The 72,089-nt window shown below is 48.1% G+C and overlaps 3 protein-coding genes across 3 annotated transcripts in view; 1 reads left to right on the top strand and 2 right to left on the bottom strand.

The window, feature by feature from the left end:
• Window positions 1–572, bottom strand: part of LOC133350551 (transcriptional activator protein Pur-alpha-like) — a 14,996-nt gene extending 14,424 nt beyond the window's left edge. Inside the window, exon 1 of the mRNA XM_061564989.1 lies at window positions 1–572. This exon is cut by the window's left edge and continues 417 nt beyond it. Coding sequence (XP_061420973.1) covers window positions 1–536 — 536 coding nt within the window. The 5' untranslated portion in view covers window positions 537–572.
• Window positions 573–44,920: 44,348 nt separating this feature from the next.
• Window positions 44,921–58,078, top strand: TIMM23 (translocase of inner mitochondrial membrane 23). The gene is made up of 7 exons (XM_061564988.1): window positions 44,921–45,153; window positions 48,636–48,694; window positions 49,520–49,613; window positions 51,035–51,119; window positions 52,457–52,515; window positions 54,157–54,267; window positions 57,659–58,078. The coding sequence occupies exons 1-7, from the start codon at window positions 45,051–45,053 to the stop codon at window positions 57,772–57,774; spliced, it is 627 nt and encodes a 208-aa protein (XP_061420972.1). The 5' UTR covers window positions 44,921–45,050; the 3' UTR covers window positions 57,775–58,078.
• Window positions 58,079–58,081: 3 nt separating this feature from the next.
• Window positions 58,082–70,528, bottom strand: NCOA4 (nuclear receptor coactivator 4). The gene is made up of 10 exons (XM_061564987.1): window positions 70,368–70,528; window positions 66,856–66,987; window positions 65,453–65,593; window positions 63,215–63,309; window positions 62,990–63,098; window positions 61,990–62,079; window positions 61,605–61,760; window positions 59,381–60,649; window positions 58,982–59,074; window positions 58,082–58,760 (listed from the first exon to the last, which is right to left on the bottom strand). Exons 2-10 carry the CDS (start codon window positions 66,973–66,975, stop codon window positions 58,755–58,757), a joined length of 2,079 nt encoding a protein of 692 aa, XP_061420971.1. The 5' UTR covers window positions 66,976–66,987; window positions 70,368–70,528; the 3' UTR covers window positions 58,082–58,754.
• Window positions 70,529–72,089: the final 1,561 nt, after the last annotated feature.

The following is a 72,089-nucleotide window of genomic DNA, read 5'->3' as shown; positions in this document are numbered from 1 at the left end:
CGCAGGAATCGGCCGCGTTGGTTCTCCTTGAGGTCCATGTAGTACTTTCTGTTCTCCCTCACCAGGAACTCGCTCTTGAGGGCACGGCGTGGCTCGTCCGGCTGCTGCAGCTGCTGCTGCTGCTGGTGGGATTGGTGGTCACCGCCGCTGCCGATGCCGCCACCGCCACCACCACCGCCGCCACCGCCGCCTCCTCCTCCACTCATGGCGGAGCTGGGCCCGAGCTGCGCGTAGTGCTCGATGAAGTCGCCCAGGTAGTCTCGGAACTCGACGGCCACGGACATGGAGAGCGTGAGGCGGCTCTTGCTGCCGCCCGCGCCAACCTCGGCGATCTTGAGGAAGCGGCCCTTGGCGTTCTGCTTCACGTCCAGGTAGAAGCGTTTGTTCTGGATGTCGACGCGTTTCGACGCCAGCTCCTGCGTCTCCTGCTGCTGCTGTTGCTGCTGCTGCTGCAGGGGGTGCATGATGCCGCCACCGCCGCCGCTGCTGCTGCCGCCCGCCGCTCCTTGCTCGCTGCCGCTGTCCCTATCCGCCATGATATTAGCCTTCTTCCAAGGCGGACGAGAGGGGGCGGGGCCACGGGGGAGGGGGGGGGCAAGGGGCGGGGCCACGGGGGGCGTGGTCAGGGGCGGGGCGGGCAGAGTTGGGGTGGGGAGTGGTGGGACAGCGGTGGGGGGAGAGATGGGATGGTGGTGGAGGGGGCGGATGGGTGAGTGGTTTTTTTTTTGGGGGGGGGGGGGTGTGGGAGAGTTGGTGGGTGAGCGGTGTGGGTTAGCAAATTTCGAGTGGGTTTTTGGGGGGGTAGGGGGCGCAGGGTAGGGTGGGGGTGTATTTATGGGGTGGGGGTGTATATGGGAAATGAGTGTGGGTGGGAGAGTGAGTTAGGAAATTGGGATTTAGGGGGGCTGTGGAGGTTTATATGGCAGGGGTTAGAGAGAGGGGGTGTGAGTTTTGGAGGGTGGACAGGGATATACAGGAGATGTGGGGGGGGGGGGTCTGAATGAGTGAGTTGTGGGGGGCCCTGGAGTGGAGAATAGATGTATGCCAGAGACGGGGGGGGGGGGGGAGAGTCGAGGTATACGAGACGGGGTAATACGTTGTGGTGGTGGTGATCGGTTTGCAAATACGATGAGCGGACGAGGAGTGTAGGAAACTGATGGTGAGTTGGGTGAGTGATGCGGTGGTGCAGGGGGTAGGATGGGAGAGGTCCCCGGGTAAGAGACGAGGCCGTGTGGGTGAATGAGACGGATGCCAAGAATGGAGATTCAGGAGGAGCACGAACGAGTGGCCGAGGCAAAGGCAGGGTAAGGGGCGGGGCTGGTCTAAGAGACGGGGGGAGGGGTGCGGGGGAGGGGGGTCCGCGTCACGATCTCGTGAGATCACACGCGAGGGGGGAGCAAATGGGGACGCGTAAGGAGTGGAGACTGGATACAGTAAAATCGCGATGTATTTGAGTTCGTTTTTTTCAATGGGTTTATTTTGTAGTAATCGTTCGTGGAAAATTACAAGAACAGTTAGGGAGAACAGACTATATACCGAGTCCTTGGTCTCGTGCTCCAAAATAATCATACAAAATAAGTGATAATGTTTTACTTTTGTTTTAATGTAGCAACTAAGTCACTGTACCAACATTTTGGTTTCTGTTGAGTTAAAGTTTCCACCTACATTATACATATTAGGGAAAAAAGTTTTGCTGGCTTCCTGGTCGACTGGCGGGGTGGTGATGTCACCGCGCACATTTGCGTGATGACCTCACCCGCATCCCAACGCTGAGCCTAGTTCGTGCATACTGCAAGCAGACAAACAAAAAACACTACGCTACTTTGTATCTATAAAAAAAGAACTCAACACATTCTTCAATAACACAGCCTTGAAAAATATATGATGTGACGTTTTTGGGGCAATTGGCCCTTCTGCATAACAATATATGTATACCTTTTTTGAGTTAAGGTCTAAGCAGCGGAAATTACATTTCCTACCTTTTATACATGACAGTATATTTCATCATCACCTTTAGCCATGGTCAATCCACTGCTGCATGAATGCGACCCCTATCCTGGGCCATCTCTCATGGTCATGTAGTGTTAGTTAAGTTAATCCACTTAGCATCTGCACGCGAGCTGATGCTACAGTGTAGTTATGCACTCCATACGTACTATATTGCATTTTGCACGCGTGTCCTTTACGACAAACCTGATACATTAAGTAAAACTGGTGCTCTACAACCACGCACTCACCAGTTTGGGGAAGTATGGTCAAACAACCCCCATTACCGATATGGTGTAGTGAGGGACTTCATCAGCCAGATGACTCATAAACCCTGTAAATTGTTATTTAAGAAGCCACTGAAATGCAGTTTTCTTTTCAAGAGAGACCTACATTTTTCTTAAAAGTGCACGAGCAAGGTTAATTACACGAGCTCAACAAAGTAGGCATAACTTAAGATAAAATCATCTTAGATCTTTTTAGATAGATGCACTTTAAAAAAGAGACAAATAACTCCAAATAACTGGATGTGATTGTAATGATAGAGAGGGGCGCCAGTACAAATGCAATCGATGTCATGTGTAGTAGATTGCACTTGCAAAACCAGAGGTTGCCGGTTCAACTTCCTGGCTCGGCAGTTGCAACATTGAGCAAGTTATACCGGTAGGAACCTCCTGGTTACACCAGCCCACAGGGGATTATTGTGTCCGTCGTGCAGGGAGGGGCTGGGTGAGGAGGGAGGGGCTGGGGAGGGTGGGGAGGGGCTGGGTGGGGAGGGTCGGGAGGGGCTGGGTGGGAAGGGGCTGGGTGGGGAGGGAGGGGCTGGGGAGGGTGGGAAGGGACTGGGTGGGGAGGGTCAGGAGGGGCTGGGTGGGAAGGGGCTGGGTGGGGAGGGTGGGACTGGGTGGGGGGTGGGAAGGGTGGGGCTGGGCGGGGAGGGGCTGGTCAACCCGTGGTGCCCTTATAAAACTCAACGTTTAACCTACTCACGCCGGCTTGTGCTCGCCCTCACAGTCGGGCATATTTGCGGAATACACCACGCCGCCGTTGCCCATAACCATTGACCAAGCAACCCAACGTTCCTACCAGCTCCCTCCGCAGGAATGTATTTTTAACCCCCTTTCACCTCTATCCACCAAACATTTTAAAAGAGTAGACCCCGAAATCGGCAATTGGCAGGTAGCCTTCTGCGGGATAATATGACGTCACAAAGCTTTGCCCCCCCCCCCCAAAATAAAACATGCTTCAAATCGCTTTAAACTATTGTCATTGTAGTGCGTATTTAATGTGGCGCTGCACTCTGATGTTGTAGGAGAAAACAGTTATTACAAAGTCTATTTAATTAAGTAGAACGTGTTGTCTATATTTATTTAAAGTTGCGCATTGTTCATGTTTTTGTTTTCTGTTTGTTGCGGTTGCACCCTATTCAAGAGCCGAATGGCTCACAGGGCTATACCTAATAGATGAACTTGAACTCGTAACAAAGCCACCATGGTCACCACTGTTATCAGTGCCTAGTAGTCTAGTACACTCGGCATGCAGGCTGGCTGGCGAGCTGTAAGAGGGCTCGAATATTTAGGATTTGTTATTTCAGCGGGACCACACTGAATGATGTATAATGAATTGCATCGCCACGTTTCTCGTGTTAAAATACAGGTATTTAAAATAGAAACCACGTTGACACCAACTTATCGATGAAATGAAGGGCAATTTCCCCAATACGTTGGCTGTTGTGTTTTCTTTCAATGATGGTGTTGTTGACTGATGTGTTAAAACAACTTTTGTTTGATTTGTATCTTTGCACCACTGCCAAACACAGTATCACAAAGAAAATGTACTGTACATCTAAACTTTGCAGAATGTTGGCTCGAGGCAACAATTTATGCTCGCTTCAAAAATATTCAAATCGATTCATATTTGTTCGTGATGCTGTTAAGTGCAGAAATAAGGAGGTAATGTTTCGATTGGCCCCAGATGTATGGGGTTTTTATTTCACTATTCTCTGCTCGAGACCCATACGAAGTGAGGGCTGAGGGGAGGGGTTAACATGGGGGCAAGGGGGGTGAGGGGGTGGGGAGGGAGACAGGAGGGGGGCGGGTGCAAAACAAAAGTTCCGAAACTGAAACGCCACTTCTCATTGGTCCGATTCACCGCGTTCGTGACGTCGCCGCAAGCTTTCAGCCAATGGTAGCCGCCCTTACGTTGGCCTCCACTCAACCCACCCACGCAATCCCCCGAGCCCCGCCCCTGACTCATCACCCCCCTCCCCGTCACCCCCCGCCCCACCAATCCACCCCCCCTACGCCCCATCGCAGGTCACGTGACGTCTGGTCGCAGCCGCCGCTTTGCATTTCATATTCAGAATGCGCGTGACGCCGCTCGCGATTGGTCAAGGTGCCCCCCCCCCGCCCCCACCCCCCGCGCGATATAACGAGCAACGCCATAGGGCCGAGCGCCTATTCGTTGTAGGGAATGCAAATAGCTCCGTCAAGAGGCCCCGCCCCTTTTCTGTCCCCCTAAAGCCCCTCCCCTCGTCGCCCCTAAGCCCCGCCCCTCAGCCCTGGAGCCCCTCCCCCTCCGTCCCACGCGTGTCCCATGCGAGGCGTGCTTTATATAACACTACTCAGGCTGGAGGCACTGTACTCAAGATTGGCGCACTGTACTCGGCGAGACACCCCGGACGGTCACGCTGCAGCATTATGGGGGCAGCCGTGACCCTATCCACTGCTGGATGAAGCCGCTCTTCGGTTGAGCGCTGTCATTTGTGGGCTCTTCTAAAACGAGATCATAGCTCACCTGATGAGATACGAAAACAAATGGTTTAGGTTTATTTGTAAGTCATTGTTTTTTTTCACCTGTCCTATACTCTGCACTCCTGGACATCGTTTTAAAAAAATAGCTTTATAGCTCATCGGATTCCTCAGTATGAATACATTCTGAGTGGTAATCTTTCACGGCTCCTCCAATACACTAATATATACAATCCGGTGAATCCACTTAGCTCCTGTGCACACTTTCCCTCGTTCCATCTCGCCATGCGGTCGTGTTCCCGTGCGCGTTTGCCAAAGGCAACCACCACCATCACAGCCACTGCTGATATCGCCACTAAGTGGCGGTGACGTCACCACGACGCTTGTGCCAGGCTAGGTGCACCTTGAGGCCACGTGAAGTGTCGAACGCCCGCTGGCAGGTCACGGGGCAGACCCAGCAGGTGCCACGGGTCGACTAACTGAGATGACCGAGATGACTGGCTGATGCACCACCTGTGCCCCCTACTGTGCCAACTTGCTGTGCTTTAGCCACCCGGCGCTCCGTTCGTTGTTGTGAGCGTCGCTCCTCCGCCCTCCGTTGTTGTTGGAGGGCGACTGCCTCCAACTGCCCAGTAGCGTCCTTCACGAGCCTCCTCCACAGAGGCCGATCTTGACACCGCTGGTACCAGTCATCGGCAAGTCCACTCAGCTCCACGTCCTCCTGTACCACATCACTCCATCTCTTCTCTAGCCCGTGCCGCGCCCGTTTAGCCCCCTCGATCCGGTCGAACAAAAGCTGTTTAGGCATGCGGTGGCTGGGCATGCGGGCTACATGACCCAGCACACACACATACACACGCCTGTTCAACTACGAAGCTGCATTCATACCGATAGCAATTTTCTATCTTTAGCCTCGGTGAAGTTATGCACCGAGTACGCATATATGGGTCAAATGGTGGTTGTTGCAGCGGTGTGCGCACTGCGCTATGAACCCGGCCACAATTGAGTTCATTTTCCGACCGCGGCTGAAACGTCAATGGCCGAGTGACATCTGAATTACTGTGGACTCTGGTATCCCACAGCATTAAACACATTCCTGCGGAGGGAGCTGGTAGGAACGTTGGGTTGCTCGGTCAATGTCCAGCGTCAACGGCGGCGTGGTGTATTCCGCAAATATGGCCGACTGTGAGGGCGGGCACAAGCCGGCGTGAGTAGGTTAAACGTTGAGTTTTATAAGGGCACCACGGGGTGACCCCTCCCCACCCAGCCCCACCCCTCCCACCCCCCACCCAGCCCCGCCCAGCCCCTCCCCACCCTCCCCACCCAGCCCCTCCCCACCCTCCCCAACCAGCCCCTCCCCACCCTCCCCTCTCCACCCAGCCCCACCCCTCCCATTTTTGGATGCACGACGGACGGACGGACACAATAATCCCCTGTGGGCTGGTGGAACCAGGTGGTTCCTACCAGTACCAATCCGCTCTGACAGCGGTGGTGAAGTATGGTCAAACAAGCCCCAACGATTGACACACCGCGCGGGGAGGGTCTTGATGTGGGCATCCGTGAAAAAGAGCTTCATAGCTCATCGGATTCTTCCAGTCTCAATAAAGATGCTGATGTATCGGTGGATAAACAAAGGCATGCGTTTTGTTAATTTAATGTGTACTGTGCGAAAGAAGTGCAACATACAGAAAGTATATCGATATGCGTGCATCTGCATAAGGCAATCCAGCATGAAGTCAATTGACGTTAACATATCGATCAGTGCTCATTAAAACCTTAGAGCGGGACCCCGGGGTCCCGAATGAACACAATTCAAAATCGAAATTCATACATTTATTTTTGGCGACTCCGTCCCACCACGCACATAAACACGGCGCGACCCACCAGAAATCAATCCTCTCGTTCTTCACCAAGCACCCGTCGTTGCCAAAATTGCCGTCGTCCTAAACAAAACTTTGAGTCTTTGATTAGTGCACGGTCCCGCCATGAGGTTCATTTCTCCAATTGCCATTTGTGGTCTCCATAGGGGTGGGGGCGATACTGGGCCCGGGGCAAATCCCACTGAGTGTGCCTCCCGACGCCTCTAAACTAAACCCCAAGTACTACATCTGACACCGTGATGTCGAAGCCCCTCCCCCAAAGCGCGGGGCCCGGGGCAGTCGCCCCAATTCGCGGTACCCTAGGGACTGCTCTTGCCTCCATGGATAGTGTGCGTGCACATGTTGTGATAATACAATTAAAGTACAATTAAAGTACTTTACGCTGCATTAATTCCATAGCAGTTGTCCCGTCGCTCATTTAAACAAACTTGGATAGGTTGTCTTATAGAATTCTAAGTTAAACTATCTATAGTTCAAAGACTATAGCCATAGAGGCTGTTGGGGAAAGTGCTGTTAGCGAGCACTTATTGAGGCCAGAACGCCGCACGAGGGCTGGTGTGACGAGCACCACGCTCGCTCAGCTTCGTCTCCTGAGTAGTGATTGTGTACACATCGCATCAAGTACCATGGGTACACATCAGATACCCACAGCACGTATACATAATGCACACTGATACGTATGGGTACATGTGCAAAACACCTTAACATTTCCCACTTGATTTTGTCGTCTTGTTCGGTCTTCACTTTCGAAATTCACATTTTGTCAAGGCGCTCTCCCCCCCTCCATCCCAGCTTAAATAGTCGCTCCAAGCCTGGGGTGTGTCATTCATACTCTGTCTTCTCGACAGACCTGTTCTCCACCTGAGGACGGCTGCTTGCGTTGTGGCCGAAACGTCGTGAGAATTATTTAATTATGTTTTATTTGTATTATTTTGTTATTTCCATTCTACGTGACTTTACCGAAAGAACCAAGAAGATGAATCCCTGTAGTCACGAAAGCTTTAAATCGAAATATGTAACGTTGCTATTCATTAAGCCGTACGCAAGAAGACGGATTTTAACAATCCAGTGGAGACCTTCACCACCACTGCCCGTCGATCAGGTTCAAGTGGGGCGAGTGGGGAGCATTTGAGATGTTACTCCCCACTGATGTGAGGCAGACCGGGGAGGCGAACGTAGCTCACCGGGTTGACAGGGCAGTGCGCTAACCACTGAGCCACCGCTCCACCTTCATTAATTACGCTGCTAATAAAACAATCGTCACATTCGTCAACAACGGCTCCTCTATGTCGAAGGGCCATTGCCTGAAACGTCGCCTATTAATGTATAGATATTTTCCGCATTTTCGGACAGTACCATTGACAACTGTGTTTAGTTTGGCTTCATTGTATGGTAATCAATTATTGATTACAAATACAAAGAAAAACTTCCCCTCTATCTAGCCTTTAAAAACAGACTATTTGTGCAAGTGCTGTTTGCAGTTTCTGTCTTCCCAGTGGCGATGTTTACACACCGCATCAGCTGCTCATTGAGGCTGAGTCGACCTAGGGGAGGACCAGGTCTTTGTCAGCGAGCACTTTTGAAGGCCGGCACGACGCACGAGGGGGTTGGAAGGCCAGCACCACGCCTGGCCGCTCCAAAGACAAAGATCCCCCATATAGCCTTAGCAGACTGTAGGGGCAAGTGCTGTTAGCGAGCACCTATGAAGGCCGCAACAGTACACGAGGGGGTGGGTGGCCAGCACCACGCCCGACCGCCTTTGTCTCCCCAGTAGCGATGTTTACACACCGCACCAGGTACTCATTTGAGGTTGAGTCGACCTAGGGGAGGCCCAGGACCGGTTCAAATAATCGTCACTGTGGTGTTGGCCATGAGCCGGAATCGAACCCGTGTCGCCAGGTTCATAGCGCAGCGCGCTAACCGCTCCCCCACCGCTCCCCCACCGCTCCCCCACCGCTCCCCCACCGCTCCCCCACCGCTCCCCCACCGCTCCCCCACCGCTCCACACACAGACGCACAGGCACATCACCCACTCACTACGTGATACCCGGCACTGTCTGCGGCAGTTGGCATTGCGTGCTCGTGCCCTGTGTCTCTGCGCCTGGTTACGTAATGCTGTGCTAAGCCGCCTTAAACTAGGCTGCCGTGGCAAGTGAATCCGTAAAATATATATTTAAATAAAAATTTCCTGTGCTAGTGTGCCTGTAAAAGACAAACCTCGATTTGCTTACACTGTATGTCTGACCTCTAATTGCGTATGTGGAAGAAGTAGGCTTTTTTGTAATGGTTATTTAAATATTTTAAAAATCCCAAATAGTTAATGTCATGGTTATCAATGCATTGGCCTATTTATATGTTGCTTTGAATAGCCACGTTCTTACAGAATACTGTTTGTCGCAAATATGAAACAACAGTACTCATGTCAGCCCTGCATGTGCTAAAATGGTTGAGACGAACGACGGATTGGCAGCCGAAGGTGGGAACAACACGGCCAATTGGACGTCTGCCGCACCACGCAAATCATCAAACTCGCGCGCGTGCGCTTTGTGGATGCACCGCTTTTGCATCGCAAGCCCCTGAGAGATGGCGATGATTTCCCGCACCTCCGATTGGCACGGTTGGCTACGTACGGTGCGAAAGAAGCTCAACATACATGCCTTCATTGTGGTGGACTGAATATGATGATGATGAGCATGTGCTCATAAGGCAGTGCTCTATGAAACCCATCACGCAATTCTGGATTAACTATTCACCCCCGCAATGCGATGGCATGCGCGGGTTTACGTTTGCAACTGAGACTGTGCTGGTCTCGCAAGTTCTCTCACCTCTGCCTAATCGTCAACTTGAAACTATTTTTAACTTCGTAGGAGAAAGCGCCAATGTCTTGAATCACATCGTGTCGTGTCTCCAATTGTATCGTCACGGATGTGTTGAAGGCGCGCTGTGACGTATGGAATTGCATCATCATCATCATCAAAGCCTTTATCAATCCGCTGATGGATGAGAGCCACCTCAAGCCGTCGTCACCTCTTGCGATCCTGCGATGGAACAATCCACCTAGCAGCTGCACACTGAACTGATTTAATCGCTCCATCTCCTCGGTGGACCACCTATCGGATGTTGTTGCACTCCTTGGCCGTGACGTGTATTTGTTGGTAATAATAGTTTAGTCATTGTATCCACTGCTGCTAAACTATATTCCATCACTCTGGCTAGGTTCAGATATCATTCGCCACTGATGAGGGTGTTGAGCGGTGACCCGTTGCAAATGATGGAAGACCACGATCTCACTGGATGTCTCACATCAAACACGGTGGCGAGATTTTAACTGCCTCGCCTGGTATACATGAGGTCGTGGGTTTAATCCCGAGCCTGACGCCTGCTGCTGTATATTTTGAGTTTGTATGTTCTCCCCGTCGTCATAACGTGGATTTTTCTCCGGGTCTTCCGGGTTTCTCCCTCCATATTTAGAAACATGCGCTTCGAGGATTGACTGCTATACATTTCTACATGATAAGCCACTTAATTGGGCTATCATTTGTGGTCAGGCCACTTCTGAACAAGATCTGTATAGCTCAGCGGGTCTTACATTGCCAAAATACAAATAGCTAAATAGTTCAAACAGCGGACGAGATGGAAGCAACGTCATTCGCAAGACGCAGCGACGGACAGAGACCGCTGCAAGGAGATAACAGCGAAGAAAACGTCTCGTGCTATATACGATCCAAAGCGCCAAGCCACGGGAAGAAGACCCGATGCTAGCCACGACAGGGAATATGACTTAGATTCGCCGCGTTCATAGCGCGATGCACTAACCAGAGGTGTGGACTCGAGTCATGTGACTTGGACTCGAGTCAGACTCGAGTCATGAATTTGATGACTTCAGACTCGACTTGGACTTGCATAACAATGACTTTGTCCCACCTCTGAGGTGTGGACTCGAGTCATGTGACTTGGACTCGAGTCAGACTCGAGTCATGAATTTGATGACTTCAGACTCGACTTGGCCTTGCATAACAATGACTTTGTCCCACCTCTGAGGTGTGGACTCGAGTCATGTGACTTGGACTCGAGTCAGACTCGAGTCATGAATTTGATAACTTCAGACTCGACTTGGACTTGCATAACAATGACTTTGTCCCACCTCTGAGGTGTGGACTCGAGTCATGTGACTTGGATTCGAGTCAGACTCGAGTCATGAATTTGATGACTTCAGACTCGACTTGGACTTGCATAACAATGACTTTGTCCCACCTCTGAGGTGTGGACTCGAGTCATGTGACTTGGACTCGAGTCAGACTCGAGTCATGAATTTGATAACTTCAGACTCGACTTGGACTTGCATAACAATGACTTTGTCCCACCTCTGAGGTGTGGACTCGAGTCATGTGACTTGGACTCGAGTCAGACTCGAGTCATGAATTTGATGACTTCAGACTCGACTTGGACTTGCATAACAATGACTTTGTCCCACCTCTGAGGTGTGGACTCGAGTCATGTGACTTGGACTCGAGTCAGACTCGAGTCATGAATTTGATAACTTCAGACTCGACTTGGACTTGCATAACAATGACTTTGTCCCACCTCTGAGGTGTGGACTCGAATCACGTGACTTGGACTCGAGTCAGACTCGAGTCATGAATTTGATGACTTCAGACTCGACTTGGACTTGCATAACAATGACTTTGTCCCACCTCTGAGGTGTGGACTCGAGTCATGTGACTTGGACTCGAGTCAGACTCGAGTCATGAATTTGATGACTTCAGACTCGACTTGGACTTGCATAACAATGACTTTGTCCCACCTCTGAGGTGTGGACTCGAGTCATGTGACTTGGACTCGAGTCAGACTCGAGTCATGAATTTGATGACTTAAGACTCGACTTGGACTTGCATAACAATGACTTTGTCCCACCTCTGAGGTGTGGACTCGAGTCATGTGACTTGGACTCGAGTCAGACTCGAGTCATGAATTTGATGACTTCAGACTCGACTTGGACTTGCATAACAATGACTTTGTCCCACCTCTGGCGCTAACCCCCTGCGTCCACCAGCCAACCCCAAGCTCAATAGCACAGACGTGCGCGCGTACAAGAGAGGGAGATAGATTACACGGAAAGATATAGACGTTGGGGAGAAGGGGTGAATTGGCGGGCCTGTCCGAAACCAATTGCATTTGCCAAATTAAATTCGATTCCTGTTTATAAGAATAAGGTTGGCTCCACTGACTGGTGATCCGATCACATTTGGAGCTGTAAATATTTTCATCGCGTTTCAGTGTAACGTGTGTTCTCTATTGTTTTCGAACAACCACACACACACACCTCGATATTTTTTATAACAGCACACGAGAAGGAGCTGTGACAAAATACATCTTGAAGTTGTTGTTGATGGCGTTTTGTTGAAAATATAAGTCTGGGCAACGATTGTCAATAATCAGACTCCCTGGGTTCGAATCCTGTCCACGGCTAACAATGAATTGCGCGTGATATCTTAAGCGGTATATCCCACCCCCCCCTCTGTATTACTCTACACATTTACACACGTAGCTTATGGTCATATTCGCCCGCAATCTGTACGATCTCGTCAGATCCCGGAAGCTAAGCGGGGGTTAGCCTGGATAATGTTTGGAGGGGCTACCACCATTCATAATTCCCTGGCTTACAACAATGTGGACTCACGTGTCCCGTCTGTATGGGATAGAGTGTTTCTCCCTCGCACGCGTTGGCCATCTCAGGGTGCTTTCATTTCCTCCCACATGTAAACAGTAATAAGTGGCCGATAACACCTTCATATGTAGAAGACCGCAGAGCTTGGGAAATTTCTGGCGCTGGCTCACGGCGTGGCTGTCTTCCTGCTTGTCTGTGGTTCCTCTCGCGTCCTCTGAGTCGTTCTCTCTCCCTTCAAATGAGTGAATACTGTGCACGTTACAGGTTTAAATTGTTATTACAACAAGGCTGTATAGGCTGCTGCAGGGTTGCGTTGTGAGCTGTAGGTATACATTTGGACGAATAACCCCTATGGCCGACATGGCGTGGGGAAGCCTTCCTCTGTCTAGAGCAATGGATTGCCAAAGGCCATTATATCGTGATATGCAATGTTATCGATTGCCAATAGTGTATTGATTGGTTACAAAAAAGGTTATCGAAGGGTCATCAAGAGAGCACGAATTACCCCAATGGTTCATTTGAACGCTGTACACAGACGACGCAAACGATGCATCTCTGTGGCCAGCATACGCAATGTCATTTATTTTAAAGCCGTTTGTCGGTCCACCGTTGAACGAAGGCCTCCCTACGAGCGCGCGACATGGGTTATATTATTTTCTTTACCATACTTCATCACGATGGTCAGTGCTGGTTGATAAAGAGTCGAGGGCAAAGGGGGGGGGGGGAAGGGGCGAGATGGGGAAGGAGAAGGGGGGGGGCAGTATAATCTGAACCATGAATCACCACTGATGTTAGCCGTCGCCGGGAATCAAACTCGCAGTGCGCGAAACGCTGCGTCACTGTCTGACCGCTACTCAACGTACACATTGAAGAGTTAGTGATTTATTTCATTGCATATTCGGAGTTCAGCGGGCGTGTGCGAGTGATGAATAATATCGGAAGTGGCTCGCGTGTTTGGGAACGCGCGAGGGGCGACGTCGACCGCGGAGATGGAGCGTTGTGATCGGACTCAGGTGTCGCGGGTTCATAGCGCAGTGCACGTGCTATCCCACTGCACGGCTGCTCCAGCCCAATTGTCTGATGACGACTTTCGTTCTGTCGGAGAGGATGCGTTTGCTACACTCTGGCCCGTACGCTCCATTGTGTGTGCCTCTGCGCTCATCACATCCACATGCACATCGATGCTCGGTGTATCACCTAGCTCTCAATGCAGCGCCCTTGCACCGTCAGCTGGCAAACGAGACAAAAGTCGCCGTTTGCTTTGACCTCTACACGACCAAGGTCAAACGTTGCTTTGTTTATTTCACTACGCCCAACGCAATGCTTTCGCCAATTGATCCAATTAAGTTTCTGTGCTGTGTTGCGTTGCTCGCTATACTCGGCAGAGCGGTGCTCCACTGAGCTGAGTTCGATTCCCAGCCATAGCTAAAATGAGTGGGCGACTCATAATGCAAAGTAGCCTTGCACAGCCTTCCAACCCACACGCACGCACTTCACCAACGCGCACTGGCAAAGCGTCGTGTAGTATGATCAAACAACCCACATGTGTGAAAAAGAGCTTCATAGCTCCTCGGATTCCTCCAGTGTAAATACGCACTCTGATTCTGAACTCCCATGTGCCACGCGCGTAGGGAGGTCTGCATCCAGCAGTGGATTGACAACCCCGTTTAGATTATAATACAGTGGTTCATCACAAATACATTACGCAATGGCAAGGCGTTCATCTGAATCTTGCTCATTAATAAACTACATAGATGGATTTTAATGAGCGACATCCTATTAAAACATTTGAGAATTGCATAGATAAAGACCACATATAAAAACAATTGTGGTGGCTTGGCGAAGCCTTCATCCAGCAGTTGATTGGCCATGGCTGCTGCTGATGCTCCTGATGATGATGATGATGATGATAACATATCTGTATGTAAATATCGGTTCATGAATCACCATCGCTCCAGAAAAAAAATGTGTGGTCGAGGTCTGACCCCAGAGTGTCAGCGCTCTGCAAAAGGGTAAGGGCAACAGACGAGACAGACATTCTACCCACGCCTGTGCTGTCATCATCAAATCAACTCGTGAGGATATTGTGGCATTCACACGCACATTCGCCGCGGTGGCGAGATGTTAACTACCTCGCCCGGTATACAGGATGACGTGGGTTCGATCCCGACCGTGACGCCTGCATGTTTTGAGTTTGCATGTCTCTCTCCATGTGGTCACGTTGATTTTTTTCGAGGTCCTCCGGGGTTTTCCTCCACATTTAGAAACACGCGTTTAGAGTATTTGGCTGATATAAATGTCCACGTGACGATAAGCCACTTCGTTGAGCGGTCATTTGTGGCCAGGTGGCTTCTGAAAAACAACTTTAAAGCTCAGTAGGCCTTACCTGCTAAAAAATATAGTTTAGAATAGTTTTAAATAGTTTAAAGCGCAAGGCTGCCACGAAGGTGCTAATTCACACGCACACAGTCTGCAGTCGTGTCGCAGTAGAGCACAAATGATTGCCACGTGGTCTCAAAATTAGGTAATTTTCGGGTAACTTTTTAAACGTGGCAACATATTTAGACCGTGACGCGGGCACACGTGGCCCAACTCCTTATTCTTCCGAATGACGCCACGACGTGCGTTTATGTTCTCGAACCTTTGCAACAAAGCGGCATTGCACTTAACCGCCCAATCATCTGGGCTCAATCACCGTGTGCGCGTGACTAGCCGAGGAGCATCGCGCGAATTTGTTTTAATTTTTTTTCGCGTTTGTCTCGAAACGAACCCAACCAATCTATCGGGCGTCCAGGCCGCTCGAGTGCCGCGTCCTTTGAACCACATTGGTCGACAAAGGAACGCACGCGTTGGAGGAAGAAAAAAAAACGCGAGCTGTAGAGAGGTCATTTGTTGACTTGAGAAAAGCAAGAGGTGGGTTTTGGGGCACGACTGGGCAGGACATTTCACGGCTCGAGACAAAGGAGGGAAAAAACACGCGCCAGGTGACGTGGACTGCAGACGTGGAAGCGACACGATCATCTTGTGTGCATGTGCGTAGGTGCATCGTTAACGTCGCAGAACCGTGACAGATGGTGACGGCTTTGTGGAGGCCTTCATCCAGCAGTGAATTGATATTGCTTAACGATGATTATGATGATGGTGATCAACAATTATCGACCCAGACCAGCTGATAACGCCAACCGTGCAGACCAATAATGATACCCATTTAAAAGAGACAACCCACGCTTGCATTTGTAGGAACATGATAACCCCCAGTGCACGGCACCTAACTCTGAATGCATCACGTGGCAATGCACACACACACACAAAATCGAAAGTTATTCCAATTCGAAAAACAAAACCCGTCCCAGAGCATCCGATGCATATTCACGGCACATATATGCATGGTAGAGGGCAGGATACTCATTATACAATGTAGTCCGTGGCTATTACATAACACGTATTTACATATACAGTAGAGCAATGAATATGCACGTGCAACGCGGCGCGAGAATTAATTCACGCAACGCGTTGTCCAAAAACCTATCTTTTGAAATATATTGCAAAAAAAAACACAAATATACTTGGCATAGTACGTCTGCACTCGATATATATACAGAGCCGACACCTAATAGACCTCATCGTTATCATCAGCCATGTTCTATTCACTGCTGGATGAAGGCATCTCCCCGATCCGTCGCTATATCTCCACGCAAACTCCCGTCGCAGCGGCTTTGTTGCTGGCCATGGAACAGAGGCAGCGGTCACCGCATCGCGAGATTTCAGATGCGCTTCTGCGGCCGTCTGGAACGCTCTTCTTCCCGACATTAGGAAGCCACTGGAGCTATGCACTTTGACATCATCATCTAGGTTGACAAACTAATTTACGTCGTACTGCTCTTTGTGTCTCGTTTGTTGTCCTTCACCCGCACCTCCGATTCGCACGGTTGGCTACGTCCTGTTGTAAGGAAGGTCAACATACATTACACAGTTAAATACGCGGTCTCGCAACGCAGAAACACATCGGGCTCTTTCCTCCTCCTACACGCGCGTTGATTCCCATTGTTATATTTCCGTGGTGGGTAGGCGGGGGGGGACGAAACGGGCGCGGCACGGGTTAGAGAAGAGATGGAATGATGCGTGCTACGAGAGGATATGGAGTCGAGTGGACTTGCCAACGACTGAAAGCAGCGGCGTCAAAATCGGCCTCGGTGGAGGAGGCTCGTGAAGGACGCTGCTACTGGACAGTTGGAGGCAGTCGCCCTCCAGCAACAAGGCAGGTCAGAGAAGCGACGCTCACAACAACGAGCGGAGCGCCGGGCGGATAAAACATATCAAGTTGGTACAGTCGAGGGCACAGCAGGTGCATCTGGCAGCCATCTCAATCAGTGAACCCACGGCACCTGGGTCTGTCTCGTGACCTTCTGCCAGCGGGCGTTCGACAATTCACATGGTCCTTAAAGTGCACGTAGCCTGGCACAAGCGTCGTGGTGACGAGCGGCGGTTATTGTTGTCCTCTCCTTTGGCTGCGCACTCCGTCGTTTAAACTCGACCACCGCGCTCGTCATCCCTCTAGAGTGGCGGGTCTTGCCCAAGACCACTTCATCTTCGCGGAAGTCAGACACCTGTGTGTGTGTGTATATGATGTGTCTCTAACGTGCGCGTGTTCCGTAGTCCCTGTCTTCCTCCTCTTCCGCAGCTGATCGTAATCCCAAGCGGGCATCTCTTCCGCGCTTCTTCGCGCACTCGTCGGATTTGTTCCAGTTCTCACGACGTCCGCGTTTGCCTTGTCGGATAGGGACGGCGAGAATTCACGCCCCACGTGGTCGTGGTTTGGACTTCGCGCAAAGCAGCAGATGGTAGTGTTGGGTCACCTGTACGTTAACCATTCGCCTTTTCTTCATTAGCCTCAATTATGCCTGGGCCTGTATATAGCATCAACGACTGGGTCTGTACACTGTACTATTCATACTACTGTTATACTAGTTTATTTTATTTTACCAGGTAAGGGCGCACTGAGCTATATAGCTCTTTTTCAGAAGCGACCTGGCCACAAATGATAGTTCAACGAAGTGGCTCATCATCACGTGGACATTTATCGCAGCCAAATCTTCTAAACGCACGTTGATTCCAATGTGGAGGGAATAACCAGAGGATCCAGAGAAAATTCCACGCGACCACGGGAAGAGAGAGAGAGAGAACATGCAAACTTCAAATATACAGCAGGCGTCAGGATCGGGATCAGACCCACGACCTCCTGCATAGCAGACGAGGTAGTTAACATCTCACGACCTTGGCACAGTGGGGGGGGGGGGGGGTTGAGCTGAGCCTTCAACAGAGGGGGTCCACCCCCCCCCCCCAACACAACGGGACTAGCCCGATACTACTTGGTACTGCTACTTGTGCAATGTGCAGAGAGAAGCGCTTCGTGTACGCGATGTTGCAGCAACGCAACCTCATCTACGTTTCAAGGTTGCAAGAGCTATATTTAGATAATGCCTGTTTCGGGCACTGCGTATCTGCACCGTGCGCGCCCCTATATATAGCCGGTCGCATAGCATCTATACCAAGCGCAACTTGGCGGCGCGCAAAGGAACTAGATGAGAGCTTGCATATACGATTAATTAAATAACACATTTCAGTACTTTGCTGATTATTGGTTCGACTCATCTGATGACACGAAAGGAGTTGCGGCGGGGAAGGGGGGGGGGAGTCTTACCTCTGCTCCCATGCGTGCCGCTGGACGGGAGGTGATGGCCGAGGCTCGCTGTTACGCTGGAGGCATGGTTTTGTGGTGGGGTTTTCCGCCGTTCTTTTTTTAAGGGACCTGAATAATCGACGAATGGTTCAAGCTTTTCAACTCGAGCATGGTGGCACTTATCAGTCGACAGCCTACACCTTGCATGTGTATGTTTCGCGACGCGGTACAAACGTCCGTAAATATATGTTGTTACCCATAATGCTCCAAAAAAACGCATAATGAGTTTGTCTAGAATGTTGATTTTAGTGATGGAACAGCGCCCCGTCGTTTAGACAGAGTGCTCGTGCCAATCACACGTGGTAAATCAGCAGAAATTATTTAACAAGCTCGATGAGATCCACAGGGTCAAATCCGGTCCGTGAGCTTGCTTCCTTAAAAGCAAATACTACCGAATAAAATTGGTCTGGAAAGCCAATAGGCCGATGACTAAACACATCTAATTCATATGCAGAGACGCAGAACGGAGATCTGTTCATGCATGTTGCATATTAAAGTAAGTGTATTTTTTCATTTGCTATACAGCCAGATAATACGACAAATCGCTAACCTTAAACACGCAGTCGTTCATAAAAGTCGAAGGCAGTATAGTACTATAGTAATAGAGCAAGCGTTTAGTGCGGGGACGTCCAACAATACGAACACATGACATGAGTGTAAAGTACAAGTAAGGTAAACACATCACCCAAACACATGCGAATACAACTAAAACATCGCCAAAACTGCGCACACGAACTTCAACAACTATCCTTGTACCACAGCAGTGATTGCCCTCTTTGCATTGTGAGCCAGGGCAATTGCGCTCAACGAACTCGTCCTTTGAAGCAGCAAAGTGGTGGGCGGAAGGGGGGGGGGGGTCAGGATAACTTCGAGCAAAACAAGGATCATGCTCAAGAAACACTCAACAGGTTCGTTAATAATATTTCCCCCCCAAAAAATAAATACCGTACGTATTTTTACGCAGGGAATTGGCAACGATTCGGGCAATGGCTCTTCTTCATAGTTTTTTTGCTCTTGTTGAGACATCTCTGTCATAGATGGAAAAGATGATCCGTATGTGTTTTTTGGGGGGAATTAGGCCACGTGGTAGTAGTGTACGGATGTTCTCCGCTCATAAACGCAATTAATAAAAATAAAATAATAATAAATCACGACGTTTCGGAGGCAACACAAGTCTCCGTCATCAGGTGGGACCGTCACAGCCAGATTTGCTGTATCACTTGATTTATTATTATTGTATTTTTATTCATTTTTATTTCATTTTTTTACCTACGTTACTTTACCGAAAAAACTAAGAGTATGAATCCTTGCAGTCACGAAAGCTTCAAATCTAGAAGGGATGTTAATTACCTTGCCTGTTATACAGGAGGTCGTGGGTTTGATCCCGACCTTGACGCCTGTATATTTGGAGTTTGCACGTCTGTCTCCGAGGTCGTTTACATTTTTCTCCACGTCCTCCAGTTTTTCCCTCCACATTACGAATCACGCGATGAGAGTATTTGGCTGATATAAAATCCCACATGATAAGCCACTTTGTTGAACTATCATTCGTGGTCGAGTAGCTTCTGAAAAAGAGCCATATAGTTCAGTGGGCCTTGTCTGGTAAAATAAAATAAAAAGTTGAGTTTTATATTTATAATTGTTCCACGTAATAATCAGCGTCGTTGCAGAGAATATAAATAAGACAGCAGATAGACAGCCAAATTACCCCTTCTGCACAGAGCTGTCTGGCCACGTAAAAAAAAGAACAACAAGAATTCGTTTGTATACATCTCATCACACAACCCACTGGCACCACAGGTCTTCTAGAAGTGCATACTTTCAGCAGAATTGATTTAATGAAAGCAACCACTCTGAAACGATTTCCGACAAACAGTCCCGGTAGATATGCCAACGTTGAACGTGGCTTTTTTTTACTTTTTTTACTGGGGTGTTTCATCAGTCAAGTCCTGCTTGCCCTGAATCAATGCATTGTTTGATAATTATGATGATGTCTATGATGATGATGATGTCTATGATGATGATGATGTCTATGATGATGATGATGTCGATGATGATGTTTATGATGATGTCTATGATGACGATGTCTATGATGATGATGATGTTTATAATGATGATGTCGATGATGATGTCTATGATTTTCGATTTAAAGCTTTCGTGACTGCAGGGATTCATCTTTTTGGTTCTTTCAGTAAGTTACGCAGAATGGAAATAATAAAATAAAAAAAATTAAGCTATTAAATATTATTTTATGATGTTTAATTTTTATTATTTTATTATTTCCATTCTGCATGACTTTATACTGAAAGAACCAAGAAGATGTCTATGATGATGATGTCTATGATGATGATGATGTCTATGATGATGATGTTTATGATGATGTCTATGATGATGATGATGATGTCGACGATGATAATGATTTACACTTTCTCTTTGCAAAAAATCCCAGCAGTAGGCGCAGTGACGTCAACTGCCAGTGGGATGTCGGTGAAAGTCGCCGCACGCCGCCTCTGCGCACGTTCCACGAGGCCGTGATTATGTAACAGACTCCCATTAATAATTCACAACGCGCAACTGCACGCACTGCTACTGCCTGCACAAGTAGGCGGGCACACGCACACCGGGGAGAGAGAGAGAGAGCGAGAGAGATGCGTGTGGTTTTCTTTTAAATTTAGACTTTTTCTGGGTGTTTTATTTTTACGAACGCATTCTTCCGGAATATAAGGCGCGCGCCGCAGAATAAAACGCATCCAGCCCAATAAAAACGCGTGTGTCCGGTGTTGATAACGTTATGGAAAGCTGGTCACAAACAAAAAATACTGCACGCATATATTTGTTTTGCGGGCTCCATCGTCAACCTTTTCGTTGTGGTCGTTGTTGTAATTGAACCCCGTCTGTACACAAGCAGCATTGCATGTTACCAGCAGTGCACTGTACAACGTTTGTCCGAGTCACTTGCTGAAAGGTGTGCACTGTTGCGTGGCAAAAGCGTGTTGCGCATTGCCCGTGAGTTAAATAGACCCTTAAATGTGGAATTTCCATTCATTGCGCTCATTTATTTTTAAATCACCATCTGGGGGGGGGGGGGTCTGTTTTCTTCCCACCTCCTGCTCAGATCAGACCCCCCAACTCCCATCGCCACCCGCATCCCTCCCCAATATCCTTACCTGTCGGTTCACCTACACGTTGATCCCCATGAACGTTTGAATTTCAGCCGGAAGAGGCACCCAACCAACATCCATAATCGCATCATGCGCTGGAGTGTGCCGTGGGGGTGCTACACCAAGCCCATCAACTCTCAGCGGTCGATAAAATACTTACTGCTTTGTGGGGAAGTAAATTGTGGTTTTCCGATGGGTAGACTCTACCTCCCTCCCCCCGCCATAGGAACGTGGAATGTCCACCACTGGTCATGTTAGCACCACCTGATTATTTGGGCAGGATATAACTGATCTTTTTTATTCAATGGGAGGGGTGGGGGTTGGGGGGCTGGGGGGGGGGCGTGAGGGGCGTGGTGAGTTGCCAGCCACGTGCAGAGAGCTTCCGAAATGCATGCATTGTCGGAGATCATTTCTTAACGCTATTTGCTAGCGCGTGTCCCTGGGCGTTACATAACCGCGCTGAGTAAACGCGAGCCGTGCGTGTGTCTGCCTCCCTTGGCAAGCGCAGTGATTAAACAACCTACATTGAAATCCTGGGCTCACTCACTAATGGATTATTAAGTATTTTCCAATTCACTTCCCCCCCCACCCCATCACCAGCAGCTTACCTACTATTTGTCAAGGGACCACGCCTCCCACACGCATGTCACGTGGGATTTAGTAAATATCAGCAGAATTCCGTTTTTTCGTCACATATAAATACAAATAAGTTTTTTAAGACCATCAGCCTATTGGCTTTTCCAGACAAGTATTATCAAACAGAAATGTTTTGAGATGATTATCTTTTCCTTAACTCTCAACCGGTTTCGGCCTTTGGCTCTAAGTGGCAGTCAGGCTTGTTAAACAAATGCTCAATTTTTCTTGGTTCTTTCGGTAAAGTCACGTAGATTGAAAATAAAAATAATAAAATTAAAATATCATTAAAATAAAAGCAAAAAACCCATGACGTTTCGATCGCAAACACAAGCGGTCTTCATCAGAATATGAATTCCTGCAGTCACGAAAGTTTTAAGTCAAAATTTAAATGCTCCATTACGAGATGTTATTGGCAAGAGCGAGCACTCCGTATACAATATGAAGCTGCCATCAACGCAAAAAAGGTCGAAATTGTTTCAACGTATACTGCTGAATGGCATTGGTCTGGAAAGCCGATAGGCCGATGGACTGAAATAAAATTAGCATTCATATTTTGAAACACAGAATGGATGTTTGCTTTTCGTGTATTTTCTTTTACCCACAATGCCCTACGGCAATGCATCGTTCGTTTGCCTGATCGGATGACTGTTTTACGATGAGGCTTTTTAACGCCGTATTCTGCAGATCTTAAGACGCGCTCGGTGTCAATAAAGTTATACATATATCAGCACACACACACATGTACCGTATTATAATACGCATCCCAATCGCTTCTTTAAAACACTGGAGGAAACGTACGTCTTATACTCCAGAGAATACGGTAATCGATCACTGCGTTTTCACTTGCTTAATAAAATGTAACTTTGCTGGTTTGCAAACAACCAAAAAAATATCTTTCTACAGCAAGGCCAGTCTATGACAATTTTTTTTAAACGCCAAAGAGTCAATTCCATGAATCTTTTCTCTGCCATGGCAATTGGGAAGGACGAGGCCTTGTATGAAAAAAAAATGCCCTTGGGAGCAGGAGCTACAAAAAGGCATAAAATATCAAGCAAAGAAACATATTTTACAAATTGCTCCATCAATGGGATACTGTTGTGGTGTGCTGCTAAGCGCACTGTACTTGCACTCCAGAGGTCACTGGTTCGATCTCCTGGCGCGGCAGTTGGAGACAGTGGTGCAATGTTCTCAAATCCTCCTGTGCCTCTGCCTACTCGCCAATATCAAATATCGTACACCCACGGCGATCGGTAGGTAGGTCACGTGTGGTGTGATAAAGCATCGGGACGTCAACCTCTTACCAAGACGTCCGGCCAGTGTGAAAGAGTAGGCCAAAAGCACCCTCTCGTGCAGTGTTCCCCACTAATTTGCAGACACTTGGGCCACTTTCGCCGATGAGACGTCATCGGTGTGAGGGCCGCCACACATTTGAAACCATTGTTGGGTTTAACAGCAGCACGATGATGGTGATGGGGGGGTGGGGGGTGTTGTCACTCTTTGTGTACTGTCGGGGGGCCCGCATGTCATGGGCCGCACTAAAGGCCGCTAGTGGCCTGCGGGCCTTGCGATGAAGAGCACTGCTCGAGTGGGACTCCAGCGGAGGCCCTTCTGTCAGCAGTGGCGTGAGCAAGCAATTGCACGGCCGCGCCTTTACCCCTTGACTGCTTCAAGCGGCCCCTGCCAATAAACAGTGTGCACGTGAATGCAAAGCATACATTGAAAAGACCAACGATAATACATCCACCGAGAACACGGGGATAGATGTTTGGTACGTTTAAATTCCAAAATACGTCCAAAAACCGTTGTCAAATATGTGAATGCATTGCCCTTTAATCAAGGGCAGCCATGACCTACTTTTTTGACCCACAGAGTTGTAGCACACAGCACACACACAGCTCTTAAAATCCACAGTGCTGCTGCATTCGCTCTGACATTCGCAGCACTGCCAAACAAGTTTGCTCTTGTGTATAAACCCCTGCCACATATACTGTATCGTGTAATGCATGCCCAACACCGCATTTCGGTGTGTGTGTGTGTGGCTTTTGCACGCATCACGAGCAACTAGAGACATTTTTTTTTAAACCGTGCAGCAAATTGGCAACCGAACATTTGTGATCGATAGACGAATCACGCAGCGTTTGTGTTGGCAGACAGCATAGGATGACACTACGAGGCATTATTTTAACTACCTAAACGCAACGTTTTGGGCGCATACGGTGTGAGAGAGTTGAATTGGCTGGCAAGTGAATTGCCGTAACGAACGTATGTGAAATCGCACAATTTGAATACCAGGCACAACTGTTTAGTCAGTATTGCAGACTAGCTCAAGGAGTTTTCTCGTTTTTTTTACGGTTCATTCTCAATCCACTGCTGGATTAATGCCGTTCAACAAACTCCATCGTGTCGTTGATTCAGACCAACAATACATTTTCTGGAAGTTATTAGTGAATATGCACCTTGTATAACAATATAATAATGACATATTCTTGGTTCTTTCGGTAAAGTCACGTAGATAGAAAAAGAAAAAAGAAATTAAAAGCGAAAAAACCCCACGACGTTTCGATCGCAACACCTGAAGAAGACCGCTTGTGTTGCGATCGAATCATCGTGGGTTTTTTTGCTTGTAATTTAGATTTTTGTTTTCTATCTACGTGACTTTACCGAAAGAACCAAGAATATGAATTCCTGCAGTCACGAGAGTTTTTAAGTCTAAATAATAATGACAATTTAAAGCCGATCGTCAATGTACTGCTAGATGAAGGCCTCCGCCAAAGCCTTGCAATGGCCCCCAGAAAAATGTTCATCGTTATTCGTGCCTGGGTGTTGTTTGGCTACACTTCACCACACTGGCCAGTTGGCCGTCGCTTTAAAGGTGGGGCCCGGGATCGGCTCGGATATCACTCGCCACCGATGTTATCTGTGGCCGCCAATCAAAGCACCGTGCCGTCACATCGCCAAGGCTCACTCGGTAAAGTCCAACCAGCACAGAGAGGCGTGTGAACAGAGCTGAGGCTTATTCCCCCCCCCCCCCCCAACTGATTTTCATGGTATCAGATTTTTTTTTAACTGTATTTATTTAGGCTGTTTAGCCTAAAAAAATCTTTAACTAATTTCAAGTTTATTTTTCAGGACGGTTTGGTCAAGTTTTTGCAGTAGAAGGCAATGTTTCCAAATGTAATCCCAAGTAGGTCATGTTTTAGCATTCTAATTTTTGGCCAATATCAAGTTCAAGTTTACGTGTTTTTTTTAGCCGAGTAATTGAACTGATAATTATCGGTAGAGTAATCGATTAATGAAATCATCAGACAGCCCAGCTCTACACACGTTCAAGACCGACAGCAGCCGGCAATTGATGACAATAATTTCAACTTACAACAATAATTTAAACTCACTGTCGGAGAGAGAGATTGGAATTCAGAGGCACCAGGAGGAAACACAGACTCGCGTAAAAGTCAGCAGCCACGCGGAGAACCGGCGCCTAATTTCCTGCCAAGCTCTGTGCTCCTCTATATATGAAGACGTTATCGGCCAACTAAAGGGTGTTTACGTGTGGGAAGAAACAAGAGCACCCGGACACAAACCCACGCATGCAAGGGCGCAACACCGTATCCCATACAGATGACGCAATTGGAGTTCACGTCTGCTGTACCGTCTTCTTCCGGCAAGCCAGGGTTATGGCATCTGGACGCCAAATGGGAATTGAGTTTCTCAACATTTCTGCGAACCTCCAACCCTCGCCTCTACACCGCCGGGTTACAGGCGCGTGTCACCGCCACCGCCACCGCAGCCGCACAATGCAAACCATAGCACGATGGGCGGGCAGCCCTTTCAGCGTCAATGGTTTATTTTTCACTAAGCGATGCCACGTGCACAGTGGGTCCATCGCAATGCACAGCGGACGTTTGTTTTCTGCAAATCATTAGGAACCGCAAAGCCAAGCGCGTGGTTTCCTTTACCAGCGACTAACAGCAGCGGCGATGTCTCGATAACTTCTGAGCAAAATGCCCCTGAGCGCATGCAACGTGGAAACAAATTGCGTACGCGCGTGTGCACGCACGGGACACGAAACACGATGCTTTGCGTCGCATACGTGACGCCGTTTTGTCGGCAGTAATGTAATAGGAATTCAATGAACATGCTTTGTGGTAACGTCAAGGCTAGAAAGGTACTTTTTTTTCTCGAGAATGCTTGTATGCATCTTTAACTTTTTCGCACCGTACTGGGCTAATCGAAGGTACTTGACCATAACATCCACATATGTATGGCAACTCTATCATTAAAAGATGGATCATGGAGACAGGAACGATGTCTCTTACTCTACAATTCCGGGAGCTGTGACCAGTTTTATGAAACACCTTCAATGAAAATATTTCCTTCATTGCCACTGATTGATTGGTTGTACTATTTTGAACTTCTTTCGCACCTTACGTAGCCAACCGCGTTAATCGGAGGTGTGAAATTGATTGAAATATGATGTCAGGGCAGTTTGTTGCATGCAAATGACCCCTGGGCTTTAAGACAGCCACCAGAATGAGAGGATAAGAGTTTGCAATAAAGGAAGTTTGAAATAGAATGTGGCATCAAAGTTGTGTTGTAGTAGATGCATTCAGGAAGAGGAAGTTGCAATCAGTGGGGCACATGTGCAGGATGGGGGATGAGATAAACAATTTACAGCTTCGGAATAGAACGAGGTTAGAAGAGTGGCGTAGATGCAGTCAGGAATAGAAAGAACGGTGCAACGAGCGGCATTACAGGAGGGAGAATGTTCACCAACGCAGTCAAGTTCAAGTTCATTTATTAGGTATAGCCCTGTGAGCCATTCGGCTCTTGAATCGGGTGCAACCGCAAAAAAAAACATGAACAAAAAAACATCTTAAAGTGAATATGTGACTGAGTGCAAACAGAAAATCCAAGAAAAGACAGCAACATATTGCAGAAAAAAACACCGTACACCAACGCTGTGTGCAAAAATCTCAGGGGGATGCAAGTCAAACAACCAACAACAACGAAGTGGCCCAAACAAGTTGGTAACGAAGAGGATGACCTCAAACCAGATGGTAGAATACCGTACAGAGGACACCGCTTTGAGGAGGGGGTGGGGGGTGGCAGGTATCGATTCTGATAAAGCTGCGGTAAGATCGCCACGACGAGATGTGGTGGCATCAGTGGTTGTTGGCTGTCGTCACTTTGACAGTAGAATTCGACTTTTTGTTTACTGTCATTCTCCCCCCCACCCTACTCCACGTGCCCCACTTAATATTGACTGTGCAATCGGCGCCACGTCATCGACGAAGTAGCGCAACCCTCTGTGTTAGAAAACAGTCCGAAGAAGTGGATATCACAGAACTGCCCTCTGAGATCCCTTCTTCCAGTGGCCTGTGGTCCACACATCGGAAGGCAGCACTTTTATACCCGCTCTGCTTTGGGGGAGTAATGTTTGTCCCGTGACAGTCAAACCGATAGGTGACATCTCAGCGCTGGAATTGAGCAAATGTCAAGGGCAGGAATCATATTAAACGTGGCGGCCATTTGTTTCGTGTTCGCAAATTATGACCTGGCTGAGACCATCAATTCACGACGCCCCAGGACCTGGTTTAACCACAGACAGCAGCCTTAGATCGGGGTGCCAACTCGTCATTCTGGGCGTCCCAGCCACACCGCTGTCAACCCACACGGCTTACCCCGTGTTCTTGTACAGCGAAATTGAGTTTTCAGGTCCACATGGCGTACAGCCGACTCAATACGGGCAACATTTTTTTCGTCTACGTGTTTCTCCCTTGTGATGGGACTTTGTCGGATGGACGTTGAGATTTCTAAGGGGCACGGGGTGACCAATAAGGTCTGAATTGGTCTGCAATAAGGTAGGGCACTGATAAGGGGTTGACAGGTATGCAGCCATCTCTGATCATTTTGAAATCACGAAGACAAAATGTCAACGCGAGTTGCACTTTCAGCAAGGGTTCAGCACCGTGCAGTTTTGTGGGACTGGTGGTGTTTTAAATGGAGGGATACTTTGGGATATGCCCCCCCCATTCACCCCACTTCCCCAACCCTACAACCACACTACCACCTCATGGTGTATTAATAGCATTTGGACCCATCCCCATTCAGCTGTTTCTGAATTGTGAATGGGCTTGCCATTCACGAGGGTCTATCCGGCTCTCGTGATTTGAACCCCCACGTGTCATAGCACACGGGCTGATAATAATCACCCAGTGCTGTGTTATAAGCGCGCATCGCCATTCAGATGATGGTTTGTGGCAATGCACTTTTCTACACGCGGTATATTAAAATAATCGTATTGCTATGCGATGCATTGCTGAAGAGTACTGATTGGAAACAACATTTCTCAACATCGAGCTGTGAGAATTACAGATTATTCTCAGTCCGATTTGCTTAAACATTGCAAACATTGCAGGTGGACAGGTGGCTTGGCGGGCAGGGAACTGAGTTGGCATTTCTGAAACCCTGCCTGGGTGCATAGCCAGGCTGCCGCCAGTGATTGAACTGTGTTCTCAAATGTTGTGAGTTGATAGTTTCAGCCCTGTCACAAATAGACTACAAAGACAAAGGTCCCCCTTATAGCCTGTAACAGACTTGGGGCAAGTGCTGTTAGCGAGCACTTATGAAGGCCGGCATGGCACACGTGTGGGTGGGTGGCCAACACCACGACCGGACGCCTTTGTCTCCCCAGTGGCGATGTTTATACACCACACCAAGTACTAATTTGAGGCAGAGTCGACTTAGCGGAGGCCCAAGACCGGTTTAGATGATCGTCACTGGTGTTGGCCATGAGCGGGAATCAAACTCGGATAGCACTAACCGCCACACTACCGCTCCCCACACACACACACACATATAAGAAAACCCTACCACGTGAAATGTTATCGTGCACATAATTAAGTCTAAATTGCAGTCCTGTGACTCTCATTAGCCGAATATTTCTCTCCTGTGGCAGGGCAGGTGGGGAAGTGTTTGCTTTTGTGCGCGTGCAGTCCACACAGGTCACTGGAAGCAATCTCAGAAGCACTTCTGCAACATCCTCTTCAGTGGGCCGTTCTTGAAGATGCATCGCTCTGAGAGTGATCTGACGAGATCCGGTTGATAGCACAATCGCGATAGAATTTGGCTAAAGTGTACACATTTTAATAGAATACATGAAATCAGCTTCAATTTAAATGAGTTTCATCAGTTGGTCATTATTTTTATTTAGAATGCAGTGTCATAATAAAGAGGCCGCTGATACACCACCAGTGAACTAAGTTCAGGCATAATTGATGCTACCAGTGACAATATTGGAATATATATAAGCCTATTCATGGTTCTATCGGTAAAATCACGTAGAAGGGAAATAATAAAATTATACAAATATAAAACAATAAAAATTCTCACGACGTTTCGACTGCAACACAAGCAATCATCATCAGGTGTGAAATCCACAGCAATAATTGTATTTATTTAGTTAAACATTTCTTGCTGTGGATGTCACACCTGATGATGATTGCTTGTGTTGAAGTCGAAACGTCGTGAGAATTTTGTTTTGTTTTATATTAGTATTATTTTATTATTTCCCTTCCATGTGACTTTACCGAAAGAACCAAGAATATGAATCCCTGCAGTCATGAAAGCTTTAAATCAAAATATATAAGCCTATTACGTAATGTTGATGTTTTTCTCTTTGAACGCCTTGCAGTGCGCTAACCGCTGCGCCACCGCTCCACACCCCCGCAGACAGCTCGATGACCTTTAACATTTACAGACAGGTGGGGGTCCATTGAGAGCAGAAATCTCTTCTCGCAGAGAGACCCGACTTTAAATACAAGACATCTGCATTAAAAATTAAGGAATGCCGTCCACGCGTGGGACCAGGGGTTGGCGCCTCTTGGGGTATGAAGAAGCCGGCTCATATCGTGGGCGGAAGAAACATCTCAAATTACTGGAAAAATTAAAGAATGTAATGGAAGGGAAATAATAAAATAATAAAAATAAAACATAATAATATAATTCTCACGACGTTTCGGCCACAACGCAAGCAGCCGTCCTCAGGTGAAGACCTGTTTTATTTTTATTATGTGTTTTATTTTTATTATTTTATTATTTCCCTTCTACGTGACTTTACCGAAAGAACCAAGAAGATGAATCCCTGCAGTCACGAAAGCTTTACATCGAAATGTAATGGAAATTATGAAAAAAAATCAGCAGCCTCTTTCACATATATTGTCTCTCCACATAAACATTTTAAAATGTTTTTTTAAATATATTTACAAGAAGCCCATCAGCCACACGGCCTTCTGGGAGTGCATCATTTAATTGTGTTATGCAACTGAGAACAAAGACTCAACAAGAGGACGCGCATGGGAGGAGCTTCATCTGTGACGCTTCTACCCCCCCCCCCCCCCCCCATTTAGTCCTGCGATATTCCACGCCGTGGCATAACCTTTCCGCGGTTCCAATTTCCTCGCGTCGTCAAAGATAAAAGCGAATTAAGTGATGCCCACTTGAAATTCGCGGGGCTCATCGCAACCCGCGACTTGCAATGGACTCTACCGTCAGCCGTGGGAACACGTGGAGGCTTTGTCGTTGTTCTCGATGATTTTTTTTCTCTCTCCGGTTCATTCGCGGGGCTCAAATGCTTCACGTGGGTGGGGACGATGCTTGGCTTAGAGGCAGACGGTGGGACCGTCGGTCGGTCCGTCGGTCGGTCCGTGCGTCCATCGGGCTGGCTGGCGACTCGTCTAGACAACACCGACACGCGCTCACGCACCGCGTTCTATTCATAGCGGCGGGGTGGAGTGAGTGCCCTGCGATAGTACACTGTACACAAGATGTGCCCTTGTGCCATCTGGCAGCGACGCTGTTGTGTCATTCCCTGTGCGCGAGCCAGACACAAGCATTGTGCACAATCTCGCAGTGATGATGGAAACACAATCCTCGTGCACAATCTCGCAGTGACGCTGTGTACACAATCAGTGCACAATCTCGCAGTGACGCCGTGTACACAAGCCTCGTGCACAATCTCACAATGATGCTGTGTAGACAATTCTCGTGCACAATCTCGCAGTGACGCCGTGTACACAATCAGTGCACATTCTCGCAGTGACGCCGTGTACACAATCATCGTGCACAATCTCGCAGTGACGCTGCTGTTCTTATGCAAATGTATTATGCAAGCTGGTTGTGATTATTTTGCGTCGTTATTCGTAATGATACACAACCTCTGTGCACAATCTCTCCGCGATTCTGTATGCCAAGTGTGGCAGCCCCGTGTGTACTGTATAACCTTCATGTTCCTCTGCACACACGCCCTGTCTATTGTGTACACTCTCTCGATGACAATACTTTTTGTCCGAAATCGCTCGAATCTCTGTACACAAACTTCACGTGGAACCTCAGTGATGCTTTTACACTATGAGACCTCCTTTACCAGTGGCAAAAAATATAGTAGTAGGTTTTTACCCTTTAAACTCACTGCTTGTGTTGTGGTTATTGTAAACACGATGCCTTGTATAAAGGTGTCAGTTTTTGTACCAATTTAAAGGGTAAAAACCTACTACTATATTTTGCCACTGGTAAAGGAGGTCTCATAGTGTAAATGCCTACCCCGAGCTCTCAATACTCTGATAGTGCGCTGTTTTTGAGTTGTACGCCTTTTGGCGTCATCTGGTCCAACACCAATGGAGACTAGGCTCTAAGAAAAGCTGTCTCGGGTGTCGACCAACCACCTTCAAGGACAATGCATACATTATCAGAGTTATGTTTTTGTTTGCATTATGACTGCAGGTATTGTGGTCTATGCAAACATGACTCCTTGTAAAAAAAGGTGTCAGTTTTGTTGCCAGATAAAAGGGTAAAGAAACCAATGACTGGCAAATGAGGTTCCAATGGTCCAATCGAATCGTGACGATGTCGCTGCTCATGTGCACAGTTTCTTCTGCAACCGTCTCAATGATGTTGTATAAAATATATTTTTAAAAAAATTATTAACAATCTGACCACTATTCTGCAGTTGCCATGCACAAAGCCGCATTGCACAATCCGCATTGTGATTCTGCTTGACCCGTGCACGAGTCCCCTGCACCACGTGTGCCTTCCATAGCCTCGGGGTCGACCAACCAGCGGCTTTGTTAAGGATCGCTTCGTGACCCTCATTCACAGGTATTGTGGCCCCTTGCAACATTGAGTTGTTTGTTTGTTTGGCGAACCCTGGCCCTGCACCGTACACAAGCCTCGTCTAGCTAGACACACGCGCTCTCTCTCTCTCTGATGATCACGTATTTCCTATGCAGGATCCTGATGTGTGATCTCATTGTTATCCTCCTACAGCGTCACTCAGAGAGATTGCATAACCCCATTGTGTGCAGCAACAGCCGTATCACTGTTCGATTGCACACGGGGATTACGCACGAGGCATAGAGCATCGTATACAATTCTGATGTGTAATACAAAGCGCCTCGGTGGCGAGATGTTCACTCCCTCGCCGGGTATACAGGAGGTCTTGGGTTCGATCCCGACCCTGACGCCTGCCGGTTCTCCGGCTTTTCCCTCTACATTTAGAATCAACATCCCACGTTTCGAGTAGTTGGCTGCTATACGTCTCCACGTGATGGATGATAAACCACTTCGTTTGAGCTGTCATTTGTGGCCAGTGAGCTTCTGAAAAAGAGCGATATATCTCAGTGGGCCTTATCTGGTAAAATTAATATATCTTTTGGTTCTTTCGGTAAAGTCACGTAGAAGGGAAATAATAAAATAACAGACCTGTTCTTCACCTGAGGACGGCTGCTTGCGTTGTGGCCGAAACGTCGTGAGAATTATTTTATTATGTTTAATTTTTATTCTTTTATTATTTCCCTTCTACGTGACTTTACCGAAAGAACCAAGTAGAAAAATTAATATAGTTTAGCTATTATAGTTTAATATGTCTGTAATGATAGTGACCCAATTGACACGTCGAATTGACAATCTCTCTGTAATAATGCATTCTCTATACACAAGCAACGTGCACTACATCTCCATTATTCTACAGTTCCCATGCATAACCCTCTTAAAAAATGTATCTTTGATGTATGTTGAACTTCTTTCGCACCGTACGTAGCCAACTGTGTTCATCGGAGGTGCGGCTCTGCTGATCCTGCACACAATCCTCATGCTCGCAGTGCGCGGCTGTATTCTGCGTACACAAGCTTCGTGCAAATTTTCTTTCTCAGTCTCTCATGCTGAAGTTCCCCAATATCATTCCAATAACGCATACAAGCGTCCACTGCGTGTGCTAAATGCTCTCGGTCTAAAGCGTTATGAAAAACCGCACGCTCCCGATTAACTGCACTAGGGTCATCATGCCTTAAGCCACCATCAATAAATTTCGTTCTCTGGCCTGCATTCATAGTATTATGGGATTTCTCGCCATTTACGGATTCGAATTCCAATTTCCATCTAACAGTCTATTTGTGATGATGTGTTCTCTGTACACAAGCTTCGTTCAAATTCCCCGTTGTTATTCTGCCTTTCCCATATACACTTCCAATGCACAATCGCTCCCCGAATCCGTATTCTCCATATGCCAGCCCCATGCACAACCTCACCATTATTCCGCAGTCGCCCGTTCACAAGTCTCGAAGTCCCGCTGCTGCTACCCCCATTCGCAATCATCATGCAGTCTCTCTCCACGATGCTGCCAAACCCGTACAGAGCAGTGTTTCTCAACTCTTTAATTAGCTGAGAATAGGTTTTCCCCTTTCTTCTGCCAAAAATTGGCTATTGTAACCCCCCTTGCTAAATTTTGTTTTAACAGAGTAACCTCCCTTGCCTGACCCAACATGATTCTGAGAAATAAATGTATGAATAACGAACATTACCAATTGTCCATTTTTGTGAGATATCCCAACTGGCTCGTGACTGCAAGCGAATAAAAATAAAATTCAACGACCGCTCCGCATGCGTGCGGTGATTTGTTCGTGCCCACTGCTTACTCTTGGAAACGACATTGTCTACGATCAATCAGTTTATAAATTTGTCAGATTCATACATGATTGTTCACAATTACTCATGTAGGATATAATTTCATACGTTTATGAATCACCTCACCTACCCCCTGGGATATTGGCACGTACCCCCAGGGATCCGCATATCCCCGGTTCAAAGCCACTGCTATTGCTCGACAACCCCAGAGCACATTATATAACGCAGCAGCTGCTGCTGCTGATGTATGAGCTGTGCAGTCTTCCCCTCCTAATGCCACAGCACCTATGCACCAGCTCTGTCGACAATTTGCTTGTAATGCTGCTGCTGCTGTTCCTGTACCCAATCCTTGTACACAACCACAATATTACAAACTCACGACGTTGCACAAAGCAAAGATCCCATCCCCCCCCATGCAGCCTTCAGCAAGAGACTATTGGGGACAGTGCCGTTCGCGTGGTGTTAGCGATCAACAATGAAAACCGTCACAGCGCCCGTTCGCCTTTGCCTCCCCAATGCCGATGTTGACACAACGCAGCAATGTACGCGTCGTTTGTGGCTCACTTAACATAGGAGAGGCCCAGGACCGGTCAACGTGTTCGTCACCGATGTTGTCTGCGAGCTGAACGCTCACACCGCGTGACGTCTGAACCCTCCACACACAATCCCGTGGTCCGATCTCTCCACATTGCTAAGGAGACCCCTAATGGCAGCTGTCCCCGTGCGGCTCAAGGTGAACACAGCACCGGCCTGCAAGTAGGGAGGGGGGGTGGCTATGTTGCTACTGGTTATTCCTATCAAGTTATTTAAAAATATTTTTTACAAAAATGTCACGGGCTCTTTAATAAGTGAAGCAGACGGCTCGTGTTTCGTGGTTAATACACCCCACCACGTATTCACAATCCCGACGCCAAATCCCACCCACCCCACCCAACTCGAGTCGCCCAATCACATCCTGCCAGTCCCACGCACGGGGCAGCAAGTATGGGGCCATCCTTAAATGACGTCACGCACCTGGGGGGGGGGGGTCAGACATTTGTGACGATGTGTGACGAAGGGGGGTTTTGAGAAATGTGACGTCAGATCAAAATGCGCAACTTTAAATACATATAGACAACACGTTCTACTTAATTAAATATACTTTTAAATAAATGTTTTCTCCTCCAACATCAGAGTGCAGCGTCACATTAAATACGCACTACAATGACAATAGTTTAAAGCGATTTGAAACATGTTTTATTTGGGGGGGGAGGGGGCAAAGCTTTGTGACGTCATATTTGAGGGGGGGTCTGACTTTTTGTGACGCCGTGTGACGAGGGGGGGGGGGTCACAAATTGTCCAAAATCGCGTGACGTCATTTATGGACGGCCCCTATGATCTCCCTAGCGCCAGATAACGGATCTAAATCCGAAGTGCATTTCCTATTGCACTGATATTACGATAAGTCGAGCTTAGTGAGCGGGGGTGGGGTGGGGGTACATGGCCAGTGCACCTCCGATTAGCACGGTTGGCTACGTACGGCGCGAAAGAAGTTCAACATTCAGCTTGCTGCACCCGGAGGGATGTGAGTGGCGGCGGTGGGCATAAGGAAACCAAGCAAAAGTGGAGTGACCCAAGAAGCTCAGGGGGATGGTGGTGGTGGGGGGGCTCTGATTGTCATTTGTCTGCACTTATCTTACCTCGCTACATCTATAACTCTTGCCGATGTGTCATCTGTGGCAAGGCCAAACATCATAATGCTGTAAATATATAAATGCAATCTATTGGTATGACACAAAATAACGTTGCCCTCCTACTGCTACAACTTGGCACGACCCTGATAAAAAAAAGAGCCTTGGAGACATTTTTCTGAATGAGGCTTTCCTGGTTAAAGCATCATCATCACAATAACATTGCATATTCATTATTCTATATACTGTATAATCGTCATCCCGTTGTTTCTCCGTGATAAAAAAAACACGTCCCACTGTTTTGTGCATCGTTCCGGGATATGCGGTTGCACTTAAGAGGCGATATAAATCTAATTCGTAAGTTGTAATGGAAAAGTAGAACATCCCACGGGGCAGCTGTTACGTAACGTGCAGAACGCCCACTCGACTCTCAGCCACAATGCATGCGCACGTGCCCGCGTGAATTCGGAGGCGTCCCTAGTGGTACAACATCTTGTGTGCACAGGAGCTTACGACCGTGTAACAGCCCTTGTGTCAATCCACTGCTGGATGACAGCCTCACCACGCCGAGCAGATAGTGGCATACGTTTGACCATACTTCACCCATCTGGTTTAGTGGTGAGGTGGGGGGGAGAAGTTGAAGACCGCTTCAGATATCGCGTGATCCACATATGTTAGCGGTGCCCGGGACTCGAATTCAAAGCGCAGTGCGCTAACCACTGCACCACCGCTCCTCCCTCTTTGCACTGCTGAATGCATTCCGCGCATAGTTTATCGGGCCCTATAAACAAATATATGGCTACTGCATTAAAGCAAGTAACTGCAGTCATTGCGTGCTGTGCACTTCTGTATGTACCCGTGTGTGTATAGTTATGCAGTGATATATACCGTACAGTACACGCCTATGAATCTTAGTCATTCCCTATGACCACTTTATGCCTTCATGCCAACACAAAGCATAATGTTTATTTTACCCGCTGTTTGGAATTGCAAATGATACAATCTCAAAACGAAATATTCCCCACGATCGGACCGACGGAGAGTTGGCTGCATCCCTGGTACAAGCACCTGTAAAAACAAGGAAGAATAAGCAGGCGTACGCATGGGCTCTCTTCGTAACGCTTTCAAGTAAGCATATGTCCACGAAATAGTATTTACATACTAGTTCATGAAGCCTGTCTTCGCCAGGCAAAAGTTTTCAATAAATTATAATAAGAAACCTGATATGATTTTTTACAATTGATATCTACGATCAGACATTAACAACTACATCAAAACATTTCCGCAAAAAAACCCACAAAATGTGTTGACGACTTGATTTAACTTCTTATATTTAAAAAGACGTAGCCATCGAAAACCGCTCAAATTAAAGATGCCGTTCTTTTTAAATCCTATATATTAAGTTCACTTGCTTGCGCGCTTGCGCGCTTACGACCGTGCAAATCTTTCAGTCGTTTTTTACCCACTTCCCGTGATCCAATCGAGCTGACATTTTGCACACAGACTCGTTGTGCGTGACAATTTCTTTTCGTGAAATTTTTTTGCCAAAATGTCACACTTTTTAGGTAAATTTTTTTTATATTTAATTACCAATTGCTTTATGGTGGCAGGCAATCATCTGACCCATAGGTGGCAGCCATCTCAAGCCAGAGGACGAGAGGACTCTAGCCGCCCGTTTCAAAAACCAATGTGGGCTGGGTTGTGGCCCATTGAACACGCATATAAAGGATTTATAATGAAAAACTTTGTTTTTACGGGTTAATTTTTTATTATAAAGAACTAAAATGTATGAACATAATACTCTGAGGGGACGCTTCTCTCTTTTACCGTTTTCGAATTATTCAGATTTGAACATCATCAAATGCGTATTTTTTTTCGTTCAAAACCTGCTTTAATCCGAAAACAATAAAAATATAGCAATGGTTCTCGCTTTAATTCAACTTGCTGTTTAACGCTCTATCAAACGAAACATCCCGCAATCTTATATTTTGAACGGTTTCTGAATGACACGCACAAACATGTTTATGGGACACTTAAAAATCGAGATTTGGGGTTAAATAATAATAAAATTTCGGATTTTCAGATTGTTCCTGTTGTTTGTGTCCCAAAAGCTACTACCTATGTTCCCACTTTTAGCTTTCTACCTTGTCGGGAAGAGCCCTAGAGGTTTTTGAGACATACAGATGAAGGTCTGTATTTATATAGGTGAGATAGAGCGGCAATGCGAAAGCCGACGGGTATCCATCACGGCGAATCGCGCGTGAATATTTGCACGTACGATCGCCGTTTTAGCGCTGGGTGAAGCACAAAGCACGCACGCCCCACACACACACTGACGAACACTGCCATAAATGTGTTCACACTATACCTAGCGATCTGGCTATAGTTAAATCTTGACTTAAAGCTTACGTGACTGCAGGAATTCATATTGTTTGGATCTTTCGGTAAAGTCACGTAGATAGGTTCAAAGAAAATAACAAAAAAACTACGCTGCACCTTTTGTTGTTAGCGAGCGCCTATTAAGGTCGGGGTGGTGCATCCAGAACCAGGCCCGACCGCCTTTGTCTCCTCAGTGCCGATGTTTAAACCGCGCATTCAAGGCCGAGTCTACCTATGGGAGACCCATAACTGGTGGCCGGGAATCGAAAGCAGTGTTGCTCATTAAGACGCTCCCACTTGCCTTACACCGACGCAAATATCACAACAACAACAACCGCCATTCGCCACTAAGTGGCAGTGACGTCACCACGACGCTTGTGCCAGGCCATGTGCACCTTGAGGTCACGTGAAGTGTCGAACGCCTGCTGGCAGGAGGTCACGGGGCAGACCCAGGTGCCACGGGTCGACTGACCGAGATGACTGGCTGATGCACCACCTGTGCCACCTACTGTGCCAACTTGCTGTGCTTTAGCCACCCGGCGCTCCGCTCGTTGTTGTGAGCGTCGCTCCTCCGCCCTCCGTTGTTGTTGGAGGGCGACTGACTCCAAATGCCCAGTAGCGTCCTTCACGAGCCTCCTCACACGCACTGACGCACACACACACGCCACGCAATGATCCCCCTTAGAGACTTTATAGGCAATTAGGCCAAGTCACTGTCGTGTAAGCGAGCACACGACGAGGTGGGTTGGTGTGGCCAAAACCAATGCCCGCCCGGCCGCCTTTGTCTCCCCAGTGCTGATGTTTAACACATTCAGCACCAGGTACTCATTGAAGGTTGAGTCGGCTCTCGGGCGAGGGAGGGCACGAATCAGCTCAGACATTTCGCTACCACGCACACAATCCACACGGCACCACATATTTGCAAAGACTCCACCCCACCTCTGAAGAGCTGTTAACAGTCTGTTCGGACAAGTGCTGTTATAGCGAGCACCTATTATGGCGGGTACGGCACGCAACGGGATGGTGTGGCCGAAATCATGCCCGGCCGCCTTTGTCTCCCGATTGTCGATGTTTACACACAGCACCAGCCACTAATTTGATGGCTGAATCGACGTCGGGGAGGCCCAGGACCGGTTCAGATCATCCTCACCGCTGTTGGCCGTGAGCGGGAATCCAACTCGGGTGACAAAGGTTTCGTTTACGCACGCAGCACGCTAACCTCTGCGCCACCGCTCCCCCAGGACACAAGCACGCACACACCCCCAGGAAATCAGGGGGGGGGGGCGGTGAAGATGAAGAGTCTCGTGGAAAAAAAAACCCTCTTTGCCATCTGCGTGTTCATTTATAAATACGATGGTGGGGGGCGGGGGGAGGGGGCGGGGGGAGGGGATGGGGTGGGAAACAACCCACGTTCGCTGCTGGGGAACTGACGTCACAGCGTCAATTGCACCACGAGCCGACAGCTCCTCCAGCACGCGGTTACATAACGAGCGGGGGGGGGGGGGCAGCCCGCGGGGGCCCGGCGCGCACGCCCCCTCGCGCGTGTGGGCGTGCACGTGCGCGAACACGTGCGCGTGCGTGTGTGAATGTGTGTCTGCTTGTGAACACGTGTGTGTGTGTATGTTTGGTGTGTGAACACGTGTGTGTGTGTGTGTTTGGTGTGTGAACACGTGTGTGTGTATGTGTGTCTGCTCGTGCACACGTGTGTGTGTGTATGTTTGGTGTGTGAACACGTGCGTGTGTGTGTGTGTCTGCTCGTGCACACGTGTGTGTGTGTATGTTTGGTGTGTGAACACGTGTGTGTATGTTTGGTGTGTGAACACGTGCGTGTGAATGTGTGTGTCTGCTCGTGAACACGTGTGTGTGTATGTTTGGTGTGTGAACACGTGTGTGAATGTGTGTCTGCTCGTGAACACGTGTGTGTGTGTGTTTGGTGTGTGAACACGTGCGTGAGTGTGTGTCTGCTCGTGAACACGTGTGTGTGTGTGTTTGGTGTGTGAACACATGTGTGTGTCTGCTCGTGAACACGTGTGTGTTTGTATGTTTGGTGTGTAAACACGTGCGCGTGTGTGTGTCTACTCGTGAACACGTGTGTGTGTATGTTTGGTGTGAACACGTGTGTGTGTGTGTGTATGTTTGGTGTTGGATTCCTGCTCACGACCAATAACAGTGACAGGTTATCTAAACCGGTCCTACGCCTTCCGTAGGTCGACTCAGCCTCAAATGAGCACTTGGTCACGGTGTGTGCGTCAACATCAGCGCTGGGGAGACGAAGGCGGCCGAGCGCGGAGTGTGCCGTGCTCGCTAACAGCACTTGCCCCAACATTCTGTCAAAGGCCACACGGGGGGGGGGGGGGGGGGGGTATTTGTCTTTGTGTGAATGCCCTTGTGTGTGTGTGCTGTGTGTGCGTGAGAACTATATTCAAACCGATGACTTCACCGAGGTCGACTCAGCCTAAGACGAACACCGTTCCCTGTACGCTGTGCCAACATCATCAGCAGCGCACCGACGAGGTCACGGTTAAACCCCGCCATCGTGTGACGCACGCGATGCCTTACTAGGCGCTCGCTAACACCACCAACGCACACCTCTGCCAACAGAACGCAGCAGTCTGCGCGGGTCGCACAGACTGCTGGCATTGTCCCCTTGTGCGCGCCTCGAGTGCCGAATCTCATTGCAAACATTCACACGGAGATCCCCGTTCTCGCTCACGTCCCATTCATTCAATCCGCACCCCCCCCCCTCTCCTCCTCGCCAAGGCGCATCCTCCCTGGAACATCAAATCGCAGCCCCCGCCGTCTAGAGAACCACCAACCTCTCCGTCCTGCCTGCGATCAGGCGGACGGCGAAGGCTGTAACCAGCAAATATTCAAGTGGAAACACAAAAACACACACACAAAAACACAAAAAACACAAAAATCACAAACAACTAAAAAACTGAAAAAAACACCAAAAGCTCCACTGACAATACCGGCAAGTTCCGTCGGTGGCAATGCGCGCGGTCGTGTTTGGGGCTTCTGCGCTGCGCTCCAAAGCTGGCGACCCGAGTTCGAGTCCCGCTCACGGCCAACGCCAGGGACGATTATCTGAGAAGGTCCTGGGTCCCCCCCCCCCCTAGGTCGACTCAGCTTCAAACGAGTGCCTGGTGCGGTGTGTTAACATATCGCCACCAGGGAGACAAAGGCGGCCGGGCGTGGTGTGCAGTGTCGGCCTTCATAGGTGCGCTCGCTAACGGCACTTTCCCCTAACAGTATGTTGAGGCTATACGGGGCATCTTTGTCTTTGTATGCAGGCGTGGTGGTTTGTGCATTGCGAGACAAATTTGACTCCTCCAGTTAAATTCCACGTTACGACTTTGCCTTCATCAGTGCTCGCGTACATCACGACACTCTGCGTGGGCTGTACCTTTGTCTTGATGCCAGCGAGCGATTCAATTCAAGCGTGAACGGACCAGCGCATCACCCGAGCGCCTTTGTCTCCCTCGTAAATTTGCATTCCGGGATCAGAAACATCACAGCGATTCCTCGAGGCGTATAGACAATGAAACGATGGCACGTGATCACAACCATCTCAAGGCGTGTATTGTTTAAGATATCCAATGTATTATTTCTGGGGATCGGCACGGTCGTTCAGATGCGTTATGAAACCGAATTATTGTCGGCCACGCTCAATCCACTGCTGAATAAACGCGTTCCCACGAATGAATTGTTGTGTTTTTCCACACTGCTTTGCCTGTTACTTCGTAGGCGTATAGTTCTTGCATATAATTTAGTGTTTGGAATATGACTAACTATATACATTATTTAAATACTGCAGTTCCAAAAGCGATGCTCACAGGGAGGGGGAGCTCTGTACCACTGACTATGCAACCCCCCCCCACCCTAAGCAGCAAGTGCAGCCGATACCAACTCGAGTGTGTTTGTGTTTGCCTCCGGGCAATGAGTGTTTGTGACCATATTTGTATTTGGTTCTATATGCCCAAACAACAACAACAACCGCCATTCGCCACTAAGTGGCGGTGACGTCACCACGACGCTTGTGCCAGGCTATGTGCACCAAACACACATAAACACACACAGGCAACAACCAGATTATAAGACGCATCACCCCACCCCTCCGACGTTTCCTTAACACGAACCAAGGACGAACACAGCGAGAAGACGGGAATACGCACGTACGCGTGCATGCACACATCCCAAAGTGACCCATGCGCTCAGCCACGGAGCGAGTCGCGACGAAGCGCAGCAGAGGCCATGTGCAGCTGCATGCGTTGTTGCTGTGATGGGGATCATGGTGATGATCGTGATGACGGTTCGTATGTTGAACTTCTTGGGGTTGTTTTGTTTTTATCGTTCGTCGCCCTGGTCAGTGCGAGTTTGTGCAGGCAGGAAGGAGACACGGGAGCGCAGTGGATTTTGCTCCACTGGCTTATGTTGCTCGCATCACGGCCTCCCCCCTCCCCTGCCCCCCACCAGCCTCTCACATCCCTTGGTGATCGCTCATCCAAGCATTAGCCACGCTCAGAGTTGTATGTTGAACTTCTTTCGCACCGTACGTAGCCAACCGTGCTAATCGGAGGTGCGGGGTTAAGACAACAAACTAAACGCAAAAAGCGAATGCGAAACACATTCCTGCGGAGGGAGCTGGTAGGAACGTTGGGTTGCTCGGTCAATGGCCAGGGTCAACGGCGGCGTGGTGTATTCCGCAAATATGCCCGACTGTGAGGGCGGGCACAAGCCGGCGTGAGTAGGTTAAACGTTGAGTTTTATAAGGGCACCACGGGGTGACCAGCCCCTCCCCACCCAGCCCCACCCCTCCCACCCCCCACCCAGCTCCACCCTCTCCACCCAGCCCCACCCTCCCCACCCAGCCCCTCCCCACCCTCCCCACCCAGCCCCTCCCCACCCTCCCCACCCAGCCCCTCCCCACCCTCCCCTCCCCACCCAGCCCCTCCCCACCCTCCCCACCCAGCCCCTCTCCACCCTCCCCTCTCCACCCAGTCCCACCCCTCCCATTTTTGGATGCACGACGGACGGACGGACACAATAATCCCCTGTGGGTTGGTGTAACCAGGAGGTTCCTACCAGTATTACATCCAGCATCATTGAGCGATTTACCAGAAGAGTTATGATGGCCATTGAAGTAATATAACTATAAGCTCCTGGCCATCTCGCCGCGCGAGCCTATAACACCTGGTTATTCCCAGGGCAGTCTCCCATACAAGTGCGAACCTGGCTCAACTGACCTCTTCGTCGTTGCATTTGTTGTGGTTGCACTCTCCATCCTTTGGTTGTCATTCCGACACTAATCTCGTCCGTCGGTCAATCAGCCCTCCGCGCCATGACGCCTCCTGCCCAAACCCCCCCACTTGATTTTTTTTTGCTCAACATTTAAATGTGAAGCCCGCGATGTTTCTTGCCCTCGCCACGTGCCCCTTCGCCTGTCTCTTCGTGTAGAGCGCAGACAGAAAGCCATGCATAATGTATGCGTTGTCTGGTTCACCGGGGCGGACTTGTCACTGCTGTGTCTCCCCCTTGCGGGTGGAAGCCGGTCGCAGGCAGCCAACTGACAACGGCCATCAACATCATCGGCATGAGACATTGCCAGAGTCTCTATACTGCTGTATTATGAAAGCATCGTCAGCCATGGTCTACCCACTGCTGCAATAAAAACAAATATCTATTCGTACATCTACAGACACTTCCCTTCTACGTGACTTTACCGAAAGAACCAAGAAGAACCAAGAAGATGAATCCCTGCAGTCACGAAAGCTTTCAATCGAAATTTAACCGCCTCTACGGGGAGGGATTCCACATAACTTTGAGATCCTTCAACAAGCTCCGTGATAAGAAGGCTTAGCTAATCGAGTCTCTCACCTTTATATATGCTCCAAGCACGTGTGCTGTTTCATTCAGACGCTGTCGCCTCGACAGACCTAGTTTTCACCTGAGGACGGCTGCTTGCGTTGTGGCCGAAACGTCGTGAGAATTGTTTTATTATGTTTTATTTTTATTATTTTATTACTTCCCTTCTACGTGACTTTACCGAAAGAACCAAGAAGATCTACAGACACGTTTGTCTATCCACTGCTGGATGAGGGCCTCCCCACGCCGTGCGGGCAGTGAGGATGCTGTGGAGGGGAGGCCAATCGCCGTTAAGTAAGAGCTTAACTTATTCTTAGGTTTTTCGGTAAAGTCACCGTGTAGGTAAAACATTAAAATTAATAAAAGCTAAATAAAATAAAAATCACGACGTTTCGGAGGCAACACAAGCCTCCGTCTTCAGGTGCCTCCGAAACGTCGTGATTTTTATTTTATTTTATTTATCTTTTATTAATTTTAATGTTTTACCTACACGGTGACTTTACCGAAAAACCCTAAGAATATGAATCACTGCAGTCACGAAAGCTTCAAATCTAGAATTAGAGCTTAACTTATTCACAGCTAGCTTCATATCTAGACTTGACTTCTTAGTCGATATTTCCAGACCGCTACTTTGCTGATTTGGGGTAGGGATGATTGGCGTAAGGCACTACCACTACTATATTTCATGAATTATTTTTGTTAACCTATATTATTCTAGTCATATGAACAGGTTGATATGAGAACAAAATAAGGCGAGGGAGGAGGTGGGAGTGGCTGGGCGAGGTCCTACAGAAGGCGTCGACCAATCGATCACCTTCAAAGACAATGCCATCGATAATTAGCAGAGCGTGGTTTTGTTTTTGCGTGTTCACAGCAAGTCGCTTAATCCCTTGTAAAAAAAAGGTTTCTGTTTGGAGTTCCAACATCTTAGCACCTCCTGTTTTGATCGCCAGAAAGGCTAACAACCTATCACTGTTATTATTATTATTCTGATGTTTTTGTTTCAGCTACGAATATTTTGGGGGGGGCCGCGAAAACCGAACGCTTTCAACTTGACGCCGTTGCCTGCGTATGACGTCACCGCGCACGCACGCACGCGATGACGTCACGGGTCACGCCGTTGTGACGTCACCGCGCACGCACGCACGCACGCGGTGACGTCACGGGGCACGTCGTTGTGACGTCACCGCGCACGCACGCACGCACGCACGCGGTGACGTCACGGGGCATGTCGGTGTGACGTCAGCGCGCGCCCTCGCTTGCCCTTGCAACCAGAACGACGCTCGCTGACCGCGTTGTGCCCAGAATTGTTGTGCTGCTGTTGTTGTTGTTGTGCTGTTGTTGTTGCTGTTTGACAATGGACGGGGGCTCGGGCAACAAGAACTTCGGCCTCTTCGGCGGCGGCGTCTCGGGCCCGCCGGGAGATTACCCGGCCCCCGATGCCGGCATCCAGCTGCCTCGTGAGTTGAGAAGGGAGGCCTAGGCCCAACCACGCCTGCACCACCACGCCGACACCACCACCACCACCACGCCTGCACCACCACCACCACCACGCCTGCACCACCACCACCACCACGCCTGCACCACCACCTCGCCTGCACCACCACCACCACGCCTGCACCACCACCACCACGCCTGCACCACCACCACCACGCCTGCACCACCACCTCGCCTGCACCACCACCACCACCACGCCCGCACCACCACCACCACGCCTGCACCACCACCACCACGCCTGCACCACCACCACCACGCCTGCACCACCACCACGCTGGCACCACCACCACGCCGACACCACCACCACCACGCCGACACCACCACCACCACCACCACCACGCTGACACCACCACCACCACGCCGACACCACCACCACCACCACGCTGACACCACCACCACCACCACCACGCCGACACCACCACCACCACGCTGACACCACCACCACCACGCCGACACCACCACCACCACCACGCTGACACCACCACCACGCCGACACCACCACGCTGACACCACCAACACCACCACCACGCCTGCACCACCACCATCATGACGCTGACACCACCACCACGCCTGCACCACCACCATCATGACGCTGACACCACCACCACCACGCCGACACCACCACCACCACCACGCTGACACCACCACCACGCCTGCACCACCACCATCATGACGCTGACACCACCACCACGCCTGCACCACTACCACGCCGACACCACCACCACGCTGATACCACGACGCCTGCACCATCACCACGCCGACACCACCACTACCACCACGCCGACACCACCACCACCACGTCTCGTTGTTCTTCACAATGGCCTCCTTGGTGGTGTCAGTGAGTAAGGTTGTAGTTTAGTAGGAGGGCTGTGGTGATGTCGTGGTTGGTGGTGGTAGTGGTTGGTAGTGGTGGTGGTTGTGGTGGTAGTGGTTGTGGTGGTGTCGTGGTTAGCGCTTCGCTGCGCTACGAAGCCGGCGACCCGGGTTCGATTCCCGCTCACGGCCAACACCGGTGACGATTATGTGAACCGGTCCAAGGCCTCCCCTAGGTCGACTCAGCCTCAAATGAGTACCCGGTGCGGTGTGTAAACATTGCCACTGGGGAGACAAAGGCGGCTGGGCCTGGCGTTGGCCACCCACCCCCTCGTGTGCCACAGTGCCGGCCTTAATAGGTGCTCGCGAACAGCACTTGCCCCTAAATGATGTTTAAACTATACGGGGGATCTTTGTCTTTTATAAATTCTCCCGACACGTGACTTACTGTACATTGACATGCGTCCGTACAGTTACTAAACATTCAGTGAAGGCGGTATACAATTGTACACGTGTGTATTTGTGTGTATAGCCGCTGAATATTGTATACACACACGTGTATATATACATCAGAGGTGTGGACTCGAGTCATGTGACTTGGACTCGAGTCAGACTCGAGTCATGAATTTGATGACTTCAGACTCGACTTGGACTTGCATAACAATGACTTTGTCCCACCTCTGATATACATACACACACGTGTGTATGTATATATATGTATATATACATACACACACGTGTGTATGTATATATATGTATATATACATATATACATATATATACATACACACACGTGTGTATGTATATATATGTATATATACATACACACACGTGTGTATGTATATATATGTATATATACACGTGTGTGTTACATGTACTGTACATTGACACGTGCGTCAGCGTCTGTGGAGTTTTGTGTAACACGAATGCCGAGTCGGTTGCAGACACCCACTGTGTGTGTGTGTGTAGGTTCACCATACACTGTGTGTGTGTAGGTTCACCATACACGTGTGTGTGTGGGTACATTCACCATACACTGTGTGTGTGTAGGTTCACCATACACGTGTGTGTGTGGGTACATTCACCATACACTGTGTGTGTGGGGAGGTAGATTCACCATACACGTGTGTGTGTGGGTAGGTAGATTCACCATACACTGTGTGTGTGGGGAGGTAGATTCACCATACACTTGTGTGTGTGTGGGTAGGTAGATTCACCATACACTGTGTGTGTGGGGAGGTAGATTCACCATACACTGTGTGTGTGTGGGTACATTCACCATACACTGTGTGTGTGTGGGGAGGTAGATTCACCATACACTGGGTGTGTGGGGAGGTAGATTCACCATAGACTGTGTGTGTGTGTGTGGGTACATTCACCATACACTGTGTGTGTGTGGGTAGGTAGATTCACCATACACTGTGTGTGTGGGGAGGTAGATTCACCATACACTTGTGTGTGTGTGGGTAGGTAGATTCACCATACACTGTGTGTGTGGGGAGGTAGATTCACCATACACTGTGTGTGTGTGGGTAGGTAGATTCACCATACACTGTGTGTGTGGGGAGGTACATTCACCATACACTGTGTGTGTGTGTGTGGTTTGTCTTTATTGGGGTGAGATGGAGTGGTGGGCGCAGTGGTTAGCGCAAAGTTCCATTTCCCGGCCACTGCTGTCGTCAGCGGCGAGTTCGGGCCGAGTCGACCTAGAGGGAGGCCCCAATGACCGCTTCCAACATCACTCGACGCTGATGTTAACAGTGGGGCCCGTAGTGTGAACTTGGGTTGCCCGGTGTAACGCAAGCCACGTGATGACGCTACAACATCATTCAGACAGTCACGGCGCACGCCTGTCAATCAATGTCGTGTCTAAATTTCGATTTAAAGCTTTCGTGACTGCAGGGATTCATATTCTTGGTTCTTTCGATAAAGTCACGTAGAAGGGAAATAATAAAATAATAAAAATAAAACATCTTTTTAAACGTCGTGAGAATTATTTTATGATATTTTATTATTTTATTATTTCCCTTCTACGTGACTTTACCGATAGAACCAAGAAAATGTCGTGTCTGTTGTTTGCTCAAGACAGCCGCCAAACAGACGCCTTGACAATTAACGGTGCTACAATTTGGATACATTTTACCTCGAATATTTTAAGAAAGATGTAACAGTAAAAGCCTTTGCCGTGGGGGTGGGGGGTGTCTGCATTTTGACCACGAGAGGGCGATACACAATCAGTGAAACGAGAGGTTCAAGCGACAGCGATTTCAAAGTTGCGGCAACGTCAAAATGTCACCAAATTCGTACAACATTTACGTCCTCAGATAACCCGTGCGAGATTCCTGGCCACGGCCAACTCGAGCGTGCGTGCAAGTGGTTATCTCGAAACCCAAGTCGTGCCTGACCAGCGCGGCGAAGTATAGTCGGAACGACCCAAATGTTCCTACGACGCCACGTGCAGCCGCCATGGTGGGTGGCCTTCGTCCAGCAAACAAAATGTCTGTAGGTATTCTTCACGTGACCTCTAAAGGGGGGTGGGGAGTAGGCAAGTTCACACTGGGCCCATCTCGTTGGGATGAAAGCTTGCTAATGCCGTGTTGTTCTTTCTGCTCTTTCTCTCCTGTACCTGCAGTGTCTGGAATGAGCCCCCTCTCGCCCTACCTGAACGTGGACCCACGTTACCTCATGCAGGTAAGGGCGTTGTGCGTCACTTATCGGTCGAGTGATCATCTTTTTTTAAGATTTATACTTAGAGTTGTGATCTGTATTGTATTATGATTGCTATTGGGATAAAACATCGAAATGGAATTTTTTGCACTTTTTGTACGCAGCATGGACGGGTGGTGTTTTTTCTGTAGGGTCTTATTGTTTATGTGCGTGATGTTTAGATTTGTGTACAATGAATTTTAGGTGTATCTTGTAATTTTATTGTTTGTTGCGGTTGCACCCATATCAAGAGCCGAATGACTCACAGGGTAAATCATAATTAATGAAACTGAAAAAAACTGAAAAAAACTGATCTGGCCCAAGCCGACTTTTGAGAAATTAATCATTTCACATTTCGCACCTCTGACTAGCACGGTTGGCTACGTACGGTGCGAGAGAAGTTGCACATACGTACTTACATAGCGTTGATTTGCGCCTGTGCAGTGTTTTACGAATGTCTCACGTGACCACAGTTGTTTTTGCGCTGGTTTCTATTTGCTTCATCGCTGCACTTTTTTTTTGCTTTCATCATTTTGGTGACTCTTGCAAATGAGACTCCTATCCTGGTCTCTTGAGCTCTCTCTCACCTGGTTAAATAAAAATCAACCTGAACACTTGATAGCTTTGTATCTCCCATTGTATGGTCTCTTTTTGCAATTGTATTGGAGAGTCCAGCTGATCCGGCATCACTTTGGGAGACAGACCGTTTAGTGCAAGTGCACGCGCGCGTGATTCTTGGTGAGAGCGGTTTTAACCGCGGTAGCCCGTTGTCCGTTGATGCCCGTCCGCTGACCGTGCAATCTTGCGCAGGACCAGGATGAGTTCATCCTTCCCACGGGCGCCAACAAGCAGCGTGGCCGCTTTGAGCTCGCCTTCTTCACCATCGGCAGCGCCTGCCTCACCGGTACCGCTGCACCGATCGTCGGGAATAAAATTGCCACGGCACAGTAGCATGCAATGCTGCGCTATGCGGTCTGGATTCGTCATGGGTGGAAAAAACCCGATTTTTCCAGCGGCAGGCATCGTTTTTTTTTTGAACCAATTAAACTGGATTTCTCGCAATCTCAGATGATCGGGTTTAATATAAAAAGACAATTAAACCCGATTGTAAAAAACCCGACTGTGCCACCCTTGGGATTCGTAGCATCTTAATATATGCATGTCTGTCTGTATGTTGAACTTCTTTTGCACCGTACGTAGCCAACCGTGCTAATCGGGGGTGCGAAGGGAAAGACAACAAACTAAATACAAAAAGCAGTTCTAAAGAAATTAGTTTTCAATCTAGGCGATTTTAAAGTGCATAGCTCCAGTGGCTTCCTAAATATCGTAAGGAAGAGCGTTCCAGACGGCCGCAGAAACGCATCCGACAGCGATGCGGCGACCGTCTTTGTTCGACGGTCAGCCAAAAGCCGCCGCGGAGATGAGCGGAGTTCGCGTGATGTTTTATGTTCCTTGACGAGATCAACAAGATATCGTGGTTCATTTGTGGCAAATTATGCGCAGCTGCGAGATAACACTCCGATGTGTTGCAGTGTTGTTCTGTGTGTTGTTCATCACGACGTCGAGGATTTGCTCCCAAGTGCTGGAATCGGCTTCACACGATTGAATTTAAGTTCCCATTGCGGTGCTGACGTTCCCCGCGAGCGCATTCAAAATTTTTCCCGCACGGTATCCATGCCGCAGCCAAGTGGCGCGGTCCCCACCCGCTGCTGCATTGTGTGGAAGATGATGAGCTCTATATTCTTGGCTCTTTCGGTAAAGTCACGTAGAAGGGAAATAATATAAATATAAAAAATAAAAATTCCTACGACGTTTCGACTGCAACACAAGCAATCATCATCAGGTGTGGTGTTCTTTTTCTTCTAACGTCAAATTTTTTTCAAATGTTCTTGCTGTGGATTTCACACCTGGTGATGATTGCTTGTGTTGCAGTCGAAACGTCGTGAGAATTTTTATTGTTTTATATTTTCATTATTTTATTATTTCCCTTCTACGTGACTTTACCGAAAGAACCAAGAATATGAATCCCTGCAGTCACGAAAGCTTTAAATCAAGATGATGAGCTCTCTTTACGCGTCTAGACCATCAGGTGGCGTGCTGCCCCCATTTTTACGTCAAGCCTCGGGCACGGTTGGTATGGTTATGTAACTCTGTAATTTAAATTCCAGTGAAGCCCTCTTGTCAAGAAACCTGTAACCCTGATTTCACCAGAGAGCACCTGGGGCATGCAGAACAGGACTTGAAGCCGTGGCAATGTGTTTCAATAAGCATACGGTTTCTTGAGTTCTGTGTGTATGTGTGTTTTGCACATATGAATTTGTGCAGGCGCCTCGTTTGGAGCTCTGAATGGTCTGAGGCTTGGCTTTAAAGAAACGCACGGCATGAAATGGGCAAAGCCAAGAAATGTCCAGTAAGTATTTTATTATAACAGCGGTCTTCGTGATGCACGTATCCTGACTCACGCTAACTGCAATGACTTGCGTGTTTTTGCACTCGTAAAAACAAAAGTCATCGTTTTGCTCACAATTCTCAGTTCCTTCTGAGGTTCACACAACACACAAACTGAAAACATCTTGGCTTATGACCCACATCAATTCCATTGGCTCATGGCGCTAGCCAATCACGCTTAGGATTGTAAAATGTACCCCAACAACAAGCGCAATGTTTTGATTGGCTCGCTGAAAGGAAATGTTCGAACCTGCCTGACATGGCAACGTGCTTTCGCAAGTTTTTAAAGTTGGCTTTCGACATTTGCTGATGTTGCATCCCCCCCTCCCCTCCCTTGTCCGTGTGCATGCCAAGTGCATTTGCGGCTCTACACAGACACTTTATGAGTCTCTTTTTGTGCTGTCAATGATAACTGAAAATATAACTCTTTGGTATGGATTCCTGCAGTCACGAAAGCTTCAAATCATAACTGAAAATGATTGGCCATTTTATGTTTTTTTTACATTTGGGATACAGTATTTGTTTAATATTTCAATTAGCATTGTATTTAATGTTCAGTAACGTATTTAATGTCAAGCCACTGCTGGATAAAGGCCTACCACCCAGCTATGTCGATCATGGTTTTTTTTATTGACCTTACTTCACCATGCTGTTAAGTGCAGGTTGCTGATAGTATGCCTCTGGAGCGATTCAGAAGTCGCTCGATACTGATGTTAGCTGTGGCTGGGGATCGAACTCAGATCGATAGAGATCAGAGATAGTGCGCTAACTCTTGAGCCACAGCTCTCAAAAGATTAGCATTATTTATACGCATGATTACATATAGGGGAGTAGTGATGGATCTGTTCGCTTACTAAGCTATGAGCTGATGATCTACAACTACAGCCAACATCAGTGGCAAATTGTATCTGAACCGGTCCTGGGCCACCCCCAACAAGACCGTATAGGTGAGCGTGGTGAAGTATGGTGGAAAAAAAACCTCCCATAACAATCGCATCCAGTAGTGGCTTGAAAAATGGTCCTGAGTTATCATTTATGACATTGTTATGCATTTAACTGACATTCAAGTGTTGTGTTTATCATCCAAACTATTTTAAGCGACTATCAAAAACACACACATTGTATCGTGTCTTTTGCTTGCACAGATGTTTATTATTATTATTGTTTAAAATGTGTATGCATGACTTGGATTGTGATATTTGCTGCCTGTACGCATTTCACCAGAAACAGCTTACGTTATCTATAGTGATCTCGCGTAGTTCTGCATTTTCTTTTCTAAGTCACGATGTCAATTTTCAGGATCCTCAACATGGTCACGCGCCAGGGTGCTGTTTGGGCCAACACACTGGGCTCCGTGGGTAAGTTTGGCATTTAGACAAAACTTCTTACATGTGTGTATGTTGAACTTCTTTCGCACTGTACGTAGCCAACTGTGCTCATCGCAGGTGCGGGGGGGAGGGGGGGAAGGACAACAAACTAAACACAATCCAGATGATTTAAAAGTGCCATCGCTCCAGTGGCTTCATAATATCGGAAGGAAGAGCGTTCCAGATGGCCACAGAAGCTCATTTGAAAGCGCCGCACGATGCGCTACAACTGCACAGGTTTTGCCGCTTCTGCTGCGTGGCTCTACGATGATGTATCTGGCGCGACGTCCGACGTTTCGCTCAAAATTCTGGGAGCTTCTTCACGAACTGAGTTATCGGTTTCCCGTGCCATGTCGGTCAAGCGAATGTCAGTTGCTGAAGAAGCTTCTGGGGCCGCGGAGCGAAATGTCGGACGTCGTGCCAAACAGCCCGAAAACGGGTCCACCATGGGAACCTCATTTGCCAGTAAAAATATGATAATTGTTTTTTTACCCTTCTATCTGGCAACAAAACTGACACCTTTTTACAAGGAGTCATGTTTGCATAGACTGCAATACCTGCAGTCATAATACAAACAAAAGACATAAGGACAGTGCACATTATAATACAAACAAAAGACATAAGGACAGTGCACATTATCAGAGTTATGTCTTTTGTTTGCATTATGACTGCAGGTATTGCGGTCTATGCAAACATGACTCCTTGTAAAAAGGTGTCAGTTTTGTTGCCAGATAGAAGGGTAAAAAACGAATTATCAACGGGTCCACCGTTTCGCTCCTTGTTATATAATTTATAATAAAAGATGAGGGCTGTTAAAGTAGCACAGCACATTTATAACTATCAGGACTTCATTCCGCAAGGGCCATCCGTCAGCTGTCGCGTGACAATGCCACTGGCAGTAGAGACTTGCCACCTGCATTTGAGTTTCTGAAAAAAAATGAATGCAGTGCATTTTTACTATTTCAAGACGGCAATTTCTGCTGAAGTAAGAATTCCGCAGTCTGTGTCTGCATCAAACGTACGTGCAGAGACGCACACAGCTATGACTGATGTGAATGTATACAAGCTTTGACATTTAAAACGTTTTATTGCGACCTTGTTGGTGTACCAGACTTGTATACAGCCCTACAAAATAGGGTTCCTATCCCTTCAAAGTTGCACTTTGCTTCCACGAAACTGGGTTGTGCAACAGCTTTGTCTGGCAAAAATGGCACTCGAGTTATTTTTTAAACTTGTCGTTCAAATCTCAAGCAATTGGTAAACTTGGAAAAAATGTCAACCGTATATTTCCCAGTGATGTATGAAACATCATACATCGCCGTGCTGTGGTCAGGTGGCTCAGCAGGAGAGATTGAGCAATTTTAAATCATGGTTGGGTTTTAACTCAGCCCATCATCCCTTTGGGGTGAGATACAAATAGTACCACTTTGTGGGCAAGTCAATTGCACGTGTCTTTTAGGGAGGCTCATCCGAGCCATGCGTATTGATTTGATTATTGATTCACCCCATGTACAGGGGGAATTTCCACAGTGGCTGATGGCTAAAAGTCAGATGAGCATCGTTCACGCTGCTCATTTTGATCTGGAAATCACTTTTGACGTTTCAGTAACAATTCCTTCCTGTCCCCCGCAGCCCTGATGTACAGTGCTTTTGGGGTGGCGATCGAGTACGGGAGAGGAGCGGAGGATGACCTCAACACGATGGTGGCTGGATCGCTCACGGGCATGCTTTACAAGTCCACCAGTAAGTCCATATTTGCACCAACAACAACAAAAACATTGTAATGATTTTTTTTTTTTATGGCGTCGTTCGTGAAAATTGTATCTCACAATCGCCGAGAAACCACAGACCAAGCTGGAAAACCTGCCAGGCGGTAAACCGGTGGCAACAACTGCTCTGCAGTTCTGTATATATGAAGATGTTTTCAGACACTTGGTGGATGTCTGTATACGTTTTAGGAAACCGGTTCCTCCACTCATGCAAGGGGGAAACACTCTATCCCATACAGAAGGGACAGGTGATAGTAGTGCACACTTTGCCGCATTGCATTCTGCTGGCGAGCCAGGGCATGGCACCTCCTCGATGCCCACGGGAAGGGAGTTTTGAAACATTTGTCATTTGTGCGGTGGTCCAACAACCCCCTCGCCTCCGCAGTGCTAGATTACAGGCCACGTGCATAGCCACCACCACCGCCAAAGCTGCACCAGTGCAGGGATTGGGTCATCTGTTCGCAGAGAAAAAAAACATGTTTTTCTGGCGTGTTACAAATTCCTCTTGCGCTCTATTGGTCATGCAGCAAGACAAAGAACATGTGTGCGGAATCCCCGCGGCCGGCACAGCGCCAGGTGAGAGCGCCATTGAATGAATCGACACTGGTCCCGGAGTCGCGTTGGCAGGCTTTGTTGACCAATCGCGACACGCCGTCTTTCTGCCTTTGGGCCCCCCCTCCCACCCGTCAACTGTCATTACGAGGGATGTGTTCCCGACTTTCGGATGAATACGAAAACTCTGGTCTAAATTCCAAATTTCTGACGTTTCTTTGGGAAAGAGAAGATCGTTTGGGATTGATGCGAAATTGTGACACCACTGGAGGCGATGTGACGCGAATGATGTCACGACTGTGATTTTCCCGTCATATCTGGCGTCGCTTGGGATCGGGTTGACGTCACTGTTGTCAGCACTTCAAATTTAAACATAGGTCCATAATTTTCCTTAAATATCTGAATTGTTTAAATCCAAAACCAGAATTGAAATCGGAATTTTTTAAAGTCCAACCCCTCGTTTATACATGTTAGCTTTCGCAGTTGGGCTGAATGGGGGAAAAAAATAGTTTATCCTTCAGGCGGTGAGTGATTGGTGTGAGGCCATGAACTCAATGCACTTGAGGAACTCTGTTGTTTTTCCAGGGGCTGAAATGATTCATAGCAAGGCCCTCAGCTAAGCTCATTGTTCTGACTTGAACAATTTGCCTTGAGCCACCTAACCACGTGAACTGGTTTAAAATCTGGCACACTTTCAGTTAATGGTGAGAAAATACCCAAGTCCTGTGTTTTAAGTTTTTAAACACAGGCCCTCTGCATTAGTTCACCGATTTCAACCTCTGCCCCAGCACTTACTGACGTGCTGGTGGTATCGTCGGTAAACCTTTGGCCCCGCTCTTGAAACTGCTGAGTTGGCAAAAACATAAAATCCCCAGCAGCTGATGGAGCAGACTGACCTTTACGACAGTTTTCGCGGACATACTTTAGGGCTTAATGCTTATTGCCATTTTTAATACCAAGGTTGAAACTTTTTTGTTTGTTTCCCACCATGTACATCCCTTTGTCAATCCACTGCTGGATGAGGATCCCTCCCCATGCGGTACAGGTTGTTGTGGCGGAGTTGTTTTTATTGTTCGTCGCCCTGGTCAGTGCGAGTTTGTGAAGGCGGGGAGGAGACACGGGAGCGCAGTGGATTTTGCTCCACTGGTTTCTGTTTCTCGCATCACGCCCCCCCCCTTCCCTGCCCCCCACCAGCCTCTCACATCCCTTGGTGATCGTTCATGCAAGCATTAGCCACGCTCAGAGTTGTATGTTGAACTTCTTTCGCACCGTACGTAGCCAACCATGCTAATCGGAGGTGCGGGGTTAGGACAAAGAAATAAAACACAAAAAGCAGTTCTAAAGAAATTAGCTTTCAATCTAGATTTAAAAGTGCATAGCTCCAGTGGCTCCCTAATATCGGAAGAGCATTCCAGACGGCTGCAGAAGTGCATCTGAAAGCACGCAATGCAGTGACCGTCTTCGAGGGTTAGCCAAAAGCCGCTGCGAGGATGACCGGAGTTTGCGTGATGGTTTATGCTCCTTGATGCCATCAGCAAGGTATTGTGGTTCATTTGTGGCAAGTACTTTGTACTTTGTGTGTAATGAGTGCGAGCTTATAATGTATTCGTTTGGCAACCTGAAGCCAATGCAGCTCGGTAAGCACTGGACGGACACGGTCCGATCTTGCAAAGTTGCTTCACCGCATCGCACACTTGCAGATGCCCTTCTGTGGCCTTCTGGAATGTTCTTCTTTACACTGTTCGGAAGCCACAGGCACTATGCACTTTCAAATCTCGATTGAAATCTAATTTCTTAACTTTTTTTTTGTTTGTTGTCCTTTCCCTGCGCGTCCAGTTGGCAATGCTGGCTACGTACGGTGCAAACGAAGTTCCACATATATGCATAAGCTTGCGAGGTACAGGCAATTTGGTCAGGGCTCTATTTTCTTTTATGGCATCTGAAAATGCTCACCTTGCAATAAAAAATCCCACTTCAAACCACTTTTTACCAAAACATTGTGAAGGGCGGGTGGTATTGTTTTATTGTGGCCGAGTTATTCATTTGCAGGGATGCTCCTAGGAGCTACAAGTCCGCCAGTAAAAACCTTATCTTCGGTTGGATGCGGTCATCGTGCCACTTGCAATGTCAGTTTTAAAATGATTCGCAAAATCTTTACAGGGGATCTATGGTCACGTCCTCAACCAGTTTATCAACTCCAGTCCTCGTGACCCACTCCCACTGCGCAGCTTTCTGTGATTAACGATCATCAGGGAGGTGCATTGGCTGAATTTGTATCTAAACAGAACGATCGGAAAGTTGAAATGTGGGTTGTGGCAGTGGATGGAGAGATTGGTAAAATTCTAGAGCAGGTTCAGGACGACCCAGACAAAATGTAAATTTGTACATTTGGCACATCAGATGTGAAAGATTGAAGGATTTTGGTAGACTTAAAAAACCAAAAGACTACAACTGTTGCTTAGCCACTCAAAAGTTACCTGTATAATGAAATCAAAACTCACGGTGGGGGGACAGGATGGGACTTACAAAAAGGTGGAGCGTGTGTGCGTGTCAGCGGCATATGCAAGTTGAGTAACAGACCTAAATCCACTACTCCTGCTGGAACTCGGCCTGGTCCCCCCCCCCCCCACACTCGCACTGCTTTCAAGGTCTTTTGAAAACTTTCAACCCAGTGCCTTTGCGGACACTGGCGATCGCTTCCCTTGCCCCGGTCCCTCCCGCACCACAATTCTGCACTGCGAGACGTTTGTTACGGGCGCTCTACAATCGTAAAGTTGTTTGTGTGTTTATTCATCATCATCATTGCCTTGCAGGTGGGCTCAGAGGTGTTGCGAAAGGTGGAGTGGCTGGGTTAACCCTGTCTGGTCTCTATGCCCTCTACAACAACTGGGACCGGATAAAGAGCTCCATGCGGAGACAATCCATCTGACTCCGACACGCACATCTTGTGTACATACGCAAAAGCACCAAGGCTGTCGATTATTTAACAATGTTTGTCTTGTGCTGGAAGATGTTTTTTTTTTATTTTCTCCCCTTGGCATTGGGACAAGTTTCGATTTTGTATAACCTCATCTGTTTGCAAACTATAAGTGATGGTCAACTTAACCTCTAATCACAATTACATTCTCCCCCCCCTCCAATATTTTGAATGTTTGTAGAGTTAATTGGCCAAAACAAAATGTCTCCATGTAAAGGAAGTGTCATTGTAAAATAAAACAGAGGTACACGACAAAGGGTGCTTTCATGTGAATTTATTACGATAAAATCTGCATTTTTATCGAAATGTTACATTGCATTAATTGCACTGAGTAAAGTATAATGCTTACCCTTAGCTCCTCAGGTATTAATCATATAAGCAAATATTTCAGGAGATTAAAGGTGTCACTTTAAAATAGGTTAGTGGTGCAGTAATATCATTAAAGTTATACCAAAGTATCATTTAATGGGCTCGGTCGTTCAAAAACGATTTTAGCAAGATGTTCATCACAATGAAATTTCCAAAATATCCCACGTCACAAACCATCATGAAAATGACTGGTTTTTAATGTGCAATAATGTATATTAGCAATTGCAACTGTAAAATCAATTCAAAGCAAGAACTTTCTGTTAGAAAGATTCCTGCAGAATTCGGGCATTGTAAAAGCCGTTTCATAATTAGGTTTCATAGTGTTTTAGCCCACGAGCTATAAGTGCATGAACGAATGCTGTCTCATTCGGCTTGAGGCGTTGACGGATACACCACCTTGAAAATTAAATCGGGAACCTATATAAAAAAAAGGTTAACAATGCCCATTAGGAGTTAAGCACCATCAACATCTATGATGGCCATCAATTTTCATGTTTTGTTTCTAAACGATTAAGGTTTTCATAAGAGGCCATTGGCAAGAAAGTGCTGTTCTTGGTAGAAATTCACATCTGTGAACAAACAAAATGCTTGGGTCAAGACAACACGCACACGTCCAACTTTTCACACCAGTGTCTACAAAGAGTTGTTTAACATAATAATAAAAAACAATAATTGCATCTGTTCGGTAAAACATGATCATTTTATACACATGCAAACGCTCGGACCGTTTAAGAAATGAGATTTCATGTCGTAAGGCTCCAATTAAAATAGAAGATGATAAAATACAAACCTGAGAGTAGAGAAGCCATTTTTTGTACGGAGGTTCATCCACGGTGTTCATCTTTGAGAAGACGTTACAAAACGTGTGCATTTCTTTCTCTTCCTAAAACACAGCAAGACAAATTCAGCGTTAGAACAACGCAAGATCATGTACATATGCTTCTATCATTCGGTACTTTCTTTGGAGAAACATTCTTATCATTGACACGGAAACATAGCTCTCCGTTGAGGTTTTTTTGGCTTAATTGCGTGTCGTTTTGGCACAACGTCCGAAATTTCGCTCCGCGTGCTGGGAAGAGTCACAGCTTGCGACGCTCAGAGAAACGTCGGGCGTGCCGAACAACCCGCGATAAGAAAAACAACGGCACGCGTACGCGGTAGCAGAAACAAGCAGCGACCAGGCCCTTACGTAGGAGCGCTTCTTTAGAAGCCACTTGTCCGTGTCCTGGCGAAGGTGATCAATCGCTGGGGAGCTACCAACGCCGCCGCCGCCGCCGCTGCTGCTGTTGTAAGAGCTGCACTCTCGCGCGAGGATCCACTTGGCGTGGTCGCACGGCCCACCGTGCGGCAGCTCCACACACTTGAACCCCGGCGGCAGCGCCACCGCCGCCACATCCCTGGCTGCACACTGCGTGGCCAGCAGCCAGTTTGTGATGGAGGCGGTCATGGCCTTCTCCATCCCCCGGCTGAGTTGCGGCTTGAGAGAGGAGTGCACTTCCTGGGCGAGGCGCGGCTGGCGTGGGTGAAGCCACTGCTCTTTCAGGTCATCCTTCCCTCCCTCCTTGAGCACAGCGGGACCTGGAGGCTGCTCGCTCTGCGACTTCTTCTCCGAGATATTCAACTCAGCCATGGACTTCTCCACCCCGTGGCGCTCATCTCTGGCTTTTTCGCCGTGCGGTGCGACGACGACGACGAGACTGCCGTTTTTGTCGCGGCCCTCCTGTCCCAGCAGCCACTTGTTCTGGGCCTCACGCTTGCAGCTTCCCTCGCACACGCACTCCGCGAAGCTGGCACAGGGCTCGTTGGCCTTGCACGCCTTGCGCACGCTCAGCTCCGGGGCGGGGCGGGCACAGGCGAGCCACTCTTGCTGCTGCTTCTGCTGTTGCTGCCCTCCGAACTTCTCCCCGTGGAAACCTTCCGCGGGCTGGATGCGAGGGGCCGCCTGCTGCAGCAGCCAGCTCTGATAGGGCAGGCGCTCATCCTCTGCGGCCTTGTCGGCCATGCACCAAAGGCTCGCCAGGTTTTCGATCTCCACGGGCTTGGGTGCGATGGGCATACCGGTGCAGCAACCGGAACAGGGGTCTGGCTGAGGCTTCCGCAGCCAATCCTCGAAGGCATAAGTGGCCGTGAATGGCTTCAACACTGCCTCCCAGCTCTTGCGAGTGGCCTCGTCGATGGGGGTGTGGTGGATGCCGGCGGACTTGTGTTGGGAAGGCTTCAGCAGCCACGTGTTGATATCCGACCCCTTGCAGAAGGCCGAAAGCTCCACCATCTCGTCATTTTCTCCTTCGTTGTCAGTGATTATATCGTCTTCAGACAGGGCGTCCAATATTTCAAAGGTCGATGAGGTGGACATGGTGCGTGTGTGGTTTGCGTGAATGTTTGGGGCCTGGTCTTGTATCTTCAGCATGTAGTTTTTCACCTCTTTTTCAGCAGGGGTCGATCTGTATGTTGTACTCTGCACAGAAAAAGTTACATTTGTTAACTAAAACGATGATCCGTAATAATAAAATCACATATCAGAACAGGGGTGAGGATCCTACAGCCTGTAACTTCGTTTCATCGAGTCCACGGCCACATGAGGACTACCACGTCGAAACAAAGCAGAAAACAACATCAATCGGTCAATGCAAGCATCTTAGCTCTTATCCACAAAACAGGTTTCCCTCGCTTTATATACGATGTATGTGAAACTTCTAAATCTCACCGTACGTAGCCAACCGTGATAAATCGGAGATGAGTTTCAAAGAAAAGGGACGCATAAATCGAAACCGCACGACACAGCTGCCTGCTGAGTAGTGCACACAGTGGAGTGCGCACAATGCTGTCCCACATCCAACCGCATAGCCGCAGGAGTGCGTTTAAACCGCATCGTGTTGCAAAAATCGCTCAAACCGAAACTGCATAAAAGCGAGGGAGATCTGTAAAATCGGGAACTAGAAGGGAATATTTTCTGCCTGCCAACAGTCTAATTTAGCACGCTCAGTCACCTGGTTAAGGGTGTGCCATAATTTTATGAGGACAAAACTATGGTGCATGATGATGATAAATACATGGAAACATTTGAGAAAGTTGTGTTTACAGTATTGTGTGTTAAGATGAAAGAAGAACACCAAGCCCTTTTACCCAAAATTTCAATGAAGCGTCATCCATTTACTAAAGTTAATAACATTGCAACAACAAAAAAAGGTCCGTGTAGATGTGCAATTACCTGCCAAAAACGTATTTGAAAGTCCTAGTCACCCTTCGGTAAGGAAGCGGCCCCCCCCCTACCCCTGTGATAACAGCGATTCCGTGTGTCGCAGCACCACGTGACCCTGAAGTTACAAACCCGTGTGACATTTTTCCACGTCTAACATTGTACAATTTTATCAACGGCACCTTGGCTTTGGCACGTGTGCGTAATTACTCACCTTGTTGGTTTCTTCCATAGTGGCACTTCCTTTGAACAGCCAGTCATTCATGTCCTTGCTTGGGGAGTGGAATGTAGTCGTGGGGGGCAGCGCAGCCGCGCTGGAGGTGGCTTTCAGAAGCCAATCGTTGGGAGTCTCATTGCGGATTGAAGACTTCTGTGAACGCATCAAAAGTGTCGTAGCAGTGCGTGTGTATTAGTGCATTTATCGCCGCAAAATGGCGTTGACGTTCCCTGTGAACATGCAACATTTCTCCTGCACAGTATCCATGCTGCAGCCTGTGCTCCCCCTTTACTTCCATGCCCCCCCACTCATCCACTGTTGGCATAGACTCGGCCCCCGTCTAAATTGTAGAGCAACAAACAACAATTTTAAATAATTTTACCTGCAGTGCAGAAGGCTCCTTGAAATGTGCAACAGAAGAAAGCTGCTCCAGTATGGGACAGGCACTGTAGCGGCTGGTGGGGTACTCTCCCTGGTGAATCAAAGAGAAAACGTTAAGGTGCAGCCCTGCAATTCCTTGCTCACACCCCACTGAAGGCGATTTTAGCCTTCTCTTCCACAATGGCCAGATGTCTCGAATGAGGTGGGAGTCCCCACACTTTACCCCTACCCCACTACAGCAGCAGATCCACTGTGGCATACCCATGTGTACTGTTGGACCAAAAACCGCAATTACAATTTTGCAACCTGGATTTAGAATGACCTCTGAACCACAGGCGTTTTATTTTATGACCTATAATACCCCTCTCCCCAGCAAAGTAAAGTTTGTTTAATTTACACTGGGTAATGTATGTTCATACCTTAATAATGGCCAGCGATGTGCTTGAATAATGTTTTGAAACAATGTATGTACCTGCTATTAACACATGGATCAGATGACATGGGACTGACAACTGACATTTAAAACATGTTCCAAAACTGCAAAGAAGAATGCAGAGGTGCATATTTGGAGTTGCAATGCGACAGAAAGAGCCACACCACATGGAGCAGGTCACATATGCAGGTTAAAAACATTATATATTTGGCACTTAAGAAAAGCGACCTTGGACTCGTTGCTATGAAGAATAACAGCCACTGGCTGAGACCAACGATGCAGTGGCAGTCAAAGGAGGGAATGTGCCCGAGGCAACGTCCACGACAGGAATTGCAGCAATGGAACTGTCTCAAGTGCAGCAGGTAAACGCATTGCCCTGTGAGACGGTGATGGATGTCAGCGACTTGGTGGAAGCCTTCATTCGGCAGTGGATAGTCCAGGTTTATTTTAATTGACTAAGAAACTCAAGACATCAGGATGGGTCTCATTTCCCCCCCCCCCCCCCCCCCCCCGAGTAACCTGGGGCACCAAAATGACAAAATCAACAGCAAATAAAAATTATTCACACCTGTGTGACGATGTTCCCAAAAGTCGTGATAGCCTTTCTCAAGGCCGCAGCATCGGCTACAAAACCTATGGCATCTGTCTCCTCGGCATTCAGGTTGAGGCTGCTACACCTGCACACACGTGAACATGCAGTGGTTACATGAACCTTACAAGAGGATAAACCCATATCAATAGGCTAAAGCTGAAGAAGGCAACAGGGTGCGTGCGGTATGCATGGTCTTCTTACCTCTGCAGGCACTCGGTGATCTGGACGTTCAGATGGGGGTCTGGGTGCTGCAAAGCCTCCTGTTGCTTGAGCAGACACTGCAGCCATCCCAGCACCTGATAAGAAAAGGTAAAGGAACAGCCCTGCAATTGCTTGCTCATACCACAGCTGTGGAAGGGTCCTCCCACTAAGAGGGAGCATAGAGAGCGCCCCTTTGGCCGACTCTTTCACACGAGCCAGAGGTCTTGGAGGATGTGGAGTACCCCCACATGTTACTTCGCATTACATTATCCACTGCTGGATGAAGATATACTTCACCACAGGGGACGGTGGCCCAGAACCAGTTTAGATACCACTCCTCACTAATGTTAGCCAAGATTGGGAATCAAACTCAGGTAATCTCTGGTTTTTAGGTTTAGGGTGCTAGTCACTACACGTATCCCAGCACATCAACAGAATATCATAATTCAGACAAAGTTTTTTTTTCTTTATGTAGAAGTGGTATTTGCATGCGCATGTGCGGTTTGGTTAGGAAACGGTGCCAAAGTGGTTCATCTACTCTCCTACAGCCCGCTGTGCTCTGGTCCACATTCAATGCCACGTGGCACCTGTGAAAATATTCATTTCAAAAGTGTGTGGAATACCTATGTTGACTCAGCCCGAAACAAGGAAAAAACAAGATAGCGGTCGGAATATCTGCTATGTAGGAACAAAAGAAGCTGAACATGGGGCCGGTCGGACGTCAGAATAGTTATGCAAGAGCGGCACCACACGAGACTGCTATAAACGTTGTACGTTCAACTTCACTGCACAAAAGTACATAGGGTCACCGTGCAGTGCTAATGCTCCATTCTGTAAACAATCGTGTTTGCTGTACATGTACACGAGTGTCCAAAACTTTGCAAGGCAAGAAGGCATTCACTACAGTAACTCGAATTTCAAGACTACTGTAAAGATGCTTAATTGCACAACGATGGATGCGTCTTGACAATGATAAGAACAGCAATCTCTGGCCAGCACACCCATTGGCAAAGAACAGCTATTGCTTAACATTTACTGTGGCAACATATGTCCGTGGCATAATGCCACTAAACGCCAACGAATTTGGAATGCAAGGCACACTTTTTTTGTGGGCAGTTTTATGTCCAGAAAGCGGTGTTTAATAATATGCTAGAGTTTAGAATGATCAATTACAGCTGAAAGAAAATAACGCCGATATTATTCTGTGACATTTGATTACTTTTGTGTAGTAACATTTCTAGGACACGTGCAAATGTGGGGATCTGGGGAAAAGGGTCACTCAACCAACCAGTTTTGCTCATCCAATTAAAAGCTTACTTGCGATTACTTAAAAACATGTGAGCAAGAGTCTAATATTGGCTCTATTATACAGCTTTGAAAGCCAATTTTGTAAACGCCCATAGCCAGTGTTGTGATAAATACCACTACAAGTAATGTGAAAAATAATAATTGAAATACTGCCAAAATGTAAATTTGGGTTATACGTAACCACCCGCTAACAATTTGAATAGAGTTATTTTTTGACATCCATGTGTTTTTACCATACCAGTTGGCAAAGCAGCTTGAATTTTACCCTCCGATACAAAGCAGGGGGGAATTTTACTCTCAGGACACAGCCTTGATTAGCACCGTTGGTTACGTACGGTGAAAAATAAGTTCTACATACATACAAATAGACCCCTCTGGATGAGGTCTCTGGTATGATTGGTTATAAGCTGTTGTATGATCTTATACAAAACACGTATTTTTGCATAAAGGGATCAAAATATATTGTGTGAGCAAATTTCCATTATTGCTTGAACAGGTCTTCCACAGCGGTTCACTGGAACAATGTCGAGTATTGCAGTGCTGCATCTTAGGGTTAAAAAAGGAAGTAAAGAGACCGGTGCCACCACATGAATGAGGATGACGCGATGGATCTCAGCGATCACAAAACTGGACAGGGTCGGCAATGAAGAGATGAGGAAGGAAGCAAGAGTGGTTACCCATTCTCAGGCATATCGGAAGGTGATTTATGTGGAAGCACCAGGGCAGACCGAGAGTCAGTCCTAGAAATAGGTGGTTTGCAATGGTGAAGCAGATTGTCAAGGAATGAAAAGGGGACATGGAGATGGCCCATGACAGGAATGGGTAGATACAAAAAATTACTTGGAGGGTAGTCCCCACATGACCGGGAAGGAGGCAGCCCGTGCTTCACTTCCCCCATTTGCCATGTGCAGCATCGCCTTGCTCTGGTACCTGGTTGAGCTGATGCAGCTGATTGTCGAGCACCTCCTCCTTCACCTGTTGAACCACCTCGGTCTGCTCCAGCAGCCACACCTCTCGGCTGCGCAGTGACTCCAGCTGCCGGCTCAGGCAGTTGTGGATCTGAGCCCTCACCTGACACACAACCAGATCCACACAAATACACCCTTTTACTCATACATTTCAACATTTTACATGCAAGTTGTGACAACTCCCGCTGCCACGATTTCAATTCGTATGGCATGGCATGTCATGTTATAGAATGGTTTTAATTTCGACATTTTATTCAAATTAAGCCAGGTGGTACTGAATTCTGGTTTGCAGTTATGACTCATTATTGAGAATAGTTTTCCCCTGTTTTCTGGCAACTCATTATTGACTCGTTAACCGTGGTCACGTAATAAACAGGAGCTTTGTTAATCCACTGCTGGAGCAAGGCCCTCCCCATGGCAAATCAGCCATGGGGGGGTTGTAAGACCATACTTTGCCATGCTGGTCAATGGGGGTAGGTGCCTAGGACTGGACTAGATATCACTCACCACTAAGGTATTTGTTATGGCCAAGAATTAAACTCAGGTAACTGTTATTAGCACAATTCACAAACCACCATTCTACTCCAAAAGGGTATATAGGAAGACCTCAAATAGTTTGTCTAAACCTGACGAAAACGTAGTTCTTGTGTGCATTATGGGTTTACAGTAAAGAATATAAGATCCCATGAGAGTTGTGATGGCCTCTTCGACATTGATATAAGCTATCAGAATATATTAATTTACCGATAGATGACCTTTATAACCAAGTGAGAGCCCATGGACACCGCAATGTTATTTTAAGGGACATTTTGGTTCAAATAATTATTATCCAAATTAACTGCGTGGGAAAGTCCAATTTGATAATTTCAAAAATAAATGTCAGCTGTGGTGATTTCCCTGTGCACTATCGGGAAACACCACCCTCCTCCACACATGGAGAAACAGCTAAACTCTTCCACATTCTCTGGTGTCAAGAACCAAGTTAGATCAGCGATAAGCTTATCTTTTCATCACGTACATAAGGCCGAGTTCCCACAGCCGAGACTCGTTCACGACACATTCCCACCTGAACAGCGACACTTTCGGGTAAATATAAAGGACAGATTTCACCCCACACGACGAATCTGGCTACCCAAGTTCAATTCCCGAACACGGCTAACGTCAGTGACAAGTAATATCTGAACCGGGTCTCAGTCGCTCGTTTCGCCAACCCTCAACAGCTTGGGAAGGGTTAAATGCAGCAGTGGATTGACAAACTGCAACAAAGTATTAGCATTGTTATTACATTATGTTCGGTAGTACACCTTGAGTGCTCATGAACAGTTGACAAGGTTGCGAAATTATTATCTAGCGTGTTGTACTCACGTGCTGTACGTTCCCCCGAAGTTGCTGCTGTGTCGTTGACACATCACCGATGGCTGCTTGAATCTGACTCTGGGCTTTCAGACATCTCTCCTTGAGAGAGGCGACAGGATTGGAACTCATTCTTGCTGTTACCTGCAAAAGTGAAAGCATCGGAAATGTTCAGAGGATAATGCTTAACTCGGCGAATCTCATTTTGCACTCACGGGACCAGTAATGATTGACTTATCTTATGTTTATGGCTTAGTGTCCTATATATTGACTATAAAGTGCTGTCTGGTTTATGTTCTGAAGTTAAGCAATTATTCACATTCAGGCTAGGCAGGTAAAAAAAAAGCCATCATATATTTGCTGTGTGTTTTAAAGAAAAAGTTGTGGTTGCATCTTATAATCCGGTACGTGTGTGTAACCAGATCGGTCTAACTTTATTGACACCGGGCACAGGTTTGGGGTTCAGTTTTACTTTGCAAAGCGTCCGATAATACGGAGACTACGGTAGTATGCTAAAGACTACACCGTATGCATATATTTAATAACCCCACCTGTACAACTTCACGATACATGCCCCACTGAATCGAACGGCCCTTTTCAAATAAATCGGCACAGTCCTAATATATTACACATTCACCGTGGGGACTTTGTACTTTGTCCAGATAACGTATAACGGGCTGGTGTTTAGTTTGTTGGCCACCGATGCAAAAAGAAAAAAACTAAATGTTCTACTTGTCAATCGAAACGGAAAAATAAATGGGACACTGTTGGAAGTGATGTGCAGAGCACACGGAAACACAAGGCCACTAGTAAGACGATATTCTTGCTCTACATTTTGAAGGACAACTATTATCCGCGGACGTTATTCCGCCAATCCGGCAGAGGAACAAATAGAATCATTCAGAACACATGGAGGTTTAAACGAGTTCGTTCAAACTTAAAGTGCGGGCATGTGCAGGAACATCACGAGACTGGTTCGCCAAGGAATGAAACTCGTCAACAATGACTAAATTTCGATTTAAAGCTTTCGTAACTGCAGGGATTCATCTTCTTGGTTCTTTCGGTAAAGTCACGTAGAAGGGAAATAATATAATAAAATTAAAACATAATAAAATACAATTCTCACGACGGTTCGGCCACAACGCAAGCAGCCGTCCTCAGGTGCAGAACAGGTCTGTCGGAAAGACAGCGTCCGAATGAATACCACCAAGCTTGGCAGCGTATATTTAAGTTGGGTTAGAGGAGGAGGGCGCCTTGACAAAGGAATTTAGCATATTTATTGAAAATGCAGATATGTAATTAGTCACTACTTGTGGAAAGTGTAGGTGGTGGGGGGGGGAGTCTCAAAGTCATATTATGCTCGTGTATTATGTAGGATTAGCTAATGACTAAATGGAGACCTGGCATTGACACAGACGACGATGATGTCAGGATCCCACAGGCGAATTGTTACATCGCACGATGTACGTACGATCGTGAGTAAATGGCAGTGGATACGTGGGGCCTTCATCCAGCAGTGGACTGACCATGGCTGACGGGTGTGCACGCTGCACTTCTTTCGCACCGTACGTTGCCAAAACGTACTGATCGGGAGGTGCGTATACATCATCATCAATCATCATCACGGTGATGATTGATGATGATGTATGCTCATCCATGTGAAACACATTACAAAGACAAAGATCCCCCGTGTAGCCTTAACCTACTGTAGGGGCAAGTGCTGTTAGCGAGCACCTATGAAGGCCGGCACGGCACACGAGGGGGTGGGTGGGCAACACCACGCCCGGCCGCCTTTATCTCCCCAGTGGCGATGTTTACACATCACACCAGGTACTAATTTGAGGCTGAGTCGACCTAGGGGAGGCCCAGGGCCGGTTCAGATAATCGTCACCGGTGTTGGCCGTGAACGGGAATCGAACCCGGGTCGCCAGGTTCGTAGCGCAGTGCGCTAATCACTACACCACCGCTCCCCACATCACACAATCAACCACACACTACCACACACACTACCACACTACCACACAAACACACACGTAGTACTACACACAACCACACACACAACCACACTACCACACACACTACCACACTACCACACAAACACACACGTAGTACTACACACAACCACACACACAACCACACACACAACCACACTACCACACACACTACCACACTACCACACAAACACACACGTAGTACTACACACAACCACACACACAACCACACTACCACACACACTACCACACTACCACACAAACACACACGTAGTACTACACACAACCACACACACAACCACACACACAACCACACTACCACACACACTACCACACTACCACACAAACACACACGTAGTACTACACACAACCACACACACAACCACACACACACACTACCACACACACAACCACACACACACTAAACACCACAACCACACTACCACACACACACTACCACACTACCACGCACACTACCACCCACAACCACATCCCAGGGGGGGGGGGGGCGATAAAGCCGGCGAGCGGCCATTGCGTGGCGCGCGCTCCCCACGTAGACGCGGGGTGCTCTGGGGAGGCGGTGGGCAGCCGTGCAACGTTCACAGCTCAACAACAAACATCATCATTATCTGTTTTCGTATCGTTCAATCAATCATTTATCCACACGTGCAAGTGCAACAGTAATCACCTACAGCGTTTTAATTTTAAAAAGGTCACGCGAAAAAAACGGATTTTGTTAAAGGAAATGTTCACAAATGTGTGTTGAGGCCTCTCTATGGGGTGGGTTTAAAAGCCACTGTTTTGTTATATTGATAGGCTAGAGAGATAAAGTATCTGCTGTTACTAGGCACACGGGTAAGATCAACATCTTAAGGAGATATTTCTGCAATGTCAATGCTGCAATATGCAAATTAAATTAACAGCAGGGTTTGAAACAGATAATTAGAAATAGTAAAAAAAGGCCACGGGTGAATTTGGTTACGCAACAACCAAATAATTTACTTACTTCTAACCTATCATCCACTGTGACACCTCGAGCCATTTCGCTAAATAGTGTACTCGTATTTCTCAAATACCACAATGGAAAGTTACATGGCAGAAAACAATCCCGGTATTTTTAGAACGCCGACACCGACAAATATAAACACACTGTAACACAACACACTATAAATTACCAACTACCACTCACAAACACATAACCTTATACTCCAACATAACTCAAAACGATATCAATTTACTTAATAACCCAACGTCGCAGTAACATCGTGTACCACGGCTAAAATTGTCATCACGTAACGTCGATTGCCGGCGTCGTCCGTCGCAACCCCCCCTTGTCAACGACACCCCCCAAAGGGGCCCCTTCGTCAGAAAGGGGGCGGGGGGCCTCGTCAGAAAGGGGGTACCCCCTCGTCAGAAAGGGGGCCACCCTCGTCAGAAAGGGGGCCCCCTCGTCAGAAAGGGGGTACCCCCCATAACGCGAAACGCCGCCTCAGGCCGACGGCGCTCGGCCCGTCAACGCTGGTCGCCGCTCACCGGTCAAAGCCACGCGGACGCCGTCAGTGGGCAAAGTCGAGGAGGACGTCCTCCTCCTTCACCGGGGTCGACCGAGCTCGGTGGGGACGAGGACGCGGCTCCCCGGCGCCGCCTTTTAGGCGAAGAGGCGACGTCGACGTCGCGGTCGAAGGGAGACGCCCCTCGCGCGTGTCTCCGCCCCCCTCTAACCCCCCCCACCACCGCCCCCCTCCTACCCCCCCCCTCTAACCCCCCCTCTCTAACCCCCCCCTCTAACCCCCCCCTCTAACCCCCCCCTCTAACCCCCCTCTAACCCCCCCCTCTAACACCCCCCCTAACCCCCCCCCCCACCACCGCCCCCCAGTCGCGTTTTCCCCCTCCCCCCTCCCCAGAACGTGCCCTTGAGAGCCGGCGGGGCTTGCGTGGTGACGTAAACGGAGACTTGCGTGGTGACGTACACCGGGGGGGTTACGTGGTGACGTACACTGGGGATTAGGTGGTGACGTACACGGGGGGCTTGCGTGATGACGTACGCGGACGCTAGCGTGGTGACGTAAGCGGGAACTTGGGTGGTGACGGACACCGGGGGGGGGGGGGGGTACGTGGTGACGTACGCGAGGCTGACGTGGGGGCATGCGTAATGACGTCACGTGCGTCGCGACCACCGTGACCCATCCACGCCTCTACGGTTCTTGGGGCACTCCCACACGTGGTTCACTTTTGCCGTATTCTCCGGATTATACGACGCACGAAATCCCCCCCCCGCCGGTATTTAAATAGCAAACTTGAGTGCGTATTTTATATACGTGTGTGAGACCAGATATGTATAATTGTATTATCCAGCTGACTCTTGCGAATGCGACCATCATTGTCTCTAAAGTTATAACTTGGCTAAACTCAATAAACTTGAACCTGAAAACCGATAACACGTTTGTAGCGCGTCTTATCGGAGCAACTCGTGATCCGTGAGAATGAACGAATCACGGCGATCAACAGCAGAGGAAGACGACGAAACATCCATTGGAATGGCATGGCCTTAAGTAATACAGTACAATAGTAATTCGATTTTGTGTTCAGTACGTCGCATATCCGACAGCCCCATTATCCGCCTTGACCAATTTAACCGCCAACACTCAAGTGCAGTATTTAGGAATTTTCTGAAAGTAATTTGCGAAGCCCTGCAGCTGCTTGACCACGCCACCGCTTTGTGACGTCATGGTTGCCCGTGGTCACCCATCGCTTGCTCTTTCGGCTAGACTTGTGACCTTTGTCTTTGTAAATGCTTCGCCCTTTGCGAACGGCACTTGCAATCCAGACGTCGTCGGCGTGAGCTCCCGCCTGCGGCAGTGCATCGGAGAAATCCGATGAGCCATGAAGCTCCTTTTCCACAGATGTCCAGTGAAAACTATGGGACACGTGTCGCTTAGCTACCCTCACCGCCCGTGTCCTCCAGCCAGCGGTATGAGGTGGGCACACCACATTTTGGAAGCCAGCGTGGGCACATTCCCACTTCTTCCAAAGGCAATTTGAGCAGTGTGGAATAGTTGGCCAAAAACACACACTCAAGCTCCCTTTCACTGGGATTTTTGCACACAGCGTTGTAATACGGTGTTTTCTTTTTTCTGGAAGATTTGCTGGTTTATCCAGGATGTTTCTGTTGCGCGTCGTCTCTTTAAGATGTTCTCTGTTCATATTTTGTTTGTTGCGGTTGCACCCGACTCACATGGCTCACAGGGCTAGTAC

This window comes from Lethenteron reissneri, chromosome 34 (assembly GCF_015708825.2).
Source record: "Lethenteron reissneri isolate LAM-NWPU_2019-01 chromosome 34, ASM1570882v1, whole genome shotgun sequence".
Taxonomy (NCBI): Eukaryota; Metazoa; Chordata; class Hyperoartia; order Petromyzontiformes; family Petromyzontidae; genus Lethenteron; species Lethenteron reissneri.
This window is presented reverse-complemented; position numbering and strand designations above follow the sequence as displayed.

What these genes read in the sequence shown, in the direction of transcription:
- TIMM23 (XM_061564988.1), top strand. Translation starts at nt 45,051, where the DNA reads ATGGACGGGGGCTCGGGCAACAAGAACTTCGGCCTCTTCGGCGGCGGC. An exon ending in CGGCAGCGCCTGCCTCACCG is followed by an intron (nt 49,614 to 51,034) that starts GTACCGCTGCAC and finishes GAATTTGTGCAG; the next exon opens with GCGCCTCGTTTGGAGCTCTG. An exon ending in CAACACACTGGGCTCCGTGG is followed by an intron (nt 52,516 to 54,156) that starts GTAAGTTTGGCA and finishes TGTCCCCCGCAG; the next exon opens with CCCTGATGTACAGTGCTTTT.
- NCOA4 (XM_061564987.1), bottom strand. Translation starts at nt 66,975, where the DNA reads ATGAGTTCCAATCCTGTCGCCTCTCTCAAGGAGAGATGTCTGAAAGCC. An exon ending in ATCACCGAGTGCCTGCAGAG is followed by an intron (nt 63,099 to 63,214) that starts GTAAGAAGACCA and finishes ACGTGTGTGCAG; the next exon opens with GTGTAGCAGCCTCAACCTGA. An exon ending in TTGGGAACATCGTCACACAG is followed by an intron (nt 62,080 to 62,989) that starts GTGTGAATAATT and finishes TTGATTCACCAG; the next exon opens with GGAGAGTACCCCACCAGCCG.